The sequence below is a fragment of the Ostrea edulis genome, chromosome 9, assembly GCF_947568905.1.
Source record: "Ostrea edulis chromosome 9, xbOstEdul1.1, whole genome shotgun sequence".
Taxonomy (NCBI): Eukaryota; Metazoa; Mollusca; class Bivalvia; order Ostreida; family Ostreidae; genus Ostrea; species Ostrea edulis.
In genome coordinates, this window is record NC_079172.1 from 40,308,705 (window position 1) to 40,380,793 (window position 72,089).

The 72,089-nt window shown below is 35.3% G+C and overlaps 1 protein-coding gene and 1 pseudogene across 3 annotated transcripts; one reads left to right on the plus strand and one right to left on the minus strand.

The window, feature by feature from the left end:
- Positions 1–1,689: 1,689 nt before the first annotated feature.
- Positions 1,690–18,634, minus strand: LOC125660375 (monocarboxylate transporter 12-like). Of its 3 annotated transcripts, none has more exons than XR_008798556.1 (7): positions 18,317–18,634; positions 18,028–18,230; positions 12,045–12,188; positions 9,806–10,594; positions 9,662–9,712; positions 9,044–9,484; positions 1,690–2,913 (listed from the first exon to the last, which is right to left on the minus strand). XR_008798556.1 is itself a non-coding variant. In XM_048892178.2 (6 exons), exons 1-6 carry the CDS (start codon positions 18,424–18,426, stop codon positions 9,105–9,107), a joined length of 1,677 nt encoding a protein of 558 aa, XP_048748135.2. In that variant the 5' UTR covers positions 18,427–18,633; the 3' UTR covers positions 8,821–9,104. The 3 variants fall into 3 exon arrangements, 1 of the variants encoding a protein (XP_048748135.2); XR_008798557.1 differs by lacking the exon at positions 1,690–2,913 and adding an exon at positions 8,023–8,283; XM_048892178.2 differs by lacking the exon at positions 1,690–2,913 and having other exon boundaries at positions 8,821–9,484; positions 18,317–18,633.
- Positions 18,635–27,143: 8,509 nt separating this feature from the next.
- On the plus strand, positions 27,144–31,347 carry LOC125660144 (uncharacterized; annotated as a pseudogene).
- The last annotated feature ends 40,742 nt before the right edge of the window (positions 31,348–72,089 follow it).

Here is a 72,089-nt window from a genome sequence, read left to right on the forward strand (position 1 = left end):
TCTACGAGTGTTCTAGGGATGTCGTAAGTACTCCTACATGCACGTAAATGAGCAATATATCCGCCATACTGGCCTTGCCTGAGATCATTTTGAGGTATTTACCTGATTGAGTTTGTTGACACTATGGATAAAGGAAACAATTACAATGACATGTAGTCTGTTTTTGCACAAGAGAAGAATATTGTGCAGTCCGAGAAAGAATTTGAAATTAATTACTTATCCTTCAGTGTTACGCACAAAAAATAAATTCATTGCTTCACTTTTATATTTCCGCTATCATTAATTGCTACTTCTAAAAAAGTGGGGTGTAGTAATTATATCGAACTTTGCAGTTGTCAGAAAAAAGGGGTGTTGCTATACGTGCCTGCATCACCGTTAGTGTACATGTATATTTAAATTTAGGCAGAATTCAGGACATTAATTCTTATAGACATATTCAGAAATTAATTTTTTTCAGTAACAGTTAATTTATATCCGAGACTGATCACATTTGTAATTAATACACCTTTGATGCAACTAACTAATATGATGTATGACATATATACATTTGAATGACAAAACATTACAAATTTCAAGAAAAATATGATACATGTATTATCATGATTTGGTAATGGAGGAGAGGTCCATATCCTTCTTTTGCAAGTGGAACGTTTTTGTAGAGTTTTATGAAGATCGTTAGAAATTAAACATACAAACTAAACACAAAAAGGGGATGGGTCATGATCGGACCCTTGGGGCTCCGACCCCATGTTATTAAGTGCAATATCAATTATGATTTTTAATAAATGAATTGTACTATACATCATCACGACAAGCCGGAAGTAAATGCTTACATGCCTAAACAAAAAAAAAATATACATGTAATTATAGAATACACACACATGCTTGAAAAAAATATATTTCAAGTCATTTAAGGGACAAATTGAGCCCGTGATTTGTTTGAAATTCATACATATTTGAATAGTGTTGTAGTGTTATTTACAACAAACAATAATTAAACGAATGCATGTATATATTCATGGATTAAAGTGTGTTCGATGCAGGATAAAATTTCCTATACTTGGATGCAATTTCTTTCAGGAAATATTTTTTTTTTTATCAATATCAGTTCATTTTCTTATTCTTTTTTATCCTTTGAATATAATTTACTTATTGATGGAAACTTGACCCACATGAGCAGATCGATACATGGCATTTAAAATTCTATAAAATATAGATATTTCATATTATTTCTTATATCATTCAATTATTTTTAGTTACATGAAAGTAGTAATTCACAAAATGTACAATGCAATTTCCAAATATCTGCAACTATTTATATTTCAATATTTCCTTTATTGTAGTTAAATACAACGCTAGTAGTTAGAATACCTTACGACGAATAAGAATTTTTTATCATATTGCCATAAACCTTTGAATGTCATGTTTCTTTTCATAAGATGGCTGTTTAATTCAATTCTTAGTCTTTAGGTGTTTTTGACAAAAATATATGCATAGAGTAGAAAAATTATTATTATATAAATATTAAGGTCATTTTCTTGCATAAACGAGAAAGACTTTTGATATTATTACAAATACAGGAATTCTTCAGGTCAGTCAGATATAAAGGAAATAAAACTTGTAATAGATATCACATTGACTGACTCCAATGTTACAAGAAAATAATTCTAACTACAGGCCATTGCATGTTTATGACAATCTTTATTGAATTCCAATAATTTTGATAACTTTGAAATATTTCCATCAATATTGTCTGTATTGTTGAATAAGAATTCGCGTTACAGACCAACAGGCCATATCGTCATGTGCTTATCCAAAATCAATAAAAGTCCAGTATATTCTGGAAACTTTGTAATAGTGTGTACAGAGTAAAAATAAGATCTTATATAGAAGTTTTACGAAATCCAGCTAGATTCTCTAAAACTATTTGGATATTTTATGCAAGACTGAAATTAATACATTAAATTTCTTCAATATTTGATCAATGTAATAAGTCTCTATATTTTTCATTTCAGACTAATCACCTTTGTTTACATACAATTAAATCATACTGTCACATGTCCACTAGAATGAAATTATGGATGTTTCAATAATTGTTGATTAATTCTACATTGAAATTTAACAAAACATGAGAAATAATCATGTCAATATCACTGGACATAATATTCTCCAATAAATGCATATATTTAAATGTTAAGTGATAGGATGAATGAAAGGATTCTGTACATCTGTTTTCTATGTTTTGATTAGCTGTGTAACACTTCCTGATTACGGCAGATTTGATAGAGTTGACAGGTCAAACCAGGGGTGTGCGTTCCAGTAGTGTGGTTCCGGGGAAATTCCCGAACCCAATACTCTTGAATGGTCAGCTTTCTCTTCTTGGATTCTCCGCTTGCAACAGTGATTTCTTCCCCCGGAGTTCGGGCAACGACTCCGACTGCAATATTAAGGTTCCATACGCTGATGTATGGGTATTCATAGACAATTCTCGAGATTCCTAAACCAGCTGGGTATGTCATTCGCAAAGGTTCCGAGAGAGAGAGAGAGAGAGAGAGAGAGAGAGAGAGAGAGAGAGAGAGAGAGGAGGGTCACCTATTCTTTTGTGAAACCTAGCACTCAGCATATATAAACTCTACTGTTTCCGTATCGCCTCTTTTTCTCTGTATATGTGTCTTCATATTCGTTTTGCTTCACACTCACATGACAGGCGACATCATAGACAGTGGTCAGTTTGTGGAGTTCATTCCAGCGACTCGTGAACTTTCATTCGGAGTGAAATCTAATGCCTTTGCATCCAGATATTGGGTATATCGTTCTTCTTGGGTCGTAGAGAACGTAAACGTCCTTGTCCTTGTGGTGTACGGCACTTACTTCTTTCAAATAAGCTAACAACTTTAGAATATCTTCTTCCATCTAAAATGAAAATTATTATCCAGATAAACGTCTTTAAATAGTTTTCTGTTTTCACTTTCTTGCAATAGAGGGAGAAAACAAAACAAATTTTATGATACATCCACATATTTAAAACCAAAACAACTCTAAACCTTTGACATAACAAGTACATATCCTAATAAAGATTTGTTTCATTTTAGACTATGCCCGTTGTAGCATATCAACATATGGATATAATAGACAAGTCACCGAAAGTTAAACCCATAGTGAAAAGGTGAAAATAACGAACAGTGTGATCAATCTCGTAATTCCTATAAAGAATACAAAGTTAGATTTAAAAACAGTAGGGCAAACACGGATCCCTGGACATACCAGGCTTGGAATCGGGTGCCTATGAGGAAAGCCTTCCCTGTCGAGCGGTCACGCCCACCGTAAGCACTATATCTTGATCAGGTAAAAGGAGTAATCCGTGGTCAAAATCAGTGTGTAAACATTCCTTTCATTTAGATTAATAAAAATTGTTTTATTTGGAGGGAACAACTCGATTGTCAAATTCTTGTTGTTGTTGTTTCTTTGAATTCTATGTACTCAAAATAAGGGTTCCTACAAACCTAAATGCACCGATCAAGCACAAATCAAAGGAAGTAATTCCTAAATCAGGTGACATTTGCTATGTTTTACATAGCTGTATCTGTGTTCCACAGTGACCGTTTGAGGTGGTCTAGTGGTTAGGGGTCTTGTAAGCAACAATACTCAATCACGCATTTACACCAAGTACTAATAACATCCTTGAAAGATACGATTCCTCGGATTTATTCAGGTATATATCATAAAACTCAAAATCCATTCTCTCCCATTTTTAGCTCTTCTGAGCCGAAGGCCATTTGTGCGGTGTGCGTAAACTTTTTAGAAAAAGGGCTATAACTCAAGAACCCCTTGGTCAATTTTTTTCAAATTTGTTACAGGGTATCATTGGCCCAAGGGCTTTCATACATACTAAATAGAGGGATGTAACCCTTTAACAAGGGGAGATAATCAGGAAAATACAAACAAAAGTAGTGCTTGCTAAAAAATCTTCTTCTCAAGAACCACTGGGCAGATTATCACCAAACTTCACATAAGGATGAGAATATGTTGTAGATTAAAAAAGGTTCAAGGCATTACCCTGGGGCAAAGGGCGTGGTCTCAAGGTCACTTCAAAGTTGACCTAAATTTATATTTCCTTAAATCTTTGATATTTTAGTCATTATAAGGACTAGGATCATCAAATTTTGACAGTTGATGCATCTTAGGACCTTGTGTCAAGTTGTCTCAAAAGTAGGTCACGGTGTCCTACTTTTTGAATTTTGCAGGTATTTATTTTAAAATTAATTTTGATGCATATCTTGGACACTTTGAAGCCTATGATCATCAAAACTTGTCAGTTGGTGGATCATGGGACCTTGAAATGCGTCAACTGAAAAATAGGTCACCGTGACCTACTTTCTGAATTTTATGGCTTATCATTTATAGATATATTTTAAGTTGTTATTTCAAATACCGAGAGGTTTAGAATCATCAAATCTTGTAAGTTGATGCATCTTGAGGCCTTGAAACATATTTATATAAAAAAAAAGTAGGTCACAGTGACCTACTTTTTGAATTTTGCAGATATTCAAATTTCACATTTTCAATTTTAGATGCATATTTTGGGCACTGTAAAACCTAGGATCATCAAACTTTGTCAGTTGATGCGTCTTTAGTCTTCGGTTTGTGTCGACCAAAAAGTAGGTCACCGTGACCTACTTTTGGTATTTGACAGCTAAATTACTATATTTCAGACACTATTTGACCTACAATCATCAAACTTTGTCAGTTGATGCATCTTGAGTCTTCGGAGTGCATCGACCAAAAAGTACATGTAGGTCACTTTTACCTACTTTTCGCATTTGACAGTTATATTTATATATTTCAGTCACTAATTGACCTACAATCATCAAACTTTGACAGTTGATGCATCTTGAGTCTTCGGAGTGTATCGACCAAAAAGTAGGTCACTTTGACCTACTTTTGGCATTTGACAGTTATATTTATATATTTCAGTCACTAATTGACCTACAATCATCAAACTTTGACAGTTGATGCATCTTGAGTCTACGGAGTGTGTTGACCAAAAAGTAGGTCACCTTGACCTACTTTTGGAATTTGACGGCTATATTTATATATTTCAGATACTATTTGACCTACAGTCATCAAATTTTGTCAGTTGATGGGTCTTGCATGTTCGAAGGGTTTCGACCAAAAAGTAGGTCACCTTGACCTACTTTTGGAATTGGACGGCTATATTTATATATTTCAGATACTATTTGACCTACAGTCATCAAACTTTGTCAGTTGTTGGGTCTTGCATGTTCGAAGGGTTTCGACCAAAAAGTAGGTCAACTTGACCGACTTTTGGAATTGGGCGGCTATATTTATATATTTCAGATACTATTTGAACTACAGTCATCAAACTTTGTCAATTGATGCGTCTTGCATGTTCAAAGGGTTTCGACCAAAAAGTAGGTCACCTTGACCTACTTTTGGAATTGGACGGCTATATTTATATAATTCAGATACTATTTGACCTACAGTCATCAAACTTTGTCAGTTGTTGGGTCTTACATGTTTAAAGGGTGTTGACGAAAAAGTAGGTCACCTTGACCTACTTTTGGAATTGGACGGCTATATTTATATATTTCAGATACTATTTGACCTACAGTCATCAAACTTTGTCAGTTGATGGGACTTGCATGTTCGGAGTTCGCTGACCAAAAAGTAGGTCACCATGACCTACGATTGGAATTTGACAGCTATATTTCAATATTCAGATACTAATTGGCTTAAAATCATCAAACTTTGTCAGTTGATATTTCTTGGGTTCTCAAAATGTGTCACATTGACCTACTTTTTTGAATTCTTAGGATTTAACTAAAGATTTAGAATACTAAGAGGCTAAGAATAGAAATGGTGGGGTTGTACAATTTATCAGAAGAGCGATTCTAGGCCCTTGGGCATCTTGTTATTTTCTGATTGAAGGAGAATATCAGGAGATAAACTTTATAAGCATTCCTCTCCGGTAGCAGCAACCGTTCTGGGGCAAGACGGTGAAGTAACGAGCTCTGTCAATTGAAATCACAGTAATTGCAACTCTCGGTCAAGTTAAATATGATCTCCTGTTAAATCCATGAGCTCGTCATAGTAAGAGGGATAAAAAAACCCCATACTTTTCCTAAGGAAATGCGGCTATAAATTTACTACAAGCAACCTGTAATTCAAATCTCCACCTACACACATAAAAAACATGATATGTTGAAAAAGTGTTTAGGACTTCAGTGTTTACCTGGTTTTATCTAATCATTAACTTGGACATTGGTTTTTCATCATTGGACTAAGTTTAATAAAAAAAAAAAAAACCTCTAAAACTATATTTTGTCTACTTTCCATCTTCCCATAGTGAAAATGGAGGAATTGTTTTGTGAATTTTAACAACCTGATTAAGATATAGGGCACACGGTGGGTGTGACCGGTCGACAGGGGATGCTTACTCCTCCTGGTCACCTGATCCCACCTCTGGTATAGCCAGTGGTGCGTGTTTGCCCAACTCATTATTTTGTATTGTTTATAGGATTTTTGAAATTCATCGTTGTTCGTTATCTTCACCCTTTCATATATAATGAAGTTTTGAATTCATCCTGGATTTTTTCAAATGTCTAAAATTAACAGTGGATTTTAAGTTTTAAAAACCCTGTTCATCCGCATATACCCCATCATTCCTGCATATCAAATAGTACAATCCTCTGTAAATGAAATCGGCATCAATATGAAGTTACCATTTTGTAATGCAGCAAATTTCAGTTTTTCATTCTATCATAGTTCAAGTCTATACCATGTATTTGCAATAAAATACTTCTACTATTGCATCAAATCCAACTAATGCAACTCAAAATAAAAGACACCACAGAGTCGTCTATTTCTGCTTCATACTTAGATATTTTATTGAAGGTAGATATTAACGGTAAACTAACAACTCAACTTTATGAGAAACAAGATGATTTCAGCTTCTCCATCGTCAACTTTCGATATTTATGTAGCAATATTCCATTATCACCTGCATATGGTGTTCATATCTCTCAACTGATTCGATACACAATGGTCTGTTTTTGAATCGAGGCATGTTATGACAAACAAGTTGATGGTACATGGGTTTCAACAGCGTCGTTTAAAGTCAGCATTTTGCAAATTCTATGGTCGTTATAACGATCTCGTTTGCCAATACAGTCTACCATTGGGTCAAATGCTTTCTGACATGTTTCATACCGATTGTTAGGCCGTTTTTGGCACAATGATTTTTACTGCGGATAATTCCTATTACCTGATCAAAATACGAGTATAGGGATCACGGCGGGTGTGACCGGTCGACAGGGGATGCTTACTCCTCCTATGTACCTGCTCCCACCTCTGGTGTGTCCATGGGTCCGTGTCTGTCCAACTCTCCAATTTGTATTGCTCATAGGAGTTACGAGATTGGTCACTGCTCGTTACCTTCACCTTTCATCCAAACTTTTAATTAAAAATGAAATGTGCAGTGCCCAGTCATTACTTCTGATCAATATACAGTTCAAAATGACGACCTGAAATCATTTTGAAAGGTCCCAAATCTTTCAAATGGCGACAAATTTTCATTTATATTATGAATTCTCTGAAACATTATGTCATACGATGGGCTAGATATACCGGGATATACCTTGACACTTTACCAGGTTGGATACGACTTTTCAACACTTTACACTACCATGTTTCATGATAAATTAAAAAAGAATATGCTTGTTAGCATTATACAGTTGCTTCTTCAATAACAATAGAACTCGGAAATATATCTTGTGATCAGTCATCCAAAAATTACTTTGCTAAAACGACATACTGATTCTGCGCACAAGTACTCTGAGCTTGATATCAAAAGGATGCATTCTCTATGTAGTCTCTCAACACTGCTGGGTTTCTCGTGGGCACAAAGTTTGCTGAATGTTATTATCTAAACTGTATTTGTATTCTTATGAGGCAGAATTTATTCAAAGGTTCCATAAGAAGAAAAATGTCTTGTTGCAGCCTTCAACTTGATATTTATATACATGTGCATCGACGATATTTTTTTCTATTAACATACATCTGCTTCGTATTTGGATATTCTACTAAACATAAACGTTACTGGCAAAGTAAGAACTCAAGTTTGTGATAAAGAAGGCATAGATTGCTTCAGTTTCTCCATCATCAACTTCAAATATGTATTTCTATTTAGCAGTATACCATTTTCATTTTCAACTGCATATGGTCTTTGTGTCCCTCAACTGCTTCGATACGCAAGATCATGTTCTGTAACTACTGTCAAATAAGTTGATATTACGGTGGTTTCAACAATCTCGATAAAGCCAACAATTCATAAATTCTGTAGTCCTTACAATCGCCTTATTTGCAAATACAACCTGTTATTAGGTCGAATACTGTCTGATATTTTTCATACCAATTGTTAAGCTATTGTTTACATACTGATTTTGATTCAGATTACTAGGATTAACTGATCAACATCGAGTAACCAGTCAACAGGGGATGCTTACTCATCCTAGATACATGACCCCTCCTCTAGTGTGTTCAGGGGTCCGAAGTTGTCCTATTTTCAATTTAGTATTCTTCATAGGATTTAGATTGATCATTCGTTATCTTCGTGTTTTCATTCACCTGAACGTACCGTGCCGAAGAGGTGAATATAACATTTGATTTCTTCAGTATTGGACCAAATTGAATTGGTAATTTCGAAATTGACACGATTAATTCTCAACCTAGAATAACATTCACCTTCACATACCTTCAAGAGGAATATATCATTTGATTGCTTCAAAATTGGACATATTATAAATTGGAAATTGTAAGATTGTAAAGTTTTTTCGAATGTTGTTTTAATAAATTCAGAGAGCAAAGGAAACACACCAGAGTGGACCAAACTCTGACATACGTCCTTAGAGTTGGATAACTTACGTATAGATCTTCTATTTCTGAACTATCGTCATCAGAGTTGGTTAACTTACGTATAGATCTTCTATTTCTGAACTATCGTCATCAGAGTTGATTAACTTACGTATGGATCTTCTATTTCTGAACTATCGTCATCAGAGTTGGTTAACTTCCATATAGATCCACTACATTTCCGTTTTATCGTTGTCAGAACTCGTTATTTTCCTTATAGATCCAGTACCTTCGTACGACCTGCACTTGTTGTTACACACACTTCTGTTTTTCTGAAAATTATAAACTGTTGTGGTTTTTGCCAAGCTATCATGACTCTGTTGTATCTCAGAATCCTGTGTACATTTCAGTTGGCTAGATTTTCTATCAATATTTTCGTCAAGATGAATGATGATAGACCCAGCGAGTAACCCTGACTGGTTTGATAACGTGGAGTTCTTAACTTGTTCTTTTTCTGGTAGTTCGTACGAAAGATCTTCAATTTGATTATCAACCTCTTTTCTCCAGAGAGAGGACATCAATGTAATAAGTGATGCTAGCAGTAATAGCAAACCTGCAAAAGATACAAGGAAATCAACTTTAAAATATGGTTTAGTAACTGGGTGTAGACATTGCTGTGACAGAATCTTCTATTCTTGAAGTTACGCGTTTCTCAAATTCATACAAATCTATTAAAACAATCACAGAATCTTCTTAAACTGAATCACACCAAAGTTAGCAAACAAAATACCTGAAATGTAAAATGTTACTTCGTACTTGCTTCCAATATCAAGCAAAATGCCTAGGGAGAAATAAATCAGATTAAAATTAATTCGCATGCTAGTAACAAAAATTAATTCACAAAAGGAATCAAGTTGAAATACAATATAAATACCAGCAAAAATGGGTCCAATGAGATATCCCATTCCTCCCAAACAATACATTATTCCGATTCCACTGGACAGTTTCTGAATACCTAACGTTTCCACAGTAACAGGAGTAATCAGCGTTACCATAGTCCCAAGATATAATCCAAACACACAAGAGAATATGCATTGTCCGGTATAGGAATGAGAGAAGAAAGGAAAGAATCCACAGATTATGCTTAAAATTCCCAAGGTCCCAGTGTTCATTAGAATAGGATCTATTCCATGTGGACCTACGATTAGGCCTGTTACGATGCGACCAAATGTTCCCAAGAGGCCTATCAAGAAAATGAGAAATGCTGCATCCTGTTTGCTGAATCCCTTGGTGACGGAGAAATTTGGTAAATGTAACATCAACATGGAATAAGGAATGTTCCATAAAAAGTATTGTAAAAGAATTAACAAAAACATTTTATCATATAAAATATCTAAATGTAGAATATTCTTCCAATTTCTTGCATTTTCTTTCGATTTTCTTTGATTGGTTTGTTTGATTCTATGAGATTTTTGACGAATTTCCATTTCAGATGGTCGCATGATTAACCCCATTACAATCTGGTTAGCAAAGAGAGCACCCTGAATTAATAGTGTTCCATGAAGTCCGTAAGAATCGAGAAGATATTGAATAAGGGGTCCCGATATAAACATCCCCATCGCCCCTCCAGCTACTGTAACACCCAAAGCAAGCCCTCTTCTTTCCTGAAAGTAGTACCATATCACCACCAGTGGAGGAGTAGAGCACAATCCGTTACCAATACCTAACAATGAATTAGATGAATTCCATGAAAATTTCTCTTATATCAGAGTATGCAGCGCCACCTAATAGTAGCTATCTGTAGAGAAAGTCTATATTTTAAGTATACATTACATGCACAACCTATTATTAGTTCAAGCGGTGTCTTGTGTCTTTTATACTAATGGTTAGACCGTTCTTTACATGATGATTTTACTACGGAGTACTTCCTTTACCTGATTAAGATACAGGGATCATGGCGGGTGCGACCTGTCTACAGGGGATGGTTACCTCTCTTAGACACTTGATCTTATTTCTGGTGTTTCCAAGGATCCGAAATTGCTCTGTTCTCGATATAGTATTCTTTATATTATTAAAAGATTCTCCACCTTTTACATGTAAGTGAACATTGTATTAGACGAAAGTAAACGCTTCGAGATATAATTGTATTAAATCCAAATTTAATTTTGCAATATATCTTTCTGTCATCTTTAAACAGCCATGTTCAATGTCTTAAATGATATTTCAAAGACATAAAAACTGTCCACAAAAAAAAAAATAATAATAAAAAATGCAGATCTCTATAAAGTCTCAAGGTCTTTACTTTTTTCTAAATATGGGCCACGTGTGTGCGGTAGACTTGTAAATATGGGTCACATGTGTGCGGTAGACTTGTAAATATGGGTCACATGTGTGCGGTAGACTTGTAAATATGGGTCACATGTGTGCGGTAGACTTGTAATTTGGGTGTTGGATCTCTAACCGGAAGGGTTCCGGATTTCATTCTCACCCCGAGCCTTGTCAACCTAAGACGTTTAAAGTAGGCAGTGACTGTTCCTTCGCTAAGCGTGCAGCATTAGAAGTAAAAAAAAATTGGATTTTACTTTAATAAGGGCGGTCCCATGTCACGGCAGGCGTTGACATAATAAGAAATCCTATCTATCATGACCTTGAGCGCAATCCATAGATCAATCAATTTGTGGAACTTTACCTTAAGGTGGTGCGCTTGTATATAAGTGGAAATTATTGAATATTCAATATACAAACAAACATGTGGGTCACAAGTTCAATGCTCGAGAAGAACCACAATCATTCATGCACACAAATGAACGACAAATCTTCCATTATCATATTGCCAACCTCCATGACATCGGCCGGGCAGTGAACTTTACAACTTTACATGACAAGAACAGTATAGAAGTTCTGTTAAAAAGAACCTCTCATAAAGCATGTAACTTTTCAAATAAAAAAGAGTGTTTATTTCCATATTGCATGATTTAACTGATATATATTTACATGATATTAGAGCGCTTGTTCTGTAGTACATCAAGACCATTTTTCAAGCCCATCATACCACTCTTATTCTTCTGTGGCTGTTAAGATGTTTGTAAAACTGTATTTTCAAAAACGTTTTGTCTTTTCTCCCAATCAATAGATACACATAGCATATATTTGTTTGATATTATGTAATTTACCTGCAATTATTCCATAGGTCACCAAAATAATATCTAATGATGGAGCGAAGAAGGACAAGGAACATCCTATAAACACCATTATTCCGCCTACCACTGATGTAAAACGGCAGCTGAATCTGTTGATGAGTACACTAGCGAAGGGACCTGTGGGATACAGTGATAGCATCATACTAAACACGTGAAGAAAGGTGAAGATAACAAACAGTGATCAATCGCATAACTCCTATAAGGAATACAAAAAGAGTTGGGCAAACACGGACCTCAAGATATACGAGAGGTGGGATCAGATTCCTAGGAGAGACAACATTAATATCGTTATATATGAGAAACAACATGCATATCTGTATATCAGCGTAAATTATCAATGATTATAAAAACAGCGGGTTCAATAATATCCACATCGTGAAGAAATGCCCATTTACGAAGCTATCGTATACAATCTCTACCCAGAGTTATCGTTCCTTGAACTCACATATACCTCTGTCAACGTCTCAAAATAAGCAATGTTATTCCACATGTAAATCCACTTTTTTACGGCTAATTAAACTAAGAACTACTTTATAAAATATTGGGAAAATGTAAGGCAAGAAACTATTTGTAGATTTTTTTCCATTACTATATATTCTTCATGTAGTCTACATTAGATATTGATATAAACACAAGCAGAAATTCAATTTTGTTTGGTAAATTGAATAATGTTAGATTATACCGTCTGGAACATCTTATAATTCTAATAATCAAATACTATATTTATACAAACAAGTTTACCCCTTCAAAGAGGTTGAGCTTTGAGACCCTAAAAAAGAATGTAATTAGTCGATTATATGTTGAAAAATTTATTTTACTGAAAAATTGTAAGTACAACGAATTTAACAAATGTTTGATTAAATGACTTTCTTCCTTCCTTTCAAACTCTTATCTCTAACCTGTCTTCTTTTCTTCTATAAAAAAAACGCCCAAAACTTCCATATATACTAGCGGAAAAAAGAAAATGTGCATTATAAAATTTAGTATAATTTTTCTATACTTATTGTTTATATTTATAAAATCTAAACAATCGATAAAGGTGATGTTTTTTAACATTGTCACATATTTACAGTGATTTTCTTTTGTTGTTCAGGAATTGTATCTGGTTATCATCAACAGTTTTTTTTTTATCGCATATGTGATAAAACGAGCTCCTCCCACCTTGTTATCGCATGGGCGGTACTAACATTAGAATTACACATTAGAAACAAGACAGGGATAATTCAGTTTTCGTGAAGTTACTTTTGCTGTTTCACGGGTAAAGATGTCTGGGGCGTTGAAACAGACGAGAAGTGTTATGTAACAAATATATGTATACACATACCTGTGACAGTTTCAGTCCGCAATGTTAAATAGTTCTCTCTCTCTCTCTCTCTCTCTCTCTCTCTCTCTCTCTCTCTCTCATTTTATAAAGAGTTTGCTAATGCAAGTCTTTAATCCTTTTCCCACTTTAATATTTGTGTTATACAGCCACCAATATGTGATAGATACTGTCAGGGATAATCAGTTTTCGTTAAGTTAGTTTTGCTGTTTTACTGGTAAAGTGTAGTAAATTTTATATACACATGCATCGTCCGACGATGGTATATGGCAATCTACCATTGTATTGAATGTATGGTTCAATAAATGTAAAATTAGAAGCTTTTGAAATATGTGACAAGTCGGTCATCTTCTAGCACCCTCGTAAAATTCACATTATCAAAGAGATTGGTGGTCCTTCTCTCACTCGTGCGCTCCGCGCACTCGTGACAGAAGACCGCCCATCTATTTGATAATGTGAATTTTACTGGGATGCTAGAAGATAACCATTACTTGTCACATATTTACAGTGATTTTCTTTTCTTGTTCAGGAATTGTATCTGGTTATCATCAACAGGGTCTTGTTATCGCATGTGATAATACGAGCTCCTCCCACCGGTGGTACTAACATCAGAATTACACAATAGAAACAAGACAGGGATAATCAGTTTTCGTGAAGTTACTTTTACTGTTTCACGGGTAAAGCGTGCGCCGATCGATGTCTGGGGCGTTGAAGCAGACATGAAGTGTTATGCAACAGATATACACATACCCGTGACTGTTTTTTCACTCAGTAATATTAAATAGTTCTCTCTCTCTCTCTCATTTTTTAATCCTTTTCCTACTTTAATATTTGTGGTATACATGTTTTCTTAAAACATTTGTCCAAGAACTGTGCATAATCATCTGCGCGAGCACAACATCAGACCAAGACGTCCAGCGGTGCGCCCAATACTACTTCAACTTCATCGTATCGCTAGACTAGCGTGGTGAAGACGACATCTGTGATTCAGAATACAGGACTGTGCTGATATTCTGTTCACTGATAAATCCGGATTTCATTTGGATAGCAGTGACGGTCGTTGTAGAGTGTATCGTCGCGTTGGGGTACCAGGACGCTTGACGCAGCATCGACAATTCGGTGGAGGTAGCGTTATGATGTGGGGTGGAATAACAGCATGTGGAAGGGCCCCTCTACAAATTGTCAATGGAAATCTCACCGGCGTACGCTATCGAGATAAAATTATTCAGCGCTATGTGACACCCTTCATACAGAGACAGCAAAATCACATAACTCTGCAGCAATACAATGCAAGGCCACATGTTGCACGTGTAGTCAGGGACGTTTTTGTTCAACAGAATGTCGATATCCTGCCTTGGCCAGCTGTTTCCCCCGATTTATCGCCGATCGAGCACGTCTAGGATGAAATGGAACGACGTCTACGCCGTTTACCAAATCAGTCAGTGACATTGGCTGATTTAGGACAGGCTTTAAACAACATCTGGAAAAACATCCCTCAAGTATTTCTTAACACTTTAGTGGCATCAATGAGGCGCCGTTGTCAAGCATGCGTGAATGCAAATGGTGGTCACACGCGTTATTAACTTTGTTAATTGAAGTTCGAATACCGGTGTCTTTCGAGTGTGCTGAAATTGACGTTATTCGACGTTAACATTAATGGAATATGAAATGTTGTAACGAATACATTTGTTAACAGTATTACAAAAATGAAATTTGTTCATTGTTAATTTTTATTATTTTTTCATATATTAAATAATGCACAGTTTCTTTTTTCCGCTAATATATATATATATATATATATATATATATATATATATATATATATATATATATACAAAGCACTAAAATGACCAGCTCTTTGGACGAATAAGGCATGTCCTAATTCGCTCCACTTTTAACATTGATTGGCAAGCCTAAAGACCAAAAACATGTAGTCTGCGTTGTAAATACGTTTGTAGATTAGTGTAGTTGTAGTGCTAGATGTATTTATATGTAGTTTTTATTATTATGCTCTGTTGATATTGACCACATTATGTAATTCTTTTCGTTTGTCCTGAAGAAGGGACGGGTCGTCCCGAAAATTTAACAATCTCGTTGTTCGTGTCGTTGGTCATTTTAGTGCTTTGTATAATTTTTTGTATTTGACCTTGTATCCATGTTGTAGATCCGACACTCTGAGATATCGGGTGTTGTTGGAACTTTAGTGCTTTTATATATATATATATATATATATATATATATATAATAGAACAATCCAATATCCAAGTGTCAACCCAAATTAATGCTTCTTGTGTCACAAAAAGACTTGACATCTGCTCAGTATTTATTTATTTACATAAATTTTTGTAACTGAAGTCAAAACCATACTTTACTTGAGTATACGTGCCATTTTACAAAAATCTTGTAAAACCCTTGAGACGTTAACAGAGGTGCAAGTGAGTGTAAGGAACGTCATCTGTGGGTAGAGATTGCTATCGATACCGTTATTAAAACAGAATATAGATTCCGATGTATTTAGAAGAGGTAGATGCTGACAAAATTAACGAATCGACAGTTGTACTAATATTTATTCTTTCTTATTCCGTTGAATGTGTGTACTTTAGTAAAATATTAAAAATGTATATGTTACGATAAAATAGAATTTGTTCAATTCTCTTTCTGCTTTATGTTCTTCCATGAATATAATTGATCGCTGTTCGTTATCTTCACTTTTTCTTTAAAGGGACTGGTTCACGATTTTTTAATATTTTTTTTTCTTCATTTTTTATGTTAAACATTAAAAATACGACTCATTTAATGCTGACAGCCAAACTTTTGATCTTTTGAATGCAAGATTGATTGATTGTATCTTGCTTAACGTCTCTCTCTCTCGATCGATCGATCGATCGATCGATCGAGAATTTTTCACTCATATGGAGATGTCACGAAGACCGGTAAAGGGCTTCAAATGTAGGCCTTTGCTCGGCATTTACGGCCTTTGAGCAGTGGGGGTTCTTTAGCGTGCCACACCTACTCGGACATGGGGCATCCGTTTTTAAGGTCATCTCCGAGGACCCGGGACATTCACACCTTATGCCGAGCGTTTGGCGATGAAACTGCCACTACCTGTTTTAACAACTATGGTTTGTCGCGGCCGGGATTCGAACGCCTCCCGCGTGCGGGGCGAACGTTCTAACCTCTAGGCCACTGCGACGGTAATCTGAATGCAAGAATGAAAGCAACATTTTAGCCTTAAATATGTGTTATGTAAACAAAGACTCGAGTCTTTTAATGTACACAAACAAACCAGTAAAATATTAATTTTGTAATATAAAGCATCTCAATTTTGCATAATCACAAAATTTAACTTTTAGATGACACATTTTACCCTTAGAATGCTTGAAATGTGAATGATATAATAAACTTAGATCAATATCCATTTCTTTTTAAAATTTCGTAAACAATAACATACCGCAATCTTTGTTTACAAAACAAATAATAAACTCTCTAAAATGAGCTTCTGTGATAATGTATAACCTTAATTTTTATGTGAAATTTTTTAAACACATTAGACAGTAGGTTTTGATCGTTAAAAGTGAAAAACAACATTTTGGGGAAAATCGTGAATCAGCCCATTTAAAGTTGGAGTGAGGAATGCGATCAACAATGCACTAGTTATGCAATCGTGAAAAGAAAATGGAAGTTACGTAACAGATGGAAATCAACTCCCAAATTAGGAGGGGAAAATCAGTAAGAGCTAAACTTCATTTGGAGAGAACTGCATTTCATTTTGACATATCAGTAATGAATTATTGTTTCATTGTGATATACTGTAATACAACTGTAGATGTCTTTGATTTACACCTGGGTCTAAATGACTTGCAAACATCTCCAACCATTTTATGGATATCAACTAAATTAACGAACTTTGATGGCATCTGAGGTGCTCTCATTGACTAATTATTTGAGATTCTTCAGATAATTAGAGTTATCTTCAATAAAACTGAAGATGCATGTACCTCAAATTCGAGATAAAGAGAACATTAATCTATTTAGAAATACATATTTCTCTAATTTCAATCGCTGAATTATTGATATATCTAATTGTTTATATAATACGCTCTGGGTGGATTAAAACACCGATAAAAGATATCTCCGAAGGAACTAAAGATCTGTCTATATTGTCGAATTTGAGATATCTTTAACTGTATTGAAGATCGTGTCGAAATGTATATTTTGAATGAATCTAGGGGTGCTAAAATTATTTTAGTGAATGTCATTTTGGCCGACCATAAATTCAAATCCTGTATCCTTGAATTGATCTAGTCATCTGAGGTCGAACAGGATTCTCCGCTACAATTACATCAAATTACAATGTACATATTATCAAAGAGGAACGAGAGGTGCGAAAGGCTTCTATTTGTTCACTAAATGATATAATAATCTTTATTTTTTTTTTAAAGTCGGGCATACATAATCAACAATGAACATTACATGTAGCCATATGTTACACGTAGCTATTTACTGACTTGTACGGATATTTGCGATCTAGATAGTCTCTTAGTGGGGGAAACTGGAGTACACGGGGGAAAACCTACCTGTCCGCGTGGGTGACCACCATATCCTCTCACATACAATCCAGTGTCGATCACTCACCTATTAATTGTAAAATACTGCTAAATACTGATCCGACAAGCGACGTGTACGCATCCGACTCATTGTAGTGGCCTAGGAAAGCAACGTGCATAATTCCGGCTCCATACAAAAGGCATCCATTCAGTACGAGAGAAAGCGTGCTAGCAATCATCACCACCCAGGCGTACCCACCGTCTACGTCCTGTCGTCTACCCTTCATCATCCTTAAAAGAATCCCAGAATAAATGCAATACAATCTCCTCCATAAAGCTGTAAGGATGATGAATCTATGTGTGTTAACGATACCGACCTGTGAAAATGCAGGGGAATATTAAAATTTGATTGCCTTAACTGAAACCTGTTACGACGGAATAAAACAAGAAGACGATCGGAAAGTGTCGCTGGAACACCTGTAGCCATGCATCAGTTCACATTCATGTATCGGGAACAGACAAACCAAGGTCATTTCATTTAAGTTTTCGCAAGGTAGAAAATATCACAGGCCTTCGCTACAGAACTGCTACTCTCTGGGAAAATTGATCGATTTCATTGAGCTACAGTTGAATTGTACAATAATATTCTCCCATGCAATGTATATTAGAAAAAAATCATTAAAACATATAAACAAAAATAATGAGACTTTCCACGATATTTACTTCCGTCCAAATTCAGTGATGGTCAAATGAATTGATCCATGTTTAGCATGTTAACCACAGGTACAGAGAAAATTCGATAAATGCTCCCTATTTATGAATATCACTACTGGGAGAGGGGTTAGCTCAAGCTAGGATACGTTTATCGCTTATATCAGGCCGGGCTCGGGATGTTAGTATGCTTCGATGAATCAATAACGGCAATTACTGACTGGAAATAACAACAAATTCAATTAAGATTAGCCACAAAAACAACGAATTTCAACATGACCATACATTTGGTATCTCAGAGGTAAATTTGTAAAAGCAAAGATCATTTCTAACTTATATGTACATGTTGTACAAGTGTATGGAAAAGTGAATATAATAAACAGTGATCCATTTCATAATTCCAATAAAAATATTTTTTGTTAATCCCCAGCTCCCCAAAGTGCTCCAAATTACAACCCCGCCCCTTATTGTATTGCATGGTATAGAGGAGAAAGCATGAACAGGAACACAGACATTATGCACTGCTCTTTGTGCGTTGAGAAAAAAGATGAAGAAAATATTCAACATCGATGTGACCGATGCCATTGTTGTATGTGATATAAAGATAATGACTGTTATGTTAAAGTACCAGTAGGAAAGTGAACTTGAAAAAAGCTATAGAACACTCCTCTTTCACCCACTGTAAACTGGAGGGAATTAGCTCCTTGATCAGAACAAAGTTAACATCATTAAATGTACAAAATTTCAAGGCTATCCGGTAAGCCATATCGTCGTCGAAGTGTTCATTTTTTACCTTACCTGAACCGAAGGTTCAAGTGAGCTATTCTGATCACATTTTGTCCGGCGTCCGTCTGTCTGTCTGTCCGTCTGTCTGTAAACTTTTCACATTTTCGACTTCTTCTCCAGAACCACTGGGCCAATTTCAACCTAACTTAACCAAAAGCATCCTTGGGTGAAGGGCTTTCAAGTTTGTTCAAATGAAGGGCCATGTCCCTTTCAAAGGGGAGATAATCACAAAAATGCAAAAATAGGGTGGGGTCATTTAAAAATCTTCTTCTCAAGAACCACTGGGCCAGAAGAGCTGAAATTTACCTGAAAGCTTCCTGACATATTGCAGATTCAAGTTTGTTCAAATCATGGCCCCCGGTGGTAGGATGGGGCCACAATAGGGGATCAAAGTTTTACATACAAATATATAGGAAAAATCTTTAAAAATCTTCTTCTCAAGAACCACTAAGCCAGAAAAGCTGATTTTTACATGAAAACTTTCTTACATAGTGCAGATTCAAGTTTGTTCAAATCATGACCCCCGGGGATAAGATGGGGCCCCAAGGGGAGGATCAAAGTTTTACACACAAATATATTGGGAAAATTTTTAAAAATCTTCTTATCAAGAACCACTAAGCCAGAAAAGCTGAGATTTACATGAAAGCTTCCTGACATAATGCAGATTCAAGTTTGTTCAAATCATGGGCCCCGGGGGTTGGATGGGGCCACAATAGGGGATCGAAGTTTTACATACAAATATATAGGAAAAATCTTTAAAAATCTTCTTCTCAAGAACCACTGAGTCAGAAAAGCTGATTTTTACATGAAAACTTCCTGACATAGTGCAGATTCAAGTTTGTTCAAATCATGGTCCCCGGGGATAGGATGGGGCCCCAAGGGGGGATCAAAGTTTTACACACAAATATATAGGGAAAAACTTTAAAAATCTTCTTCTCAAGAACCACTAAGCCAGAAAAGCTGAGATTTACATGAAAGTTTCCTGACATAATGCAGATTCAAGTTGTTCAAATCATGGGCTCCGGGGGTTGGATGGGGCCACAATAGGGGATCAAAGTTTTACATACAAATATATAGGAAAAATCTTCTTCTCAAGAACCACTGAGCCAGAAAAGCTGATTTTTACATGAAAACTTTCTGACATAGTGCAGATTCAAGTTTGTTCAAATCATGGGCTCCGGGGGTAGGATGGGGCCACAAGGGGGATCAAAGTTTTACATACAAATATATAGTTAAAATCTTTTTCTCAATAACCACTGAGTCAGAAAAGCTGATATTTACAAGAAAACTTTCTGACATAGTGCAGATTCAAGTTTGTTCAAATCATGGTCCCCGGGGGGTAGGATGGGGCCACAAGTGGGGGGGGGGTCAAAGTTTTACATACAAATATAGAAAAAAGCTTTAAAAGAACCATTGGGCCAAAGAAGTTGACATTTACATGAAAGCTTTCTGACATAGTGTAGATTCAAGTTTGCAAAGGGTAGTTTGGGCCATAATAGGGACCAAGGTTTTACATGCAAATATATATGGAAAGTCTTCAGATATGGGCCAAGGTGACTCAGGTGAGCGATGTGGCCCATGGGCCTCTTGTTTTATTGATGTTTTCCGCCACACTCAACAATTTTTCAGTTATCTGATGGCGCCCAGTTTTTATTGGTGGAAGAGAGAATCCAGATACAATTCAATGTACATGGGAAGAGAGCACCAACCTTCCGAAAGTAAACTGGGAAACTTTCTCACTTACCGGCGCCAGCGGGATTTGAACCCGCGCCGATAGAGGTGAGAGACCGTGTGATGTTGAGCGCGATACTCTAACCACTTGGCCATGGAGGCTATTTTACAACCTCCACCCCTATTGGATCCACTATAAAGTTTAGGAAAATAATTGGATCCTAACGCCTCGACAATATGCACATGAAGCATTGTACAAAATATCAAGTCTATTGGATAAGCCATACGGGAGGACAAGCGTTCTCAAGATTTTGTGACTGACAGACGGACGGAAAGTACCAAAACAATATGTCTCCCTCTGGAAGAGTGTTGACATAAATACAAAATAAAGAGTAGGACAAACACGGACCCCTGGACACACAAGAGGTGGGATAAGGTACCTAGGAGGAATAAGCATCCCCTGTCGACCGGTCACACCTACATATTGACCAGATAAACATAGCAATCCGTATTATCTTTGATGATAGAACTTTGCATACCAATGACAGATATGCATTATATGCACTTACAGCGTACAGTTATTATAACTCATTGATGTGTTTTACACATATGTCATTAGTGTAATATATGTTATTTGCAACCTATAAACAGTACTGCTTTTGGAAATGAACAATGCAATACAAAACAGCAATGAAGTAAACTAATACCCCATTTATTGTTTACATACGCCAGGTACAGGTACATTTATTGTTAACATATGCCAGGTACAGGTACATTTATTGTTATCATACGCCAGGTACAGGTACATTTATTGTTAACATATGCCAGGTACAGGTACATTTATTGTTAACATATGCCAGGTACAGGTACATTTATTGTTAACATACGCCAGGTACAGGTACATTTATTGTTAACATATGCCAGGTACAGGTACATTTATTGTTAACATATGCCAGGTACAGGTACATTTGTTGTTAACATATGCCAGGTACAGGTACATTTATTGTTTACATACGCCAGGTACAGGTACATTTATTGTTAACATATGCCAGGTGCAGGTACATTGTACATCATGTACAGTGGACTTCCCATTTTGCGTCTGTGTAAATAATAGTTTTAACACTTTGTTGCTCCATTGACCACAGATCGCCGGTATACTAGCCGCTCCAATGAGCAGATATAGCCGTTACCAATTTTCTAATTTTGCATTTATTTATTTTTTGCAAAATTATGGGGGCGGTGACTGTCGCGCCCCTTTGCCGACGTTCTTGCATTATGTGTGATATCAAGTGGTAACGAATTGTAAATTACCGATTGCGTTCAGAGTATACGATGCCTGGGCAGATGTGAATATTGTTGCGGATATAATAAGTGGTATACAAACATGACTATTTTTTCAGGTCGGGCTCATTGTTTCAGGAGTACTAAGCGATAAATTACGATAAACTCTATCATTACAATAATAACTTTCAGGAAACTGATAGTAAATGATCAACATAAACCTAACATAATAAACATAACACAATAACTACTATAAAACAATCAGTCACTTTAGTTATTCCAAAAAGTCGAACCGTAACATACGGAGATCGGTGTTTCAGAACAATAGCTCCAAAACTATGGAATGCCCTTCCAGAACATGTAAGGGACTGTAGAACACTGAGTCATCTCCTTTTGACCGGTCACACCCGCCAAATCCATCGATGATTATTTGATGATTTGTCAACTAGTTGGAACCGTATACGTTGCACGGTACATACGATCAGTGTAGGGGCGATCAACACCGTCTTTTCTGAATTATTTGTGTAATCTCAAATTGTTGTGTGAAATGTGAATTATTGCAAAAATAAATTACGACCACAGCATCTTCATATGATATAAAAAAAGCAATTCAAACAAAAGAAACCCGGGGAAATTAAGTTGCAGTAAAATGGACCGTAGGTGTCACACATCTAATCCTTCCAGGCTGTATATCCAGATCTATTTACTTTGATATCATCGTCGTCGTCATCATCACCACGATCATCATAATTGTTGTCATCACGATCATCATCATCATAGGTCAAACCCTACAGCATTGATCGATTTATAAATCGCATTATCCCTTATTATAGTGACACCACTTAATTAATGAACATAGAAAATAGTAAGTACATGTACATGTATAGCCATATAATAATGTAGTATTTAAGGGACATATTCCCACTGAATATCAACCAAAGTTCGTATTTGCTCTCAGTTTTCAGTGTAATTCCAAAAAACAAGAAAGAAACATAGTTTATAATTTATCAAAACAAAGATGAAGATAACGAACGGTGATCAATATCATAACTCCCACAAGCAATAAAAAATAGATTGTTGGGCAAACACGGATCCCTGGACACACCAGAGGTGGGATCAGGTGCCTAAGAGGAGTAAGCATCCCCTGTCGACCGGTCACACCCGCCGTGAGCCCTATATCTTGATCAGGTAAACGGATTTATCTATAGTCAAAATCAGTGTACCAAGAACGGTATAACAATCGATATGAAACACGTCAGACAGCATTTGACCCAATGATAGATTGCATCGTTATAACGACAATATAATTTGCGAAATGCTGACCTTAAACGAGACTGATGAAACCCCTGTACCATCAACTTGTTTGTCAGTAGCTTGCCTCGATTTAAAAACTGACCATACGCAAAACAGGCTCTTGCGTATCCAATCAGTTGAGATATATAAACACCATATGCAGGTGATGATGAAATATTCAGAAGTTTTGTAATCCCCCATTATTGAACATAATTCCTTGTGTATTTAACAGAAATGAATTTAGAAAAAGTAATACCTTGAAATGGCCAAGAAGCAAAAGCTCGGTCTGTAGACCAACAAAGAAAGGCCCGGGGTTTTAGTGAACGGCCGAATTCATAGCTAGGATTCAGAACAAACGAATTTAAATTACGATAGAATATATACCGCCGCGGTGGTATAGAAGTAGAGTGTTCGCCCCGCATGCGGAAGGCCGGGGTTCGATTCCCTGCCGCGACAGAACGAAGTTGTTAAAACATGTAGTGACAGTTCCATCGTCAAACGCTCGGCATCCGGTGTGAAGGTCATGGGTCCACAGAGATTACCTTAACAACGGATGTCCCGTGTCACAGTAAGTGTGGTACGCTAAAGAACCCTTACTGCTCAATGACCGTAACCCCCGAGTAAAGTTTTAAAACCCTTCACAGGTCTTGGTGACGTCTCCATGAGTGAAAAATTCTCTAGACGTTAAACAAGATTCAATCAATCAATCAATAGCGATAAAATAACAATGACATGGGTAAGCATAAAACAACCCGGAAAAATGCTCAGCTTATGATCAACTACATATGGTGACTAACAATCCTACAAAATTTGAACTAAATCCGTCGAGCGGTTTCGAAGGAGTTGCGTCCGCAATGTGTTCCTATATTGTAGCATGTGCAAATTCAACAAAGTCCCGTAACTCCTGTAAAATTGATCGAATCAAAATGACGACACAGTATGATCAACTACATATGGTGACTAACAATCCTACATTTGAACGAAATCCGTTGAGTGGTTTCGGATCCGTTGAGTGGTTTCGGGGTACATGTGGTTGCATCCATAATGTGTTCCTATAGTGTAGCATGTACAAATTCAACAAAGTCCCAAAACTCCTGTAAAATTTGTCGAATCAAAATGGTGGCACAATATGATCAACTACATATGGTGACTAACAATCCTACAATATCTGAACAAAATCCATTGGGCGGTTTCTGAGGAGTTGCGTCCACAAAGTGAAGTGGGACGGACGGACGCACGGACACCGGCATTTATATGTCCCCTTCCACGTTGCGGTGGGGGACAAAAATGCAATACACCACATTTGAACCCAGAATAGAAATTGCACCCAAATCGCTCTTTTCAGATTGCTTTACTGTTTAAGCTATCTAGGTTTAGTGAAATTTTGGTGTATTGCCTGGGTAAATAAATAATTCTGGTACCTCCCCTCTTTGTAGAATGGAGTGTAGAAAGATTTGGAGAACTAACATAATTTGCAACTATTGAACCCGAAGAACTTGATAATAAATTAGGAAACATTTATGTAGCAATATTCCATTATCACCTGCATATGGTGTTTATATATCTCAACTGATTCCATATGCAAGAGCTTGTTCTGGGTGCAGTCAGTTTTTAAATCGATGTAAGCTACTGACAAACAAGTTGATGGTACAGGGATTTCAATAGTCTCGATCGAAGTCAGCATTTTGCAAATTCTATGGTCGTTATAACGATCTAGTTCGTCAATACAACCTCGCATTGGGTCAAATGCTGTCTGACGTGTTTCATACCGATTGTTAAGCCGTTCTTGGCACACTGATTTTGACTGCGGATGACTCCGTTTACCTGATCAGGATATGGGGCTCACGGCGGGTGTGATCGGTCAACAGAGGATGATTACTCCTCCTAGGTACCTGATACCACCTCTGGTGTGTCCAGGGCTCCGTGTTTGCCCAACTATCTATTTTGTATTGCTTGTAGGAGTTATGAGATTGATCACTGTTCGTTATCTTCACCTTGCATTTATGCAGAGGCAACTCCACAACCAAGCAAAAATGAGCCAATCAAATGTCTACAGAACAAGCTTCTCAGTACAATAAAAAGTCATACAAATCAATTCGCTCTGGCATCAACAGACACCTGCAGGATTTGGGGAGGGAGATTGATATTGTTCGAGGGAAAGATATCAGAAGTTCCAACAACACTCTTGATGGAAAATTGAAAAAAAAAATCTACAGGAAGGGCTCGCAAGACCAACAAAACATAACAAAATTGTAACACTTCTGATTTAATGAAGATTTCCACCTACCTTTACAATAACATGAATCCTGTTGTCTTTCGCTTTCGGATATGGTTCTTTTTTACATTCGGTTCGTTACAAGAGGACTAGAATTTCATGGGTAACTGAAAACAAAACTCTTTTGTCTTTATCGCCGATGAATACGGGGAAGAATTCGCAACTTTATCACATGACACCAAACAAACAAAAAACTGGCAGGGTGGAATTGACACTTCTGTCACCCCGAAAGAGTAGATAGTGTATGCAAATCCTGCATTAGGTGAAAAATGCCCTGTGAATTATCTCAAGCTGTGTCTATCCAAAACGTATCCCAATGTTACCAGCCTTATTAATCACTGCCCGAAACCCACACTATCATCTCCTCAAAATGAGTCTATATGGTTCAGCAATACCCTGTTAAGCAATACAAGTTCAGTCGTTTCATGCCAGATATATCGAAAAATATTCTAAGTAATTCATGTTACTGTTTTTAAGAAATTGGTTTGCTATGTGGACTGCCAGTACATGATCTCTAAGTAATTTGTGTTACTGTTTCTAAGATGCTAGTCCACTAATTGCCAGTACATGATCTATAAGTATTTTAGGTAACTGTTTCTAAGAAAGTGGTTTGCTATGTGGCCTGACAATACATGATATAAGTAAATACTGTTTCCAATATGTTAGTTCACTATGTTTCGGTACATGATCTATAAGTAATTCATACTACTGTTTCTAAGATTAGTTCACTATGTCTCAGTACTATATCTCAAGTTATTCCTGTTACTGTTTAAATAAAAAATGGTTTACTATGTGATCTGACAGTATATAATCTCTACATTCTACATTCATGTTCCTTTTTCTAAGACGCGAGTTCACTAGGTACCAGCATATGTTCTTTTAGCAATCGGGGTTACAGTTTCTAAGAAATTGGTTACTTTGTGGACTGCCAATACGAACTGTTTAAGTAATTACAAACATCGAATCTAAAATGTTAGTTCATTATGTACCAGTACATGATCTATAAGTAATTCATGTTACTGTTACATATATAGTTTACGCTATTAATTTTAAGAGGAACTAAATTTGGCAAAAGCTTTAAGTTGGAAAATATCATGTAATTGTAGCAGGGGTTATTCTCCTTATAATTTTGAATTCATACATGTATTGTAACTATAATAATAATTGCATTTTCCTCAGTTGTAACCATGCCGAGGAAGCGGCCAGCCGCAAACGAGTCTGCAAAAATATCAAAAAGAACTAAAATTGATAATCGGTCGCCGAAAGCAGTCAATCAGCCACTAAACATCGATTACGAGAAATTAGCTGCAGAGATTTTGAAACAGCAAAATGACAGCAAGAATCAAAACCATGTAGAAACGAGGAATCAGCAGAGTCAACTGTAGCTCAGTCCTCTGGCACTGTGGATCAGCCGAATAGTACTGACACTAGCAATAACATCTCTACTTTAATTAACCAAATATTTAATACAGGTGAGCCAGCAAAACCCAAGGTTTCGCATCCTATCTCTCTTTCTGATGGGATCCCTCTTGCTGAAGTGGTAGCACAACGCACAAAACAGAAAATCTGGGAAAACCAGTACATATATTTGCGTGTGTTACTGCAGCAGCGTGAGGATCCTGTCTCGTTGAATATTGCTGCTGGGTCTGTGACAATTCAGCAGCAGGGTTCAACAAAACCCAAAACATCACTGACTATTAATCAGTGGACAGACGCTTTTTTGATTTTCATAGCAATATATCTTGAAAAATCTCCAAACCAAGCACTGCATTTGCTGAAGTAATTTTTTTTATCAGGGAAATGCACAAAATGTTAGGGGAGGGGGCTTGGAGAATTTACGATGAAAATTTTCGACAATTGAAAGAAACAGTAGATGTGCAATGGCAAAAACCGATCGAGAAACTCAGAGTAAAAGCTGTCACTGGTGCATATGTATCCCATGTAGCCCAACAGCCCTTTCGGAAAGGGTCAAGCAGAGCGCAAATGCGTTTCTGCTATGCCTTTAATAATGGAGAACAGTGTCAAAATGACCCATGCCCTTACTCACACACATGTCAAACATGTCATGGAAACAATTCAAGAACCAATTGTAGAGGGAATAAGAAAAAGCAATCCTCAAATATCAAATCAAGAGCATTAACAGCCTCGGGGGGGGGGGGGGGGGGGATTTCTGCTCCCAACACCAGTTATCCCAGACAAACTAAATGACTTTCTGGTCCAATACGATAGATCTCTTTCAGATTACTTAGTGCAAGGGTTTAAAAAGGGTTTTCGGTTGGGCTGTGTTGCTGACCCACATATATCTCACATATCAAAAAATCACAAATCAACAGCAGATCACCCATGTATCATTGACGATTATGTTCAAACTGGAATTAAAAAAGGTAGAATAGCTGGGTCATTTGATGAACCCCCTTTAGAACATTTCACTGTGTCACCTTTAGGATTGATGCCAAAAAGTACTTCAGGAAACTTTAGAATTATCCACGACCTTTCTTTCCCTAAATATCAGTCTGTTAATGCCAACATTCCAAAGGAATTTGCGGCGGTTCACTATGATTCAATTGACAATATTGTCTATTTGGTTCAGAAATTTGGGCAATATAGTTTAATGGCAAAATCTGACATTGAAGATGCCTTTAGAATAGTTCCAATTTATCCACTAGACTATCACCTTTTAGGCTTTCGTTGGCGAGATTCATTTTATTATGATGCAAGGTGAAGATAACAAACAGTGATCAATCTTATAACTCCTATAAGCAATACAAAATAGATAGTTGGGCAAACACGAACCCTGGACACACCAGAGGTGGGATCAGGTGCCTAGGAGGAGTAAGCATCCCCTGTTGACCGGTCACACCCACCGTGAGCCCTTTATCCTGATCAGGTAAACGGAATTATCCGCAGTCAAAATCAGTGTGCCAAGAACGGCTTAACAATCGGTATGAAACACGTCAGACAGCATTTGACCCAATGCGAGGTTCTATTGACGAACTAGATCGTTATAACGACCTTAGAATTTGCGAAATGCTGACTTCAATCGAGACTGTTGAAATCCCTGTACAATCAACTTGTTTGTCAGTAGCTTACCTCGATTTAAAAAAACTGACTATGCGCAGAACAAGCTCTTGCATATCGAATCAGTTGAGATATATAAACACCATATGCAGGTGATAATGGAATATTGCTACACAAATATGGGAAGTTGACGATGGAGAAGCTGAAACCATCCCGTTTGTCATACAGTTGAGTTGTCAGTTTGCCGTTAATGTTTACTTTCAATAAATATGTGTTTACCAATGGGAGCAAGTAACAGTTGTCAAATTTTTGAAGTACTTAGCTGTGCGTTACAGTGGATAATGGAAAGCGTTTTCAAGGCAGCAGGTATCTCTCATATCCTGGATGATTTTTTTCTTTATAGACCCACCGAACTCGTCACAATGTAGAGATGATCTAACAAGTTTCTGATTTATATGCAAACAAGTGGGTATCCCGATAAAGATGCAAAAAACACAACCCCCTACAACGAAGTTTACTATATATGGGATTGAGGTAGATACCGAAGCGATGGAATGTAAACTTCCTTATGAAAAAGTTGTCAAGGTTAACAAAACGCTTAACCAACTGAAAAAAATGCAAAAAGGTCTCATTAAAAGAAGTACAATCAGCCATAGGTCTCTTAAATTGTGCATGTGGGGTTGTAGTACCAGGCAGAGCTTTTTTTGCGGCGCTTAATCAATCTTATCTGTGGTTTAGATTATTTTACAAGGTATATTAAGTTAGATATGGAAGCTAGAGCTGACTTAGCTATCTGGTCAGATTTTATTCAACACTTTAATGACAAGTCAGTTTTCTTAGATAAGGAATGGATGTCTTCGGATCATTTAAATTTACAAACTGATGCATTAGGGTCACAAAGTTATGCAGCAGTGCTAGGTTCTAAATGGTTTGCAAATAAGTGGTCAGATGCTCTTGCGCAATATCAGATATGTATCAAAGAACTTTTCCCAATTGTAATTGCTTTAGAAATATGGTGTCAGGAACTTCGGAACAAGAAAATTCTGTTTCTATCTGACAATATGGCGGTAGTGGATGTTATCAATAAGCAGTCAGCAAAAGAACATAATCTTATGAAATTGTTACGACGGCTTGTGCTAGTGTCGATGCAATACAATATTCATTTCAGAGCTAAACATGTTTCAGGAAAATCTAATGTACTGGCTGACAGGTCTCTCGTTTAAAATTTCAGGAAGCTTTCAGGGAAGCTCCATACTTGGCCAAACAACCAACACACGTCCCATGCCTGCTTTTGCACATTTGACACCGATGGCATGCGACTTGATACAAGCCTCTCTCAACCCTGCTACAAAAAAGGCATATCTGCATACATGGGATAAGTTGTGTCATTGGTCAGCATCAAAGCTTACTCTCCCATTACAAATCTCTACAATTTGTAACTTTTTGGCTCACGTATATGAAAACAATTATTCGACAAGCACGTTAGCATCACAGGTTTCTACCATTTCATTTCTTCATAAAAATTTTAACTTGCCAGACCCATTCCAAAAAATTCTAGTACAAAAATTGTTAAAAGGCTGTCAAAAATCATGTCATGGGGCAGACTCTCGGCTCCAATAACAGGGGAAATTCTCATGAAACTCATCAATGCCATACATCATACATGCTCTAATTTACTTCACCGTGTTTTATTGAAAGCATTGTTTCTCACTGCATTTTTGGATTTTTCAGACTAGGGGAATTAGTTACCAAGTCAAAACAGGCTATAGTGCAAGTAATACAAAGGTCAGTCGTCCATTTCGAAGCACAAGAGGGTAAATTAAGCAGTGTAAGCTTAATTTTACGTCATGCAAAAACTATGCAAACTGACCTATCAATTATTATTTGCTTAGAGGTCCAGCCTGATAAAGAATCATGTCCAGTTTTTGCTCTCTTTAACTATTTGCGTAAATTCAAACATTCAAGAGGTCCCCTTTTTCAGTTTATTAACGGGGTCCCAGTTGCACATTCATTTGTTTCAAAACAATTAGAGGCAGCTATTTCATTCATGGGTTTGAATCCAAAATTGTACAAAGGTCACAGTTTTCGAATCGGAGCAGCAACACATGCAGCTAGGTTAGGTTTTTCTGAAAATGCGATACAGCGAATAGGTCGATGCTGTTAAGAGATATATAAGGACGGGTTCTTTTACTCTTTCAATCTAATGAGTCAGATTATGTCTGTCATATTCCCCTGTAGGTGTCACTAGATCAGTCAACATTCGATGGGTCAGATTATGTCTGCCATCCTCCCAGAGACCGTCTTCAGATAAACATTAGATGGGTCAGATTACGTCTGCCATCCTCCCATAGACCGTCTTCATATCAACATTAGATGGGTCAGATTATGTCTGCCATCATTCTATGACTTTAGTATATGTAAGTCATTAGTGATGAGTAGGCCAGCTTTTTACTTTGTAAATTGGGAAAATATAAAAATTGCCTTCCCCGCACGAATCAAAATGTCCGCCACACGGTGTGTTTCTTATTGTAGTATCTCTGATCTGTTATTTATGTACACGAACACGGTCAACCAATTTGGTTCGTGTTTGTCTTATATAGTTTTCTCCACATGTAGGGCACGTCATACAATAAAGTAGATTTTTAGATTTACACGTTATAGTTGAATTTACATTGAAGTTCATTCCGTTTTTGAAAGTTATGGAGTGGCTGATTTGTATAAATTGGCAAGTACCGTATCGTGGATACTCGCGTTTGAATACTGTTGGTTTTTCGGGGTTTGATGCAGGCTTTAGTGAGGATTTTTTCAAATTTGGTGGTTAACGTCTGCTGTGGAGTATATCCGTGGGCTGAATGAGGTCATTTAATGTTTCTGATTGTTGAAGAATAGGGAATAACTGCTTGGCTGTTTTGAATATATTGTGATTTCTCGGGTTGTGTGTAAGAACGAAAGGAATGTTGTTGTTGGTTTCTTCATGTTGTTTAGTTGTTCGCAATTCTCTGATGGGAGTTTCTTTAGCCTTTTGTATGGCTGTTTCAATTAATTTTGGTGGATATTTCTGTCTGCATAAAAATGTCTTAAGTCCCGATAATCTTGTATTTCTACGATCCTCATCTATTACTATTGTGCAAATTCTCCGGGCCATGTTAAAGGGGATGTTTCGTTTGGTGTGTGATGAATGGCATGATTTAAACATCAAATATTGATGGAAATCTGTATTTTTGCAGTAAAGATCTGTTATGAATTTCACACCTCCTTTACAATCAGGATGTCTAAAAATGATAATTCATTTTCGTTAATTTCCATTGTAAATCGTATGTTATTGTGTAGGCGATTCAGCATGTTGTGGAAGTGTTGTAAATCTTGTAAAGATTTGGTCCAAAAAAAAAATAAAGCAATCATCCAAATAGCGTTTCCAGTTATTCTCAATATACAGGTCAAATTCTTCTCCAAAAACTGATTTGCATTCTGTAAATAATTTCTCCTCAAGAAAGCCCAAAAATAAAGATGCGTAAGTGGGGCGACTTTTGTCCCCATTGCTGTTCCTTTTGTTTGAAGAAAGTATTTATTATCAAAAAAGAAATGATTATTTTCCAAAATTATTTTGATTTCTTCCAGGATAAATTCCTTTGAAAATCTTGATTGCAAAACATCTTGATGTTTATCAATCCAGAAGGAAATGGCTTCTATACCCAAGTTGTGTGGAATATTTGTATACAAACTTGTGACATTAATTGAAATATATATATATATATATATATATATATATATATATATATATATATATATATATATATAAACCAATACCATACCTATCAATTTCCTGTCGGATTCAGACCATACTAAGATCCAACGGTCAACTCATAAAATATTAAGAAAAGTAAGCCAATCTTTAATGCTTTTTTATTGTTTGATATATAAAGCACATTCTTCTTTTCGACCGCCATTTTAAAAATTCCCGATTACTTTTGCTGCGGCGCTATATTTTCTGAAAATCATGGGTAAATCTAATTTCAATGTGTATTGAGGGCATGTCTGCAATTCTAATTGCAAGGGCATATTCGGTAGGAGATACCCATGATTATTACAAACACAAGGAATTTTGATATTTTTTATTGCGTGAGAACAACAATTACACCTATTACATGTATATGTGTATAGTATGGTCCACTCCATTCACCCGATATAATTTCTCCTCTTCCAATATGACACATAATTCGTAGAGCACCAAACAATGGCGTTGTTTACCATCACGATAACGCACATACTACTTTTCTAATGCAGCAAGGCACTAACAACGAACAATGGCTGCCGTGATTTCTTGTAAGATTTATTTCAGCTCTAGATGAACAAGAGTAAATGTCTTTTGAAATTCAGATATATAACCGTACTCGTCTGTACATGCAATGTTTCGATTTGTCAAGATTGTACTTTGCACATATATTAGAGAGGATTAGCAAATCAATTGGTAAGTGCACATTACAGGTTGTTAATGTAAGCATATACAAATACCATCTTGTTTAGCAATTGTTCAGGAATCATGGTGAATGTGTCAAAAATTAAAGTCTATATCATTGATTACTTTTGAATATAATTTATTTCTATTGGAGACAATGAACGTCAATCACTATAACCTGCTATACAGTTAGAAGATGTACAATATAAACACTAAAACTGCATAGAATGATATTCGGTGTATGGGGGAAGCCCAGCTATTTTTCGTTGTACAAATCGCATATATAGCGTGTTCTGGAATGGAGGAGTCATTTGTTGTTATTACATACATAGGCATCTTGCATTCCCTAATTGTATCGAGGGGCTATCCATCATTTGATTTTTACGTTCCACCAAGATTTCAGCAATTCTTTATTTCTATTAGATGTAGGTACATATGACAATTAAATCTCTATATCTCTCTCTCTCTCTCTCTCTCTCTCTCTCTCTCTCTCTCTCTCTCTCTCATTCTCTCTCATGATTTGGTAGAAGTCTTTGAAATAAATGTATGGATACGTTTATTAATTGCAATTCGATAAATGAGTTCTTAGATTCTTGATTCATCAAGATATGTTTTGAAAATAAAGATTAGTATACTAAAACACTTTATTGGTATTGTGTCAGTGAAATGCGTCTGTTTTTTTGCATCATTATTCGACTTCAATCCTCAAGTATCAGGGGAAAACTCGTATTGCCTGTATAGAGATGCTGCGTATGCTGTTAATCAGCATCTTCATTACTGCTTCCTCTTCTTTCTCTAAAGCTCTGTGTTCTCCGTCTTGCTTTCCCTCGTCCATCTCCAATCTTTTTCAACACCATCTTTATCTTTTCGTTTTGTAACGATTGTTCTGCGCTGATATTTTTTCTATTGATGAATTCCAGCATAGTGTTTCCTCTCCTTTTTTCAACACCGATACAGGAGCAGCTTCAGAATCTGCGTTATTATCATTCACGATAGTGTTAGAGACTGTACAAAAGAAAAGATACGGAAAATGGTGTATACATTATTAAGCACGTGTACAGTTACAGAAAAGAAAAGTAATGGTTTAAATTTAGTCCAACGTCAGTTTTCAACCAATATTACGGGGAATGGGTATGTTAGATAAATACAAATTATCCACAGGCAACTTTTCCAGGGCTTTTTTGGTTAAATACATATTTTGACTTGAATATTTGCTAATGTGCAGGATTGGACTATGGTCGTTTCCACGATAAACGTGCCGGATTGGATCTTAACTTTGGTTCTGGATTGGACCCCCTTTTAGTTGGTTTTTTTTTTTTTGGAATACCTTAAATTCTTTTTTTCTCTCTCTCAAAATCCTTTATATTTCCGAATCTCGACTTCACTTTATCATATTTTAATTTGATTAATGTAGCTTAGATTCTTAGACATTTCCAACATGACCATGTTGTATTTTGAAGGTTTTATTTTACTGTTATAAAATTACATCGTCGTTTACATTCCCAACTACGACAATGGCTACTGTAAAAATATCCATTGGCTGTCGCCTTCAAATTTAAACAATAGCAAATCTATACATGAATCATCAAACTTTCCTTACGATGGATGTAAAGTTTATTGTTCGTATCCAGGACATATAACCGGTAAGGTCATTTTGACCTATAAAACACGTCAGACATTATCATCATTTTGTAATCCTCTGCAACAATATAAATTCGACATTTCCTGAATTCAATTGTCCCGTTTACATATTCCCTAATTTCAAACTCTGTTATACAGATTTTCTCCTTTGTTTCAGGTATCAAGCCCTAGAACTTCATTCCATGAGATGGGAACGGTACACTTTGAATGTGCGAAACCTGTGGTCAGGAATTCAAGACCAATTCTGGATTGTGTAGGCATGTAAAAACGAACCATCAACCAGAGGAATTGTCTTCGTTTGTAATCAGTGCAACACATGCTTTTGCACATTATCAAAGAAACACGAAGTTAAAAAAAATTGACACTGTTTTCTGAATACGAGTTGCATACATGTACCATGGCAGACGTTTTATATATCCGTTTTTGCACATTATGAAATGATTATTATTACATTATGCTTTGTTTTACAGAGATACTGCTAATCTTTTATATCAATTTCATTAATCTAGGAGTGTTCTTAATTATTACTTGATATTAGATATATTTCAATGTTATAGCGTTTTTAGTGAACTGATAACAACTAGAGAAAAATTGTATTGACGAGTAACCTCTCATCTGAACAGCAAATATTAGAGAAAACATGGATAAAACTGCTTTTCATTTAGGTTCATATCTCAGCTACAGGAGTGATATTGCGAATTTCAGAGATAATATCTTTTTTATTTTCTTCATCAGTATATACACTAAAAGGTTCTCTTCAATGTAATTACAAGAAACGAACAGTTTTAAAATACAAAAATGTTGATATTTATTACATTCCAACAAACACAATTGCAGTCAGTAATTATCTTTGCAAGTGAGTTGACCACGATATCTTGCATGGCATATGCACTCAAGATAATTATAATTAAAACGATAGGGAAATTTTTCAAAAGATAATAAACCCTGCTTTAACAACCACAACTGGTTCGAGCAGAATCAAACATACCTGTATAAAAGGTACAAGTGCATGTGAACAGATGATTAAGTATTGAAAGCATGAACACCTCAACATCGTATTCTCTTTATTGTCATTGAACAGCTTTGTGAAATGTAAATTATCATGCCTGAAGAGATTATTATACATGTACGTCAATCCATGCTCAATTTCAATAATTCCATGCAGATATCACAAACCTTATGTGGTTGGAAAGCGAACATGGTCTACATGTGTATATCCAATAAATATGTATTTGCTTCTGCAAAATGACGACTTTACAACATATTGATATTCAAGAACAGGACTCCTTCTAACGTGTGGTAGAACTTTACATTCATGTGTACGGTGAACTTCTCAAACACATACATGATTTGAAGCTGGCTCTTCTGGCTTACTGATAGTTCCTTGCTCCACGTGCTCTTTTAGGTTTGTCAAAACCATGGTTTTAGTAGGAGACATTAAATAGAACACGTTTCATTCACTTGCAACTTTTAGGCTTAATGAAATCTGCTTCTGACTGGATCTGTCAGAAAAAAATGATACATTTAATAAAGGGTCCAATCAAGAACCAAAATCGAGATAAAATCCGACACGTTTATCGTGGAAACGACCATAGTCCAATCCTGCATATAAGCAAATGTTCAAGTCGAGATATTTATTTAAGCAAGACGATCTAAGGGACAAATCCTTTACACTAGATTGAGTTTTCATCCAAAGATATGTGCAGAGTCTATTTTACAGCAATTATCTTTCTTAAAATACATGAAACATCTTCGCCCTCTTCCAGTTCTATCGAGAAAGCATCGTCAATTTCGATCAATGAATTTACAATTGTATGTGTACATGAGTAGGAATTCCAACAACCAATCAACTTAATGATGCCTCCCTGGCCAGTCAGTGTTTTAAATTCATAAATTCGTCGTCTAATAAGTCGGTGAAATGAAGTTATAAGAGCCTACTTTTTTTGGAACTGCCGTCTGTCATCTTGTTTTGTTTAATCCTGCACACGATCATGACAGTGATATTGAGAAACAATAAACCTTACCTATTTCAAAATGAAAATATACCAGTGCACAGAACCAGGATTACATGTGATAATAAAGAAAACAACACAATCTTCTCCATTATATGGTCGACAGTTCGAGGACATCAACAAAATTCAAAACTGTCTCGTTGAAAATAAAACGCTCACTTCAAGACACAACCAGAGACATCACCAACCAAGGTGAACTTTCGAACACATTACACATCGATCCTTCCTTTATACATAAAAAATAACTATATCTATCAATTGCCTATCGGATTCAGACAGCACTAAAATCCAAAGGTCAACTCATAAAATATTAAGAAAAGGAAGTCAATTTTTAATGTTTTTAATTGTTTCATATATAAATCGCATCCTTCTTTTCGGCCGCCTTTTTGAAATATCCCGAGTACTTTTGCTTTGGTGCTGTATTTCCAGAAAATGATGGGTAAATCTAATTTCAAGGGCATATCTGCAATTTTAGTTACAAGGGTATATTCGGTATGACATGTCCATGATTGTTACAGATACAAGGAATTTGTTATTCTACGTGAGGAGTAAATTACACCGAGTATAGGTTCACTCCATAAGGGTGTTGCTAAAACGTGGAACGGAAAAAGGAACGAAAGAAGGAAATTATTTCATGCAATATAATGCTATTAGGAGGTCAGCATTTTGTAAAATCAAAAGGCTTATTATGAACAAGTGAAGTAGAAATTACAGAGAGAACAGTAAGTCATCCTCAGAATCCATCATTTCATATTAATACCACATATTAAGGCATTATTGTGAATAAAAAAAACGGTGGATTTTGTGGAAGAATGTACAAACAGGCGCTTGTTTAATATGTGGCATAGGCCTAGTAAGTTTTAATAAAAATATTATGCAAGCGGCTGTTAGTACCATTCTATTTTTTTACGGCGTTGTCACTCCCGCCCCCAGATTGTGATAGTATGTTGTTTCACAAATGAAGAAAAAATAAGTTAAACATACTGAAAAAGAGTTGAATTATAACTGAACCCCTTTCAATTTCTATTACTTTATTCTTGTTGCTGTTCGTTAAAATATAATAACATATTAAACCAAACACAAAATGTTTAAGTTGTTGACTTAATAAGATCATGAGTTATAGTTGTTTTATACAGATCACACTTCCTGTTGAAAGCACACACATACACAGTATTCCGACTTAATTCAATATGAGTTAAGTCGCATTATGAAAATGAGAAGATCAACTATTTGTTATGCGGTTGAAGAGGCATAACTCTTACACTCTTATCATTTTCACATTTTGACACTACCCTTTACCATCTTGCCACTTTTGACCACTACCTTCCTGATTGCATATATATATATACATGTATATATATATATATATATATATATATATATATATATATATATATATATATTATGGGCGCGCCAATCGCAAATCCTTTCTGGAATTCATCTAAACAAAATTTTCAATAACAAAGCTTCCACCGTAATCGTGGGATTACTTCATCTATTCTTGCCATCCAGTCATTTTGGTAAAGTATACAATATTCAAAGCTGCAGTATGTATTTACTTCCATTTCTGTTTAATACTTTTGCATCAAATATGATTATGGTAATCAATTTATTTTTACTGTCAGCCTCTCGGCAACCGCCACCATCATTGTTTGATCAGCTTCTCAATTATCAAAGGTATTTCATGAAATGATTCTTATATATGCCATTACGTCAGAAATAATTTTAAGCTCACTCAAGTCTGCAGTAAAAATATTTTACTATATAACGTGTACAATTTGCACAAAGGTTGTTTAGGCCCGCTTAGCTAACTTGAGCTTTTAACATGCAATTGTTTTAACATCCGATATAATTACCTGTACAATTTTCTAGAAAATGTTGAGGTGCAGTAGACGAAATACAAAATCCTTTTACCCTAGGCCAATCAGAACCGCAGCTGAAAGGGTCATTGCTCCACCATTCAGTTAACCAGCCTACCCAACCAAATTGTTCAACCCAACCCTCCCAACCCCCAAAAGTTTTATATGTACATTTATTCATTTTTCATTTTACTTCGTGTTTCTGCTGTTCTTATTATGTATTTTTCAGATCCACATTGTCACGAGTGAGCTAACCATGGATATATTCATACCAAAGCGTCATGGCTTTACAACGAAATACTTTTAGTGGTGTAATCCGCAAGTTCCGGATTTTGCTTAAGCCTACCCGTATTCTGTTTTCTTCCTGGTCCGTGACCAAGAATTGGGCTTATTTTGATATACACATTGATTGAATATATTGACTGATTGAAAACATTGTTACACTGTTTGATTATTATATTGAGTGATTGAAACATTCATTGATTGAAAATATTCTTATGTTGATTTCTGTTTGATTGATTGGAATATTCATTGATTGAAATATTGATTGGTTTGAAGTGTTGTTTGATTTTGAAATATTGATTGATTTATAATTTTATTGAGCATTAATTATACGTCATAACTACCAAAGTTGATGTAGATAATGCATTGTAGTTTAATGACTTATTATGTAATACAATAATATAGTGAAGTGGAATATTGATTTAACTTGTATTGTATTACTCCAGTAATGAGAAAGACTGCCAACAATGTGTTGTTGATCTATTCTATTCAAATAATATGTGTAAATACATTGTACATGTACATGTGCGTTAATGACGGTTTGTCACGAGGGGGGGTCAACAGCGTGTAGTTTTCTCATTCTCTACCCATTGGTGTCACTGCTCGCTTACACCTCTGTCAATGCCGAAATTTCAATATTTTTGTAACACGCATTGTAAATTCTTATACAAACGTTTAACTTCATTCGCTTAATCAATTTATGATGCAAAATTTTAAGATCAATTTGTTTTACAGCTTTTAAACAATTCCCAATTTGTTGATTTTAATCAAAATGAATCCCCTCCCCCGATTATTTGACGTTATCTTATCTACATTAATCATTCTAATTCTTAGATTCCGTTCCGTTCCGCGTTTTAGCAACACCCACTCCATATACCCATATCATTTTCCACTTCCAATATGACACTTAACTCGTAGTACACTAAACGATTGGTTTTACCATCATGATAACGTACATACTACATTTTTAGGCGTAGTCGTCTGGACATGCAATGTTTCGATTTGTCAGATTGTACTTTGCACATATATTAGAGAGGATTAGCAAATCAATTGATATGCACATTACAGGTTGTTCTTACATACAAGCCTTTACAAATACCATCTTGTTTACCAATCATTGTAAATATGCCAAAAATTAAAGTCTATATCATTGATTACTTTTGAATATAATTTATTTCTATTGGACACAGTGAAATACAACATCTATAAACCTGTTATACAGTTAGAAGATGTACAATATCAACATTCATTTCGTTATGATGGGAAGCCCAAAGATTTTTCGTAGTGCAAATCGCATATATACAGTGTTCTGGAATGGAGGGATCATTTGTTGTTATTACATATATAGCCATCTTGCATTCCCTAATTGTATCGAGGGGCTATCATTTGATTTTTATGCTCCATCATGATTTCACAAATTCTGTATTTCTGTTACCTGTATGTACATGTAAAACTTATACGGTACCAATTTTGATGCACCAGATGAGCATTTCGACAAATAATGTCTCTTCAGTGATGCTCAACCGAAATGTTTGAAATCCGAAATAACTATGAAGTTTTAGAGCTAAATATAGCCAAAAACAGCGTGCCAAAAAAGTGGAGCCAAATTCGTCCAAGGATAAGAGCTATGCATGAGGGAGATAATCCTTAATTGAAATGAATTTCTAAATTTTATAACAGCAATTAAATATACATCCGTATTTTACATATGACGATTTAATACTTCTCTCTTTCTCATTCTCTCTCATGATTTGCAGAAGTCTTTGAAATAAATATATGGATATGTTTATAAATTACAATTCGATAAAAAGTTCTTAGATTCTTGATTCATCAAGACATCTTTTAAAATAAAGATTAGTATATTAAAACACTTTATTGGTACTGTGTCAGTGAAATATGTCTGTTTCTTTACATCATTATTCGACTTAAATCCTCACGTATCAGGGAAAACTCGCACTGTCATTCAAATGAACAGAAGGTAGGAAAATATTTAGCGACACATCAATACTAAATTGTACTATGTTCCACACACATATATATGGTTCCTCGTAGAAATACATGTATATCAGTAGCAAAAACTGACAACGTAATGCACATACCTGTATTTCCAGACGATCCCCAACTACTTGTGCAAGTACGTGAACACTCAGACCAGCTAAATTTCTTTATTAACTCTGATGATCTTACATGAGCTATTCATGAATACTTGAACAGTGTTTTCCATGTTTATATACTATTTTAATTCATATTTTAGATTAATCATCATGGAGCTGAAACTTTTTCAGCCTGAACGATCTGCTAGTTAATCTGCCATCCATTCACTTAGCTTGTGTATGCACGTTGTCTTCAGAAAAAAATCAGGGCAAACCTTCTTGAATTGTGTGATGACATAAATGGAAAACTGACAGGGACTCATAATTACTGTCGAGAAATTAGGAATACTGGAATGCACACAAGGTCAAAACCATTGCCATTATCATGATTATACACAAAATGAACAATCTTGTTTAAAACCCCTTTCTCTGCCATTCTTGGCAGACAATAATCAAAGAAAGTTCTTACGGCGCTTCAAACAGGTTTGCAAATATAACACGTTTTAAAGACCCCGACGGGACAAAAGAAATTATTAATGCTAAGGCAATTGTTTAAAGAGTATGTTGTATGGTAATGGCTTGTGTACCTTCCATCAAGCAAAGAATATCACAAGATAGGAAGCAATTTATCAAATAGTGGAATACAATGAAGAATTGTTTTCATTATAATCATTTTCGGTCACATTTTGAGTGGATGATCTTGGCGGAACGTAAAACAAATAAAACACCAAGCAACCGATTGGCTGATGTCCAAAAGCCTTGGAAAGATAGAGCAGTCTATTACATATAAACTTTTAAATAACAGATAGATAGATATACGTCATCTTTTACTAAGTCCTCCAACATATACTTCATTTTTGCAAATATAGTCCCATTGGACATATCATTACTGGTGATGTCCATATAGTTCAAATTGACAACCCGAAGTTACTTATTCTAAAGGTCTCAAATTCAGATACTTCACATCTGTGAAGTGGCAACAAAGTTTCATCTTTATTATGAATTATGTCTAAAATTATACCGGACGGTGAGCTAAAGGAGGGAGAAATTGACCCTCCGTCAGAATGCATAAATAGTATAAAAGGATTATTCACATTACATGTTTGACAAGCTAAAGGAAATGTGTGTACCATCTATCATTCTGCGGTTTGTAAGCTTGAAGTGATGAAATGATTAGATATGTTACATTAAGAATGTGTACTCGTTCCAGCTGACAAAACTTGTAAAGCCCTGTCTTCGTGTACAAGGCTCATTATTACAACTGTATTTTAGACGAATTTGATTTTGATTCCACATTTGGTCATCTGGGGCAAACGACGCCTTGGGTCATAGACCTACTCGTATCTTTTATTAAGTCATCCAAAAACTTCCCTTTTTAACCCTTTCTCTACCGTATTGATCAATTTGACCGATGGCGCGTAAAAACAGGACTACCCAAGAGGAGTGCCTCTAAATCTTTGCCATTACGGCCATAAGATATATGATCTATATATCATATTTTTGGAAATTTTCTCTATTTTTTAAATAAGTAAAAATCAATTGAGTAAGTAAAGCCATTAGATTAACAAAAGCATTCAAAGCAAAGGATGGCTTCGTCTAAATATGACGCAATGCTTTGTCGCAAGGTCATTTTCCCCCTCGATATGATTTTTTTTTATTTCCCTTATGAATGCAATATTTTTTATATTTTTGAAAAACATATATTCCCTGCTTTCAGAAGATATAAAAATTATTTTTAATGCCTCGCAAAGTTATAAGAAAATAGCAATTGTTTGCACATGTACGTTTTCTTACGATTTTATTTCTCAATGTTTAAACAGATCGGCATTTTACTTATACTTATATATAGAAGTAGGGAAAAGTAAATACAGCCGCTAAAAGTAGAGGAAATTTCCTTTTTGATGGGCCCTTATTCGTGTTATAATTCTCGGTAGTTTTTATATTACGATAAAATAAAATTGGGACATGCTGTGCGGTTTTCTTTAAAATTAACGACAAAACGTCGTCGCTGAAAGCAATCGGCGCGCGTAACAATGAAGTGGTGAAAACTATTTGTATTGTCCTGTATTAGTAAATTCAGTACCTTTTGATACACTACAACAATAAACATATATGTATGAAATAATCAGCCAGGTTATCTCTGCTTTTTTTCAAAAAGCTTAAAACCAGTATTGGTATATAACAGTTACACAACCTACAAACACCTATTGAAAATGTTACATCGGCAAAGTAAATTTTTAAAAAAGATAAATAAACTACTTCAAATTCAGATATAAACGCTATATCTGTTCAAAATAGTAATAGTAATATTTTTTCCCTGCCAAAGAAAGAAAACAAAAAAGAATTTCGCATATAGCATATACACTTATTTTTCCGTGATCTGGATCGTGGGCCCCGCGGGGTTTTCTGAAAGTGTGCACGGGGAACACACGTGTTTCCGTTTCAACGAAAACAACACAGCTTCACTGTGATTGTCACAGCGAACGCTTGTATTTTACATCTTTAAAACGACCTGACGTCAGAAGAAGAAGATGCCCTGGATCTCCTGTTGCAGGATGACCCAAACGATCATGCATTCAGTATAAACATGTACATGTAAGTTGATGTAGCCACATAGGCAGACTAGAAAGAATAAAAAATGCGGTTTTGTCATATTATGAAAAATTCACGATTAATTAACCGCGATTTGATGCCATAATTTGTCGTTTCATGAAAGAAAATATTTATATTTTATTATATCTAAACCAAGTGAATAACACCCAATTGTATAGTAAGAGCTGACATCGTTTAATCCGTCCTGGTCCGGCATTGATCAGTCTGATTACCCACCCCCCACCCCCCAGAATTAGCTCCTTACCTGACGCGCGAGTGTAAGAAGTGGGTGGATTTAGTGTGCAATGAGAAGGGGGATGAGGTGGTTTTAATCAGACTGGGCATTCATGACCGCTGATGAGAAGGCTATTTTTCCAAGATTTTTCCATGTTTATAAAAAATTATCTTTCTATGAAAAGAAATCACAATCTGTTAGAAAAACACATTTTACATTATTGTAATGATAGAATTTGTTATCATAATTTGAATTAATTACTTCATATTAGAACAGAAATAAAAACAAAATGTGTGTTTGGGCCAAAATGGGGGGGGGGGGTAACACCAATCAAAGTGATTATGACAGGCTAATGAAAAATCATATTGATTTCTCTTTTATCCAAATGCATGTATTTTATATACACTTAGTAGCTTATGACCATGAATTACATGTGATCCATACATGCTGGTATTGTATAAGCTGATGGGCATGTGTCTCCTTCTTGCCTAGATTTTTCTCTAATTTCGACTGAATCCACACCCCATCAGAGTAATATGCAAGAGGATTTAGACACTGTGTACCATGAAGAACCAATTCAATTCTACTTTTATATCTGGAGTCAATCACTTTCCCTCAGTTACAGTATTTTCGCTGGACCCTGTAGGTTTTAACCTGAATTTCTTCAATATTTGCCCCCATGTATATGCTAGGCATAATGCTGACACCTACATGATGCATATCCTTTTTTCATTACACACTTTGCTACACTCGCAATGTATAATGAAATAGTCCATTCATTTCTAACACATGTATGCAATCCCCTACCAAATGTCACTTCAAATACAGGACCTAAATTTGAGCTGTATTTAAGTGTGAAACTGTCCCTTGCTACCATGAAACTTATATTTTGTTTTAAAACATAAGCCAACAATTCTTAATTGTAATTTCTTTTCATCTTTAAAAAGGGTATTGACATCCCAATATTTAGTGGGAAGGTCCCAGGTATCGTCCGCTAGTGACAGTCTACTGGCAAAGCCAGACATGCATTGGAAGGATGTTGATGTGGAGGACACAGGGACACCTGATCCAAGAACTGTGGCATTTCATTCGAAGCGACAGCCTGGCATTCAGTTGGTATGACTCTTTGAGGTTGAATATTGGGTTAAATCCGTATACATTTGGTTAACATTCAAATGAACCCAGATAATACATTCACAAATGGAATCATGGCGTTATGATACACTGATATGCATGTACCATTTTACAGTTTTTCTTACTGCATTACTAGGTATCACATACATACAAAAAGAAACACAACACGGGAAATCATTATATCATTATTCTGTTTCTAATTAAAAGGTATGACAAGTTTTCTAAATGCTGACAAATAAGGTATGGTGGCCAATACTGATTAATAATTATTTGCAATTTCCTTTTAGATATGAGACCCGTTTATTCAGAGAACTGCAGATTTTATGAAGCTGTTTTGACAGAAGATTTAGTTTTCTCCATCTGTGTTGCCATCAACCATTATGCTGAGATGGTCATATCTAGAGGGAAAGATCGTCATATGCTTCCCAAGGAAGTTCGCAGCCTCTCACTGAAGAGGATACTAGTTTTAAAAAAACGATATTGTGACAGTGATTTCCAGTTTAAAACGAGTAATAAAATGCATAATAAAAATATTACCTTTACCAAAATTAATTTGGCTGCACATCTAACACATTTATTAAATGTGTACTCAATTACCTCAGATGCAAGGTGAATATAAAATTTCATAATTAAATTTTCAGAGGGCCTTGATTATAGAAAACATTTACAGAGCTAATTGAGTATTCGAAAGCTCTGACAATACATTAGTATTTAGGGCCCAGTATTAGGAAATCGCCCCCCCCCCGATTTTTGTGCATTATCTTATACATGTCTGCTGTAAAGTTCCAGTCGATAGACATTTATTGGTCAATGCATGCCCCTATCGGAACAACCCAGTATCAAGAATTCTATCTAGAAATACTTTTGTTAAATATGATGCAAGTACATTTAAATTTAGTGATTGAAAGTAAGTGGGGATCCGGGTTAGAATATGTCCTCATTATCCCTTGTTTGTCGTAGAAGGCGATTAAATGGGGCGGTCCTTTGGATGAGACCGCAAAAACCGAGGTCCCATGTCACAGCAGGTGTGGCACGATAAAAATCCCTCCCTGCTCAGAGGCCATAAGCGTCGAGCATAGGCCTAAATTTTGCAGCCCTTCAACGGTAGTGATGACGTCTCCATATAAGTGAAATATTCTCGAGAGGGACGTTAAATTATATTCAATCAATCAATCATTGGTATATGTTGAACTTCGGGAGGAAAAACGGGAGTACTTTTTGATAACATTTGATAAGGTGTTGTTGCTTAGAAACCAAATATATTTGAATACAAAAAAATATTTCTTTTAGATTAACAATAAAGATCTTTGTTTTAATGTTGCAATACTTATTCTATTTAGTGGAACATAATGGCAAAACGTCATATTGGAAAATGATGGATATGTATATAAAGTACGAAATTTACATTTTATGACCTTTGACCTTAATTCTCTTCATCATATTTTTTGCTAAAAACCCTTTAAAATGATTAAGATCTATTTTAAGATTATATTTTTAAAATCATGTGACATTTACTAATCATCATGCAATGTAATTATGTTTAAATTGTGTCGAATGGATGCAGAAAGGCAAATTATGGTCAAAATTGTACTAAAAGTGTTGTTACTTAGCAACCAAAAATATTTGTTTTTAAATAAAATTGATGAATTTGATTGTGGCGTTTTGTAGTATTTTAAAATGCACATCAGCTCATGCATTTAGAATTTCCTATTTTTGACTCTAATCTTGTAAGAGGGGTTGTAATATATATATATTTCAGAGAAAAAAGATTGCAAAATTGTGCACTTATATGACCTTTGACCCCGTAAACCTCCTTGAGGTCATGGGATACCTTGACAAACTTTATAAGAAATTGTTCCCTGTCCAATTCCTAACAAAATTATATGTCGTATGTTTACCCCAAATCGTGATACACGCAAATTTAAATCGATGTAAAAATATTGTCATTTAGTCTTTAAAAACCTCTAAAATCTTCCGGTAGAGAAAGGGTTAAGCAAAATTAAATTTTACGCGTAAATCCTATTACACTGATATTAAAAATGTACAGGAATTCCTCGTTGGTAGACTCTCTGGTACTGACTATCCTGAATTGGATTGCGTTTTCCATCCTCAATTTGAAATTTTCTATCATAAAAACCAGTAACATAAAATCAATTGGTCTGCGAATTCGAGAGTATGTACATTATTCTAACTTACCTTTAGACATTATACAACTCACAACTCATCCTCAAATACCACCATGGAAATTTATAAAACCATAATTGTCTGAATACAAGAAATCCGAAATAAAACCCGTCGTTTCAAGCAAAACCTACCTGAATTAAAGCATTCAAAACATTCTACAACTGATACATACAGATGATTCAGAAGACAAGCATCAAGTCGCTGTTTTTGCAGTCATCACGAACGACGTTTTGTCAACACAACTCCCGAATAAAACAATGGCTATTAACTTCCCTTTGAGTACATTAAAATTTCTAATGACAAACATTTTACTATATTCTCAGACTTCCCATCATGTTTAAGTCAATAAACAGGACAAATATTGATCATACATTTTAGATAGTTTAAGCCAGCACTATCTTTTCAATAACAAAAGTAAAATATTTGACATCTGCAAGTCATTTTGGTATGAAAATGTAAAGATAAAATGCAATGATTAATATCATAACTCCTATAAGAATGAAAAATTAGGAGTTAGGCATGCACTGACCCCTAGACATACCAGATGCGGGATCAGGTGCCTAGAAAGGATAAGCGGGAAGAAATTCAGTATGTTATTTTGCACCTTCAAATTCCTTACACTGATCTAGAATATTTCATTAAACTATACATCAATTGTCTTTGACAATTTTATGGGGATTTCTGTGACATGGGTAGATTTTAATTTATCTAACACAAAGTAAACAAACCGTCAAATATCGTACTGATATGCCAGGACAAAGTGATTATCTCAACAATACGTCTCGATCATTCCAAATTGGCACATTTTTACCTACTTTAAAGAGCACTTTAGCCTGAATGTATACCTTGTGACTGTCCATTAGCTATACGTAACACCCTTTGTTAATATACTGATACTGTGCCATCAATACAAGAACACTTTACAAATATCAGCAATGAAATTTTTGTCCAAGAATGCGATTTCTACAGGAACACCTGAATGCTTTCAATATTCAATGCTTTAGAGACATTTTATGCTATATATTTTACCTGGTTTCATATTTTATTTATGTCTCAGATAGAACGTTAAACTGTGCTGCATATCAAAGATCACAACGATCTTGGCACGAAAAAGATCGTTCTCTGATTTTCGATATAGAGTATGTACACTGCAAAGCGTACGGGGAATTCAAAATTTATCATATTTCAATTAAGTAACAGCAACAAATTGCTGAAATATTGCTAAAACAGCAATAAATTCAATTTAATCAATCATTCTTTCAACGATATTGAATTTCCGATTTTCAAAAATTATTCTCCTTTATTAACTAACTTCTTTTGTATCATTATGATGTAGAATATATTTTAAAACTCTTCTACAAGATAAGAAAAATTTCTTCTGGCCGTCAATTCCGCATTGAGATGCATCGGCGACGTTTTATCTGTTACTATTATTCACCTTCATTCATATGTCAATTTGATCCATCCGAGTGACCTCAAAATAAAAGACATTACAGAGTCTTTCCCATCTGTGTCATATATTTGGATTTTTTACTGAGCATAGAGGTTAACAACAAACACTACTGAACGAAATAACACTGGATGTCATTTTTGCTGATAAATGCAGATACCTACTGATATATTTACTGTTGGTATTGGCTATTTCAGTTGGTGCTGGGAACTGTTATCATATTAATTTCGACTACAGATTACTCCGTTTACCTGATCAAGATAAAGGTCTCACGGTGGGTGTGATCAGTCAACAGAGGGTACTCTTCCTTGGTCCCTGATCCCACCTTATGTGTGTACAGAGACCGTTATAAAAATCTGACAATAAGATTCGCTCATATATCCGTCAATTTATATAATTCCCGCCAAGTGCAGTAGATAATGATATCAAATTTTAGTTTTAGTGCCAGTACTAGTTTTATCAACTGAAAAGGTGGAGGTATCAGTGATCAATCATATAAAGCATACAACTTTAAGGTTAAGGCAAACACGTACCTCTGGACATACCAGAGGTCCTATTAAGTGTCATGGGGGGGGGGGGGTAAGAATCACATGTCGACCGGTAACACCCACCGTGAGCCTTACATCTTGATCAGGTAAATGGAATAACCCAACGTCAAAATCAGTGTTCAAACAACAGTGTCATTTAACAATATTTGAATTCGTGCTAAGGAAGATTCATGCCCTTTTGAAAACATACTTTATTTCACACAGAAAGAAAGCAACAATTATTCGTTAACTGGAGCAATTATATTAGTCCCATGCGCTTTTCTCACATTTTAAAAGATAGTGTTGTCATTTCGCCAAAACTAGTCCCCAAGAGATATTTTTTGTATAGAAATAATTAAACAAATGAGTGTCCTATCAGTAACTATTATACCAATTTCCTTTTGAAGGATTTTTTTTGTTTGGAAATGTAGCATCACGATTTCCCCATTGCTTGTTTCTTCGTTGTGGAACTTTAAATTATTTCAAAACGAGCATTATATATAAATCAAAACGAGAGAGAGGGTGCTACATATTATTCTGGGATCATCATTCAGACAAGATGAATTTCTTCGTTTGCCTTCTAGTAGTGTTATTTACGTTGCACTGACGTCTCCAGTAAGTACATTTCAAATTGATAATCTTTCATCAATTGTTTACATTTCAAATGTTTGCTTTGTGGTAACTTTATGAATGTGATGTAGATGTAAAACTTATACGGTACCAATTTTGATGCACCAGATGCGCATTTCGACAAATAATGTCTCTTCAGTGATGCTCAACCGAAATGTTTGAAATCCGAAATAACTATGAAGTTTTAGATCTAAATATAGCCAAAACGGTACAGGTATAAATAAATAACTAATTCAGAAAATATTATACGTCTATTTTAACAGTTCCGAATTATAAAAGACATAAAGCTTCAATGTAAATATCAAGATGAATTCCCTTTATTAAAATGAAATTCATTTCTTAAGTATGCTTTATTACAATATCTAACATGTATATCTTTACAATTGCCGACTTAGGGAGGTATAGCTTAGATAACCTCTGATTAAGGATTCTCTCTCTCTCTCTCTCTCTCTCTCTCTTTCTCTCTCTCTCTCTCTCTCTCGTCGAACTCTTGTGTAACCAGGTGCCTTGTTTCTCCTACTCTGCATTTTCTAATTCTTTATAGCATTTACGAGATTGGTCACTCAATGATCGTTATCTTCACCAAACACAGAACAAATCGTGAAAATGTAAAGTGCAAATTTTATTAAGGAAACATTTGAAAATAAATAACTAGAAATGTACAATGGGATATACATTTATACATATTCTATACATGAAAAGATATACGACTTAAAAATTATGTCTTCGGTAGAATATTTACGATCCTGCATGCGACTTATGCAAATAACCTAAAGAGTTACTGTTCCTTGTCGAAGAAATGTTCCCCAGTGCAACATATGATTCGCAGCATTATTGACAGATATGTCAAACAACCTGTTTTATGAAGAGTTCATACATTATTGATTCTAGTTAACTGATACTTTTAAAACCTAAACAGACAATCCTGAATAATAAATGTGAAGTAGTACAATATATGCAGAATCCAATTCAATATTGCTTCAGTGTTTCACCAAAGAGAAAATATTTTTAATACGTACAATATCTTTCTGTCTTAGTTACCATAAGTAACGATGATAATGTTTTATATCATTATTCATTTAAGGTTGGGAAAGATGTATTATTGGATGAATTAGAAGAAATAATTCACAAAGCAAAACCGGAAGCAGTAGGAGAATTGTTGAAAGATGACGACGGCTTTGAAATTAATCAAGAACACGGGAACCAAGAAAGGGATAACGATCACCACCAGACAGCGGGACAGAAGACAATTAGACTGTTCTCCAAATTCAAAATATTACCCCTCCTCCACAAACGAATTCAAACACCCCACAATGGTGGCAAGTATGAACCAAGTCAAGAAGACGGGAACGAAAAGGATGGTGATCAACTCAATTATGCGGACCAAAACAGAAAAAGATTGTTCTCCAAACTTGACATATTACCCTTTCTCTACAAAAGAGTCCAAACGGCTCACAATGGTATGAATCAAGAAGACAAGACCAAAGAGAAGAATGATGGTCAACGCCAGTTAGCGGGGTTCAAGGGAAAGATAATTCGAAAGATGTTTCCTCCTCTACAGGAAGGCACACGAAAAGACTATATCAAGAAAATCGGAAAGGAAAGAGAAAATGAAAAGAAGGAGAGATGTCGAAGACAACACAAAGGAGATATGACGAGACCTCACAAAAAATCTTTTTAAAAAATGAGCAAACCGACCTTCCCTATACTGTAAACGTATTATATTTGGCGTGTACGATATTTGGCGGAAATCGTTTTTTCAACAAGTTAGTGTAGATTTGATTTAGCGCATTCGTGAATTACTTTAAACTTCTAGATTTATGGATCCAGAGGTCCGTGTTTGCCCAACTATCTATTTTGTATTGCTTGTAGGAGTTATGAGATTGATCACTGTTCGTTATCTTCACCTTGCATGGATGACATTTAGCGATGTACTTGATTTAGCGGAAGCTGCGTTCCACCAAAGGCGCTAAATAGAATACACAACCAAATGTAATAGATTTACAGTAATAATAATAATAATAAATACCAAACAAGAACTGTTCAAAACGAAAGAATTTATTTCCAAAAACAAATGATTTATAGTTAATGAGTAATAAAGAAATAAATTGCACAAGCACTTACGCATCTTTCACACATCTGGAAAAGCTAAGTACTTCGTTACTAGCTTGAAAATACGGATGTATATTTAATTGCTGTTATAAAATTTAGAAAATTCATTTCAAAATTGAGGATTATCTCCCTCATGCATAGCTCTTATCCTTGGACGAATTTGGCTCCACTTTTTTGGCACGCTGTTTTTGGCTATATTTAGCTCTAAAACTTCATAGTTATTTCGGATTTCAAACATTTCGGTTGAGCATCACTGAAGAGACATTATTTGTCGAAATGCGCATCTGGTGCATCAAAATTGGTACCGTATAAGTTTTACATTATGACCCCTGGGTCGAGGCCTCTGCTGGTGGACTGTTAGTCCCCGAGGGTCTCTACAGCCCAGTAGCTAAGTACTTCGTTACTAGCTTGAAAATACGGATGTATATTTAATTGCTGTTATAAAATTTAGAAATTCATTTCAAAATTAAGGATTATCTCCCTCATGCATAGCTCTTATCCTTGGACGAAATTGGCTCCACTTTTTTGGCACGCTGTTTTTGGCTATATTTAGCTCTAAAACTTCATAGTTATTTCGGATTTCAAACATTTCGTTTGAGCATCACTGAATAGACATTATTTGTCGAAATGCGCATCTGGTGCATCAAAATTGGTACCGTATAAGTTTTACATTATGACCCCTGGGTCAAGGCCTCTGCTGGTGGACTGTTAGTCCCCGAGGGTCTCTACAGCCCAGTAGCTAAGTACTTCGTTACTAGCTTGAAAATACGGATGTATATTTAATTGCTGTTATAAAATTTAGAAATTCATTTCAAAATTAAGGATTATCTCCCTCATGCATAGCTCTTATCCTTGGACGAATTTGGCTCCTTTTTTTGGCACGCTGTTTTTGGCTATATTTAGCTCTGAAACTTCATAGTTATTTCGGATTTCAAACATTTCGTTTGAGCATCACTGAAGAGATATTATTTGTCGAAATGCGCATCTGGTGCATCAAAATTGGTACCGTATAAGTTTTACATCTGGAAAAGTATATGATTTAAAATAAAAGACAACACCCGATAAAAATAATATACAAACGAACCAAGGGAAAATTAAGTTACCCAACTATTAATTTTATAATTTCCTCACAGAAGTCATGCAATTGATCACTGTTCGTTATCTTCACCTTTTTAATGTCACTTAGCTACATGTCATATGTCAATAGTGGTCACATCCAGTCTTTTCATGGTTTATTCCTGCAGTGGTATTAGACGCCCGAGATTATATACGTTGATAGCATCATCACTTTTTCATCATTATAGCCATCATCATCCTCCACATCATCGTCACGATTTTCATCAGATATGACACTATGATATAGTTCCATTTATTAATAACATGATCCTGATTATAATGGCAACACCACTGGCTGATTATTGAAGAAACTAGAAAATAAGTTCCTCGTTGAATAATTTGTTTACAAAATGACGGTGTACAAAACGGCGGACCAAACTTTCGGTCACTTACTTCCGCCCACCGATTTAAACACACACATCGAGAACTGAATGAAATAAAAATACAATTAACAAAGGTAATACTTAACAAATATCATGTCAAAAAATATCAATAGAAATCATAATACCATACACAGCGAGCTTTAGTTATATGAATTTCATCACACGTACGTACATATATCATTTACCCGTACACGGCGTAAAGTCTATAAAAAAATTGCGTTTAGTTATGCGTATTTCCGGACGTACGTGCACCATACATTTAATAGTTTAATTATGTCTGTAAACGATTGAAGATGGAAGAATTTGGGTATTTATATTTGTGGGGGTTTTTTTTTTGGGGGGGGGTGTTAAAGGAGAGCGATTTCACGATTTAAAATGTCTCACACCTATCAGTATAAGCAATTTATACTTGCGTATAAAATGTTATTTTGGAACAATTTGTTTGAAAATGACATTCTCAAGTATCATAAAATCATGCTATTTACAAATTGTATCGTAAATGACATACATATGAAAAATATTTTTACATTGAAATAAATATAACCTTATTAGCTAACCGTTTCCTGAAATTCGACAAGTCATAAACGAACACATTGGTTAATGTTCACTCAATATAGCCCCGAATGAATTCATATCTCATCTTTCAAAAAAAACTTTGAAACCAAACGTCGTCACGATGCCGCAATTTTCAGAGAAAGCAGGCTTGCTTGGATGATCTGTCGCTTCACATGGACTCGTCAAATAGCGATCCGTATTGGCTGTATAGAGGTGCTGTGTATGCTATTAATCAGCATCTTCATGATTGCTCCCTCTTTTTTCTCTAAATCCCTGTCTTCCTGTTTTTCCTTCCCCTCGTCCATCTCCAATCTTTTCCACTCTCTCTCTCTCTATCTTTTCTGTTCGTAACGATTGTTCTGCGCTGATTTTTTTCTATTAATGAATTCCAGCATAGTGTTTCATCTCCTTTTTTCAACATTGACACAGGAATATCTTCAGAATCTTCGTTATTATCATTTGCGCGCGATGATGTTAGAGGCTGCACAAAAGAAAAGATAGAAAAACATGGTATACATTATTAAGCACGGGTACAAATACAGAAAAGAAAAGTAATGCTTTAAATTTAGTCCAATGTCAGTTTTCAACAACTGCTACGGGTACTGAGTATGTTAAATAAATACAAATTACCCACAGGCAAGTTTGATATGGCTTTCTTGGTTAAATAAATATTTTGACTTGAACATTTGCTAATGTGCAGGATTGGACTATGGTCGTTTCCACGATAAACGTGCCGGATTGGACCTCGCTTTTGGTTCTGGATTTAACCCTTTCTTAAATGCATGCTTCTTACATATCAAGTCAGGTGCAGACTTCCTAAAGCTTCAAAGTTGGAAGTGAATGAATTGTGTTCTATTTAATGTATCCTGTGTTGTTGATCTATTGTATTGAAATAATATGTGTGAATGTATTGCACATGTACATGTGCGTTAATGATGGGTTGCCAAGGGTGGGGGGAGGGCATATAAACCACGTGTAATTTCTTTTACATTTCCTACCCATAAGTGTCACTGCTCGATAACACCTCTGTCAATTGTTACATTTTAAAATTCTTGTAACACGCATTGTAAACTCTTATACAAACGTTTAACTTAATTCGCTTAATCAATTTATGATGCAAAATTTTAAGATTAAGTTCTTTTATAACTTGTAAACAATTCCCAATTTGTTGATTTTGATCGAAATGAATTACCCCCCCCCCCCCCATTTATTTGGCGTTATCTTATTTAAATTAATCATTCTAATTCTTAGATTCCGTTCCGTTTTCCGTTCCGCGTTTTAGCAAAACCCACTCCATATACCCATATCATTTTCCCCTTCCAATATGACACATAATTCGTAGTGCACCAAACAATGGCGTTTACCATCACGATAACGTACATATTACTTTTCTAGGCGTACTTGTCTGGACATGCATTGTTTCGATTTCTCAGATTGTATTTTGCACATATATTAGAGAGGATTAGCAAATCAATTGGTAAGTGCACATTACAAGTTGTTATTGTAAACATTTACAAATACCATTTTCTTTAGCAATCGTCCAGAAATCATTGTAATCAAATCAATCACTGTCAACCTGTTATAGTTAGAAGATGTACAATATCAACATTTATGTCGTTATGATGGGAAGACCAGAGATTTTTTGTAGTGCAAATCGCATTTATAGCGTGCTCTGGAATGGAGGGGTCATTTGTTGTTATTGCATATAAAAGCATCTTGCATTCCCTAATTGTATCGAGGGACTATCTATCATGTGAATTTACGCTCCATCATTATTTCAGCAATATTTCTATTAGCTGTAGCTACATATGACAATTTAATCTCTCTCTCTCTCTCTCTCTCTCTCTCTCTCTCTCTCTCTCTCAATCTCTCTCATGATTTGCAGAAGTCTTTAAAATAGATATATGAATACGTATATCAATTACAATTCGATAAATGAGTTCTTAGATTCTTGATTCATCAAGACATGTTTTAAAAATAAAGATTAGTATTTTAAAAAACTTTATTTAGTATTTTGTCAATGAAATATGTCTGTTTCTGTGCATCATTATTCGCCTTCAATTCTCAAGTTTTGGGGAAAACTTGCACTGCCATTCAAATAAACAGAAGGTAGGAAAATATTTAGCGACAAATCCATCCTTAAGTGTACTACGTGCCACAAACACATACGATTCCTTGTAGAAATACATGTATATCAGTAGCAAAAACTGACAACGGAATGTACATATATGCAGGCGATTCCCCTGCTACATGTGCTAGTACGCGAACACTCAGACCAGCTAAACATCTGTATTAAGTAAGGGATACAAGACGAAGATGGTCTATTATGTCAGATACGGGACTGGCACTATCCGTTGTCAGTCCCGTATCTGACATAATAGACCATCGGAGTCTGTTCTATCTAAAACAGTATTTCTCATAATATTCGCCTGCTCTTAATAATACTGGACTATGTTCAGTACAGTATGAAAAATAAAGTACTGTCAAGACAAAGAACTGACGTCACAACAATAGTTTAACTCTGATGATCTTACATATTCTACTCATAAATACTTTAAATTTGTTTTCTGTGTTTATATTTCATTTTAATTCATATGTTAGATCATTCATCATGTAGCTGAAACTTTTTCAGTCTCAATGATCTGCTAGTTAATCTGTCATCCATTCGACTTTGCTTTTATTTATACGTTGTCTTCAGAAAAAATCAGGGCATGCATTCTTGAATTGTATTGTGACCATAAATGGAAATCTGACGGGGACTCATAATTACTCGAGCAATTAGGAATACTGCAATGCAAACAAGGTCAAAACCATTGCCATTATCATAATTATACAAGTATGAAAATTACCAACTTGATGATAAAATGAACAATCCTGTTTAAAATCCTTTCTCCGCCATTCTGGGCACACAATAATCAAAGAAAGTTCTTACGACACTTCAAACTGGTTTGCAAAGATAAAGCGATTTAATGACCAGGACAGGGCCGAATGCAAAACAAATTTTCAATGCTCAGGCAGTCATCTTAAAAGTATGTTGACGCTATGGGCGTATGTACCTTCCATCAAGCAAAGAATGTCACAAGATAGGAAGCAATTTATCAAAATCAATCTATCAAATAGTGGATTGCATTGATTAAATGTTTTCATTATAATTATTTTCGATTCAATTGTATGGCATTTTTGAGTGGATGATCTTGACGGAATGTAAAACAAATAAACAACCAAGCAACCGATTGACTGGAGTCCAAAATCCTTGGAAACATAGAAAATTCTATTACATTATAAACATTTGAATTACAAACAGATAGGCAGTAGTTATCCCTTATAATTGTTTGTTATGTGCAGATACCCGATTGGCGTGGTCGTAATGACACGAGAGGGGGGGGGGGGTAAATGACTTGTACCATAGTTTACTATCATTCATCATATTTTATTATAGCTTTTGGGAGTGCGATCGCCTTTTTACAATCTGTGGTGCCAATTCTTTATCATTATTATTATTATTATTATCTTCATATTACACTTTGTACCCATATACTTTTATCAAAATGGCTTTCTATCACCAGAATATGCCATGGTCTGAACATTCATGATTTTAAAAAAAAAAACGTTTTTTAAATGCTTATAAATGGTTTTGATATTTCTATTTCACATTTACTCATTTTTCGACTTCTAGTACGGTATTTGCTTCAAAGCATTGAAATTAAATACTATGAAAATTCTAGGAACCGATATTTGTGCACTTGTCTGCTTAAAAATATAGCAACATATTTAATTGATGATGGCAGTTTTTTGAAAAATTCTATTTGATATGTCTCATTGTAATGAATATTTTGACTAATTTCACTGAAAACATATATATATATATATATATATATATATATATATATATATATGGCTACGTCAACACACGAATTCATTTGAAGCTGGGAGTTTTCGGGTCGTATGGGGCTTTAATGAATATTTGAAGGTATGTTTGGATACAACTATAGCAGGAAAATATGGGTTTTTTTATATTAAATTTATGAGACAGCAACACAAAAATACAACGATATCAGGTCTCAACCGTGCGCAGCTTTTTGTGTGCCGTAAATCGAAGGTTTTTATTAGGGGTGGAACTGTAGCTCTCTGTTCCGTCAAAATATTTTTTAGAGAGCTACAGTTCTGCAGCTACAGTGGACAGTGATGTTGGGGATCTCTTCGAGTTTATGCGCTGTGTTTGAAGAAAAGTGTGGGTTATGTACAGATAAACCAGACTTGTAACAAAAGAAAGCACGCACACTATGGTGCAAATAGATATAAGTCAACTTATACTAAGTCCTCCAACATATACTTCTTTTTTCAAATATAGTCCCATTAGACATATCATTACTGGTGATGTCCATATAGTTCAAATTGACAACCTGAAGTTACTTATTCTAAAGGTATCAAATTCAGATACCTCAGATCTGTCAACTGGCAACGAAGCTTCATCTTTATTATGAATTATGTCTAAAATTATACCGGACAATGAGCTAAAGGAGGGAGAAATCGACCCTCTGTGAAAATGCATAAAGAGTAGAAAAGGATTATTCAAATTGCATGTTAGACAAGCTAAAACAAATGTGTGTACCATCTATTATTCTGCGTTTAGTAATTTTGAAGTGAAGAAATGATTAGATAGGTTACATAAAGAATATGTACTGGTTCCAGGGGCGGATCCAGGAAATGAGGCAGTGGGTCCAGGGCAAAGCCATGTTGGGGTCCAGGGGGCGAAACCCCCGAAAGCTCCTGGAATTCAAAGATTTTATGGGGCTTGACATATTTCTCCTATCTAGTCATTTGTACTATTTTCTATCATTTCAATAAGGCGAAATTAAAAAATGACCCAAATTCTAAGGAGTTTTTGAGAAAAATTAAGTTCTCCCAATAAAGTAATTCAAGAAATCAAAAGATTTTGTCATTTACTTCTCCAGGAGTGGAAGAAATTATTGCTTCTTTTATCGTTTAGTACATTTTCCGAAATAAGATACTGCGATTTACGTTAAATTTGAAAATTTTAGGGGGCCCGCGCCGGATTTCTAAGGGAATGTGTGTGGTGGTGTAAGTCAAATGTGCAATCTCAGGATAAATAACAAAGCCTAAAAGGCTCGTTAGCAGAACACACCAAGTCGTTACATTCAGCTCCCTTCCTCTCTCAGAGTCCGCGATAGGTCACAGGGAGGGGAGAGCGAAACACAGTACAAAATTCTCAATGACCTTTCGGAATCAGATTTTTTTTCAAATCAACAGTATGAAAACATACTATTATTTTATGTTTCAATTCACAATTGCCAAGGATAAATTACAGACTAGGCTTTTGGCATCATTAATCACTGTTCATTATCTTCACCTTTCATAGACGTATTCATATGATCAGTCATCCAAAAACTTCCTTTTAAAACACTATTAAATTTTACGCATAAATACAATGAAACCTCGGCGCGGGTTCCAATCCCGCTCGCGCGGGTAACTGAGAAAGTTTCCCAGTTTACTTTCGGAAGGTCGGTGGTCTCTTCCCAGGTACATCTGGGATTCTGGGTTCTCTCTTCCACCAATAAAAACTGGGCGCCACCATATAACTGAAAAATTCTTGAGTGTGGCAGAAAACATCGAAACAAACAAAAATACAATGAAACTGATATCAAAAATATGCAGGAATTCCTCGTTGATGGACTCTCTAATACTGACTATCCTGCATTTGACGGCGTTTTCCGTCCTTAGTTTGAAATTTTCTGTCATAAAAACCAGTAACATATAACATCAACTGGTCTGGGAGTTAGAAAGCATATACATGATTCTAACTTACCTTAAGACATTATACAACCCTCAACTCATCCTTAAATACCACCATGGAAATTGATCAAACCATAATTGTCTGAATGTAAGAAATCCAAAATAAAACCCGTCGTTTCAAGCAAAACCTTTCGGAATTAAAGCATTCTAAACATTCTACAACGGATAGTTCTACAGATGATTCAAATGACTAACATGAAGTCGCTGTTTTTGCATTAAAGTTGAGGTTCAAGACATTTACATGAAGAACGTTTACCGTCTGCCTTGTCTTTAACTCAACCGAACGTCTTCTTTTCTCAATTTCTTCTTGCGAAAGAACGGGCTCAATACTATACGGCTCCAAACTTAACTGTTCGTGACTTGTCATGTTTACTGTGTTGCTCATGAAATAAACCGGAATAGACGGTGTGACGTCATAAATTAAACTTCAATGGCCGCTCTCGTAGCGGCGGGTAATTTAAAATACATGATAGATTAATATTGATTTAATTGTTAATCAAAGATTTTTGTTGTTAAAGACTGTCAATTACGATATCAGTCAGTTATACTTTATTCATAAAAGCAAATATGTGGTTAGGGTTGCCTTTCCCTTTAATCACGAACGACGTTTTCCCAAAACATCTCCTGAATAAAGGAATGGCTATTAACCTGCATTTAAATACATTAACATTTCTAATGACAAACATTTTACTATATTCTCAGACTTCCTATCTTGTTTAAGTCAATGAACAGTACGAATATTGATCAGACATTTGAGATATTTTAAGCCAACGCTATCTTCTCATTAAACAAAGTAATATCGTTGACGTCTGCATGTCATTTTGGTATGAAAATGTAAAGATAAAATGCAATGATTAATATCATAACTCCTATAAGGAATGAAAATGAAAAATAAAAGCACGGACCCCTACACATACCAGATGTGGGATCAGGTGCCTAGGAGGAGCAAGCATCCCCTGTCAACCCTCACACCCACCCTATACATATGTATCTTGATTAATGTAATATCAAGACTTGGTATTCATTACAACATTAAAACATTCAAAGCGGGAAGAAATGTACTTCAGTATTTTATTTTGAACTTTAAAATTCCTTACACTGATCTAAAATATTTCATTAAACTACACATCAATTGTCTTTGACAGTTTTATGGGGATTTCTGCGACATGGGTAAATTTTAATTTATCAAAGTAAACAAACCGTGAAATATCGTACTGATATGCCAGGACGAAGTGATTATCTCAAAAATACGTCTCGGTCATTCCAAACTAGCACATTTTTACTCACTTTAAAGAGCACTTTAGCCTTAAGGTATATCTTGTGACTATCCATTAGCTATACGTAACACCCTTTTAGAATGTACTGATACTCTGCCATCAATGCAAGAACTTCTTACAAATGTAAAACTTATACGGTACCAATTTTGATACACCATATGCGCATTTCGACAAATAATGTCTCTTCAGTGATGCTCAACTGAAATGTTTGAATTTTTGTCCAAGAATGCGATATTATACCAAAAACTGAATGCTATCATAATTCAATTCCGTATAGACATGATATGCTTTATCTTTTACCTATTTACATATGTGCCAGATAGAACGCTAAACGGTGCCGCATGTCAAAGATCACAACGCTCTTGGCACGAAAAAGATCATTCATTGGTTTTCGATATATAGTATACTGCAAAGCGTCTGTGGACTTCAAAACTTATCATATTCCATTTATGTAACCGCCGTAAAATGACTTAGATATTGCTAAAATGGCAATAAACCCAATTCAATCAATCTTTCTTTCAACACTGTTGGAATTCCCATTTTCAAGAATTCTTCTCCTTTATTAACTAACCTGTTTTGCATCATTATGATGTAGAATATATTTGAAAGCTTCTGCAAGAGAAGAAAAATTTCTTCTCATGGCCTTCGACTCGGCATTGATATGCATCGACGACGTTTTATCTGTTAATATAATTCACCTTCATTCATATGTCAATTTCATCCATCCAAGTGACCTCGAAATAAAAGACATTACAGACTCTTCCATATATGTGCCATATATTTGGATCCTTTACTGAGCATAGAGGTTAACAGCAAACACTACTGAACGAAATAACACTGAGTGTCATTTTTGCTGATAAATGCAGATACCTACTAATATATTTACTGTTGGTATTGGCCATTTCAATGGGTGTTGAGAAATGTTATCATACTAATTTTGACTACGGATTACTCAGTTTACCTGATTAAGATATAGGTCGCAGGGCGGGTGTGATCAGTCAATACGGGGTACTCTTCCTTGCTCTTCCTTGGCCCCTGATCCCACCTCATATGTGTACAAAGACCGTTATAACAAAACAAATCTTACGATTAAAATTCGCTCATATATCCCTCAATTTATATAATCCCGCCAAGTGCTGTAGATAATGATATCAAATTCTAGTTTTAGTACTAGTATTAGCTTTATCAAAGGAAAACGTGAAGATAACAAACAGTGATAAATGATAAAAAGCATACAACTTCAAGGTTAAGGCAAACACGTACCTCTGGACATACCAGAGGTGATATTAAGTGTCTAGGAGGAGTAAGAATCACCTGTCGGCCGGTAACACCCACCGTGAGCCTTACATCTCGATCAGGTAAACGGAATAACCCAACGTCAAAATCAGTGCCGAAACAACATCATTTAACAATATTTGAATTCTTGCCAAGGATGATACGTGCCCTTTTGAAAACATAATTTATTTCACACACAGAGAAAGGAACAGTTATTGGTTAACTGGAGCAATAATATTTTTTTATTTGTAATATTTATTCAACTGTCACATTTTATATCAATTAATATATCACATATTCATCTATATACACATACACTTCCCCATACATATACGTACATGTACATGTATACACCAACACAGAGCTAGAAGATATGTACATGCGTTAATGTGAAAGACGTTTTAAACATAGAAGAAAAAGAACAGAAAAAAGAAGAAAGGAAAGAAAAGAGGAGAGAAAATTAAAAAAATGAAAAAATACATAATAATATAAATGGGGCACATGTTCATTTCTCGAGGGGAGGGGTAGTAAGCAAAAATTAGTTTTCTAATAAAAACATTAATGAATACATATAAATTATAACATATCAAAAATATACTGCCAGTTGTATTTAAACTCTGTATATTTTGCCTACGGATAACTCTGTTTACCTGATAAGGATATAGGTATCACGGTTGGTGTGACCGGGGATGCTTATTCTTCCTAGGCACCTTATCCCACCTCTGGTGTGTCCAGGGGTCCGTGTTTGCCCAACTATCTATTGTGTAGTGCTTATAGGAGTTATGAGATTGATCATCGTTCGTTATCTTCACCTTTCATTTGCATTGTTTTAACAATAACTATATGCTGTCATGAGACAGTAATACCCGCACGTAGGTGTTTGCCTTTAAATATACTCTACGTCCAAATGGCATATCCAGAGGGTAATCCGGGGATTGACTACCCCCCTTTCTTTGAGACATCTTTGTAGTTTGTTTTTTTTTTTTAAATATAATACTGCTCATATTTGTAGGCAATTATTTTTAATGCAAGGTGAAGATAACGAACAGTGATCAATCTCATAACTCTTATAAGCAATACAAAATAGATACTTGGGCAAACACGGACCCCTGGACACACCAGAGGTGGGAGCAGCTGACTAGGAGGAGTAAGCATCCCCTGTTGACCGGTCACACCCGCCGTGAGCCCTATATCCTGATTAGATAAACGGAGTTATCCGCAGTCAAAGTCAGTGTGCCAAGAACGGCTTAACAATCGATATGAAACACGTCAGACAGCATTTGACCCAATGCGAGAACTAGATCGTTATAACGACCATAAAATTTTCGAAATGCTGACTTCAATCGAGACTGTTGAAATCTCTGTACCATCAACTTGTTTGTCAGTAGCTTACCTCGATTTACAAACTGACTATACCCAGAACAAGCTCTTGCGTATCGAATCAGTTGAAATTTATAAACACCATATGCTGGTGATAATGGAATATTGCTACACAAATATGGGAAGTTGACGATGGAGAAGCTGAAATCATCCCGTTTGTCATACAGTTGAGTTGGCAGTTTGCCGTTAATGTCTACTTTCAATAAAATATCTAAGTATGAAGCAGAAGTGGACGACTCTGTGGTGGCCTTTATTTCGAGCTCACAGGGATATATCAAATCGACATATGAATGAAAGCTATCATTGTTAATAAACAAAACGTCATCGATATATCTAAAGTCGAATTGAAGGTCACAGCGAGAGATATTTTCTTCTCACGTAGAAGTTTTCGAATAAATTATGACTATAAAAACAGGTCAGCTAACAAAGTACAATGTACAAGTTAAGTAAAGGATTAACTAGCACTGGATGATACACGTATATTTATTTTTATCGATTCATTTTTTTTATTTCTGGAACCCCACCCCCCTTTTATATCGCTGAATCCTATAATGTTTAACTAGCAAAGAAGCCACAGTATCGGTCATCTATCTGTGTGTTGCAAGTACTTAGTGCAGACAGCTATCATGCTGAATCCCGTGAAGGAAAGGGCTATAGACTTCCTTTGGAAGGACGCACGTACTCATGTTGCGTCGCTTGTAGAGACCCACATCTTGAAGAGTGACCTTGGCTTTTGATCTTGATCCCATCTTTTAAGGTCAACCACCTAAGACCTTGTGGAGCAGAAAGTGATCTTGACCTTGACCCACTTTCAAGGTAATTCAAGGTCAACAATCCTAGAATACCATGTGACTACTCCTAAAGATGTAGATGGAGCTTTCTGATAGAAAACGTCATTTTTTGGCCGCTATTTGCCCCCTGGGGCCAATATGAAAATTCCAAAACCTTATTGCTCATCTACAGAACATTAGTATTCAGCTTCTTGAATATCATCTGACTATTCCTAAAGATGTAGATGGAGTTTAAATGACAAGCTTTGTGATAGAAAACGTCATTTTTCGGCCCCTATTTACCCCCTGGAGCCAATATGAAAACTCCAAAACCTTATTACACATCTACATGACTTTGCTATTCAGCTCCCAGAATATCATTTGGATTGCGCTGTAAATGTTTTAGTGACAACAACCGGGACAGGCGGACGGACGGACCGGGATAAAAACAATATACCCGGACTTTCTTTAGAAAAGTGGGTACAATAAAATTTATATCATGAGTCTTTCTTCAATAATTAATATTAAAGTCCTTCTACTTAGCACAGGGTGGCTTTCGTCCTTACTTGAAAATATATAATTCTTAATTATCAAAGTTATCAAATTTTGTACTATATGAGCAGTCTTGTTCGTATATTTTCCAAATAATGTTGTTCTGTCCAAAGATAAATATAATTATAATAATAATACTATCCTTTATTTAAACAGGATGGCACAATTAGTTTAAAACTAGTTTACATTGTGATCTTGAAAAAATATACACAGACAGCAGTAGTATACAAATACAATATAAAATAGTATATAAAAGTATGTTGTATACATACATGCACGCTATTTACATATAAAACCGGAAGTAATTAAATAAACAAACAAAAATAATAAAACTGAAAATAATGAAAAACAAATATATGTGGTTTTAATTTCTCGAATGAAAAGCATTTCTAAGATAAACGGATTTAAAAATTTCTAATGTTGGATAATATTTTAAATATTCTGGCATATTATTCAATAACTGCGAACTGTGAATTGTAAAAGATCTTCTAAGATATTGTGTCTTTGCTCTCTGGATATGTAATGAATTACTTTGACTTAATCTGGTAGCCCTACTGCTAAGTTCATGAACATACTGAAAAACATCTAAATAATCGGGGGTTAGACCACGTAAAACTTTGAAGACAAGAATATTCCATTATCACCTGCATATGGTGTTTATATCTTTCAACTGATTCGATACGCAAGAGCTTGTTCTGTGTATAGTCAGTTTTTAAATCGAGGCAAGCAACTGACAAACAAGTTGATCATACAGGGATTTCAACAGTCTCGATTAAAATCAGCATTTCGAAAATTCTATGGTCGTTATAACGATCTATTTCGTCAATACAACATATAATTGGGTCAAATGCTGTCTGACGTATTTCATACCGATTGTTAGGCCGTTCTTGGCACACTGATTTTGACTACGAATAACTCCGTTTACCTGATCAGGATATAGGGCTCACGGTGTGACCGGTCGACATGGGATGCTTCCTCCTCCTAGGCACCTGATCCTACCTCTGGTGTGTCCAGGGGTCCGTGTTTGCCTAACTATCTATATTGTATTGCTTATAGGAGTTATGAGATTGATCACTGTTCATGATCTCCGCCTTTCATAGTTCTATATACAAAGTAGTCTGACAGAGGCATCCATCTAAGTTGCTGCATCATTTCTGTTGTGGATGTATAAATATTGTTATTTAAAATTACTCTAACAGCTCGCATTTGAAGTTTGCATAATTTGTAAAGACGGTCCTTGTTTTTCATATTGCCCCAAACAGTACAACAGTCGTTAAAATTGAGAAAAAACAATTGTATTAAAAATGTTCACTAATAATTCAGTTGACAAGGAGGACCGTAATCTAGATAACACACCTATTTTGCATGCAAGTTTTTTGGATAACACTTCACCATATTCAGACCACGTGAGACATCTGTCAATATAAACACCAAGTAGTTATGCACATGATACATTTTCGATGGCGATATTGTCCACTTTTATCGAAAGTTTTCTACAATTTTTTAATCTTTGTTTCTGTACTAATTATCAAGCACTGCGTTTTCTTGATATTGATTGTAAGTTTGTTTTTATCCATCCATTCCAAAGTATTCTTAAGATCCATATGTAATTTGTTTTCTATACAATCTATACTTTTATCCGAGACATCTTGGGTTGTATCGTCCACATACATATGGGCTGCAGAGTATTGTAAGCAATCTGGATACTCATTTACATATAGAATAAAAATCAAAGGACCAAGTATTGATCCTTGAAGTACTCCTATTGTAATATCTAATTTGTCGGACTGAATTCCATTCCATCTAACACATTGTGATCTATTTGTCAAATAAGATTTAAACCAATTGTATGAATTTTCACCTATTCTAAAAGACAGTAGTTTGTGAAGTAATATGTCGTGATTTACCGTGTCAAAAACTTTACTTAGATCTACAAATAAGACACCTGTAAGTTTTCCATTGTCAACCATTTATTTCGTAACCATTTTTCAATTATACCATGAAGAGCTGTTTCGCATGAATGTTTAGGTCTAAAACCAGACTGTTTTTCATTGATAAGATTGTGACGTATTAGGTATTCGTAAAAATAATTGTGAATATCCTTTCAATAATTTTGCTGAGAATAGGAAGAACAGATACTGGACCAAAAACTTTTCACCAGTTTTATACAGTGGGGTAACCCGAGCATTTTTTCCACTCATCAATAAACACATTCGAATTAACTGAATAATTCATGGCATGTGTTAAAATATCTCCTATTACATGCATGCTGATTTTTAGAAGTTTAACAGAAACATCGTCTAAACCAGCAGATTTTGAGTGACATAGACACAACCTCAGAAATAACAAAGTGCTCGCTAATGAGAAGTATTGAAAATGAACCTTTCGGAATCTGTTGGTTAACACTGAGTAAAATATTGTCAAATGTAGCTGCATATTTGTGTGCGATATTAGTGAACAAGTCATTAAATTTATTTGTAATTTTGTGAAGGCGGGTGCTTGTCTACTTCTGAGGGTGACGTTGAGGACTTGACTTCGCTTCCATTCTAAACTTGCATAAAAGTCACTCTTCAATGTCATTCCAAATCGCTTTTACTAGATAACACTCAGCAACTAGATGTTCAATTGATTCAATTACATTATTGCAGAAACAACATCTTGGAGATGTTTCAATATTAAGTTGATACAAATATGAATTTGTGGGAACTATTCTATGTAAAATTTGGAACTGCAACCAATGAAGTTTTGATTCATGTGTGACTTTGAAGGGGTGTTCAAAAATTTTGCTCCATTCACTAGAATTGAAATGGTATCCATATCAATTCCATTTCAATGTTGAAGTACTTGTTTCTTTCTTACTACCAATGAGAATACCATACATATCTTTACAATCTTTCATATTGGTGTAGAATATTCTCATAGAGCTATGCATAATTGGTCCATAGGAAAGCATCGCGTCATTTTATTTTCTATTTAAAAAAACTGTCCATCACTGCCCGTTTCAGACCACAATATTCACCACAATTTGTTTTTACATGTTTTTTTAAAGGTATCAATGCTTGCAAAATCATATCTAAGTCAAATAAATCACTTATGAAATTAAAACCAGCATAAAAAAGACAGAGGACTTGCCCATAGTGATTCTTGGGTTATACCATATGTGTCCTTGAAATATATTTGTATTTGTATGTTGTTCTATATGACATATTTCAAGCCAACTTCTAAAGATGTCATTCTAAGAAATGTCTGTTATTCTCATACATAATTGTACAGTAAAGTCTGGACCCATTTATCAAAGAGTTTTAATATCTGTATGTAATTGTGTTTTAAGTAAGTTTACCCACTTTGAATCTGAATGAATTTATCTTTTTATTCAACTTGATTTTAATGCTAAAAATAAACTCGGAATAATCAACCATTCTAAGGCCACTATCTCAGTAATCTTGAATGAGAGTATTTTTTATGTTGTGAATTTTACTTCTCCAAAGAAAAAGATATATTTCATCTTCAAATATTTTTACAATTTCTGATGGTTATTGGGTAGAATAAGTATCAAGTGGTTTAGTTTAGGGATAATTAGTGTTTTAATTACAGTTACTACTAATGGGAGTTAATTTTCGTCATGTCCATTGATTTAATATTTTTTAATATCATTTTAACTTCGGTAGATAGTTGATATTGATCATGTTATTTAAATGCCCTAAAATCTTAATCCCTAAAAGATCAAAAGTGGTGTTATTCCAATCAAACTTCCACGTAGAGTGATGATATACATCTTCTGAGATTGATTTTTTTTACTACCAACCCCTATCATTTTTGTTTTCTAAAACTTTATTCTAAGCCCTAATAATCTTGCAAAGTAGTTTAATTCTCTAAGAATCCCGTCCATAGATTCGGGTGATCCATCAGAGATTAGTGATGTATCGTCTGCATATTGTGAACTCTTGTACTCTTCTCCTTCTACCATTATGCCTTTTATATCTTTATTTTTACGAATTGAAATACCCAAAATTTCAGCACACAATAGGAAAATATATGGGAATATAGGATTTCCCTGTCTACAGCCTCTTTCTGGATTTCAGGATTGATGTAATTAGATTTAATTCCATTCTGTATGACACAGGATTTAATTTTACTATAAAAAGCCTCTATCCAGTTTTTGACGGAGGTTCCAAAGTTGAACAACAGGCCAAAGGGTCACATCGCTCACCTGAATCACCTTGGCTCATATTTAAAGATTTTCCTTACATATTTGTATGTAAAACTGTGACCCCCCCCCCCTTGTGACCCCATCCTACCCCTGAGGGTCATGACTTTAAGAAACTGAAATCTGAAATATCTCAGAAAGCTTTTTTTTACTCATATGGAGACGTCACCAAGACCGGTGAATGGCTTCAAATTTAGGTATATGCTCGGCGCTTACGGCCATTGAGCAGTGAGGGTTTTTTAGCGTGCCACAACTACTGTGACACGGGTCATCCATTTTTTAAGTTATCTCCGAGGACCCGTGACATTCACACCTGATGCTGAGCGTTTGGCGATGGAACTGTCACTACCTTTTTTACGACTTAGGTCTGTCGCGGCCGGGATTTGAACCCTGGCCTTTCTGCATACGGGGCGAACGCTCTAACCTCTCGGCCACCGCGGAGGTTCTTAAGAAGATTATTTTTAAAGATTTTTCTTAAGTATTTGTATGTAAAACTTCGATCCGCTATTGTGGCCTCATCAAACCCCCTGGGCCATGATTTTAACAAACTTGAATCTACATTATATCAGAAAGCTTTCATATCGATCTCAGCTTTTCTGGCTCATTGGTTCTTGAGAAGAAATTTTTTAAAGATTTCCCCTATATATTTGTATGCAAAAGTTTAATCCCCTATTGTGGCCTCATCCAACCCCTAGGGGCCATGATTTTAACAAACTTGAATTTGCATTATGTCAAGAAGCTTTTGTGTAAATCTCAGCTTGTCTGGCTTAGTGGTTCTTGAAAAAAAGATTTTTGAAAATTTATTCTATATTTGTATGTAAAACTTTGATCCCCTATTGTGGCTCAATCATACCTCGTGGGCATGATTTGAACAAACTTGAATCTGCATTATGTCAGAAAGCTTTCATGTAAATATCAGCTTTTTTGGCTCAGTGGTTCTTGAGAAAAAGATTGATCAAGGTTTGTTATAGTAACTTTTTCTATATAGGAGAAACAAAAAGAAATGTACTAAAATTAGGAGTTTTGGAACCCCAGGGTTTTGACTCTTTTACATATGCATTTTAATTACTTACGACTTTGAATTTATTGCTTTATAAAAAGATAGCCGACCAGATATTATTTTGTAATTTAGTAGCTAGTTTCCATGTTAAAATCATTCAGTCAAATAATGAAACAATTATTGACATTTTTCGATCAACACTATACTTTAGTTACAGTTGTCATACAATATTTACCTTATCTCGTACATAACTACGTGACATTCGTTTAACACGCAAGTTCTATACATAGATGAATGGCTATATTCAAATATCAATTAGATCCAAATAAATCAATGGGGACACAATTCTCTCAACTTAAAATTACATTCCTTCACGTCACGTGTGTAAGATAAATCAGCTAAATTGGCTATCATTTTTTTAATTGTCAAAAGCAAAATACAACCAATTTCAGTGAAGATAACAGAAATTAGTATTCTTGAACAAACGAATGTCTGGTCTATTACAAACGCCACCTCTCATAACACTCAGAGTTCACCAAAAAGTGGGTGAAACATTTAAAGTTTTGCATACTTGATAAATATTGATTATTGAAAATTTCAGTTCCCCATCAGTTATAATCAATAACATGCCTAGTTTATGAAACAGTTATTTCAAAATTGAATTGGGTGTTTGATAAATATTGAACTTAGTTTCTCAAGTTTCTTCCGAGAGATGAGATTCTTGGTGTTAGTTCATGTTCATGGGGTTCCTAGATTACAGCTTTTTCATGGTGAGTAAGAAATCGTGGGTCCCGTTTTCGCTCCTATCTAGGCTGTGGCGTAAATGAGGTAGTGACTGCACTCTCGTAAAATCAAATTCTTAAAGTTTCATTTCTTCCACATAAATCTACAAACTTGAGTTACTTTATTGCACCAGGCGTTCACAAAAAATATTCATAAAGATGTAAATACAACATTTCCTTGTCGACGTCACACTCAAGGGTCTTTATTTTCAAAAAAAAAAAGTTTTCCTCACGCATTCCATACGTATATATATAGATAGATAGATAGATAGATAGATAGATAGATGGATGGATGGATGGATGGATGGATGGATGGATGGATGGATGGATGGATGGATAGATAGATAGATAGATAGAGAGATAGATAGATAGATAGATAAATATGTAGTTTGTTATCAAATGTCAAGTAATGAAGGAAGGCTTTAAAAGAAATGAACATGTTGTGAAAATGTTTAGTGTATTTTCCTGGTATAATCCCCATGAACAATGGGTATGGTAATTCTGATAACAGTTTCTTTGATGTACTTATCGACGAACATGTCTTCTACGTGACCAAGAAGAAAAATGGACTTCTAGACCTTATGAACTTACAATATGCCATAATTCACAAACGTCGAGGTTTCAACCCAGTGGTTCATTTCATCAATGTTATATCGTTGGTTATCTCTGTTATCGTGTCTTCTGGACGTACACGGTATTTCTATACATAATAAGATATTTTGATTACATTCCTAATGCTTTATCGAGGTTGTCTTTTGATATCTACAATAATTATTCCCAATATCGTAATTGTTCTG

Excerpts from the sequence above, each read along its gene's own strand:
- LOC125660375 (XM_048892178.2), bottom strand. The coding sequence starts at position 18,426 with ATGGCTACAGGTGTTCCAGCGACACTTTCCGATCGTCTTCTTGTTTTA. Across the intron at positions 18,231-18,316 it reads ATTCCCCTGCATTTTCACAG|GATGATGAAGGGTAGACGAC; the intron begins GTCGGTATCGTT and ends GATTCTTTTAAG. Across the intron at positions 9,713-9,805 it reads CATTGGACCCATTTTTGCTG|GCATTTTGCTTGATATTGGA; the intron begins GTATTTATATTG and ends ATTTCTCCCTAG.